At 36.2% G+C, this 72,089-nt stretch overlaps 2 protein-coding genes across 2 annotated transcripts; one reads left to right on the top strand and one right to left on the bottom strand.

The window, feature by feature from the left end:
- Positions 1-12,558: 12,558 nt before the first annotated feature.
- On the bottom strand, positions 12,559-16,047 carry LOC126943397 (olfactory receptor 2L13). Its single transcript, XM_050772042.1, has one exon. The coding sequence runs from the start codon at positions 15,525-15,527 to the stop codon at positions 14,529-14,531; it is 999 nt and encodes a 332-aa protein (XP_050627999.1). The 5' UTR covers positions 15,528-16,047; the 3' UTR covers positions 12,559-14,528.
- Positions 16,048-37,200: 21,153 nt separating this feature from the next.
- LOC126943415 (olfactory receptor 2T33) lies at positions 37,201-39,284 on the top strand. The gene has a single exon (XM_050772083.1). It carries the CDS (start codon positions 37,828-37,830, stop codon positions 38,788-38,790), a length of 963 nt encoding a protein of 320 aa, XP_050628040.1. The 5' UTR covers positions 37,201-37,827; the 3' UTR covers positions 38,791-39,284.
- Positions 39,285-72,089: the final 32,805 nt, after the last annotated feature.

Genomic DNA, 72,089 nt, shown 5'->3' on the forward strand with positions numbered 1-72,089 from the left:
TGTATTAACACAGTGCATATGAATAAATTTGATTTTAAAATTAAAATTACTTTAAAAATTTAATCTGATTACAATAATGTATGAATATATAACTTCAAGAAGTAGTCAAGCTGTTTCTAAAGTTCATCACAAGCATAATTAACATGCAAAAATTGTCAGAAAAGTCCTGTAAAAAACATTAGACTATTACTGAATTGAAAATATATTTTAATATATTATAAAGTAATCAAAATTAAAATTATTTACCATTTACTAACATTTGTAACGGCCAGAGAAGAGTACTTGTTCAGCTGACCATGTTGGGACAACCAGTTAACCAGTAACAACAACAACCAAAATGAAGTTAATGCTTACATTAAGATTTAGAAGAAAATAAACTCCAAATAGGCATTAGACTTGTTAATAAAAAGACAACCTTTTCAAAAAAATCAGAAAAAAAAAATTCTGGGGCTCAAAAATCTTTAAAAATATAATACAAAATCTATCATTGAAAAAAGGTTTATTTATAAATTTGACTATTTCTAAACAATCCTTGATTGTAGTCATTATTATAAAGAAAAACAAAAGATACATAAAACTTAAAACAATATGGAATTATATTGCACAGCACAGACACAGATTTATACTGGAATTATAAAGGGTTCCAAACATCTATCTATCTATCTATCTATATATATATGTATAAACAAAACCAATAACTCAATAGTGAAATAGGTAACATTTCCCAGACAATAAAACACAAACAGCTCTAAAAAATAGAAAAAGATGTTCTGTTCTGTCTCATTTATGAAAATGTAAATGGCACTCAGAAATAAATATTCAGTTATATGTTTGCAAACTATCAAAATGTTTTAGGGCACAATGTGTTTTTCAGTACAAAATGGCAAACACATTCTCACATATTGTTACTGGGATGTAAATTTGTATAATGTTTTGGAAGAATTACCTAATGGATAGACAGATTATATATCTACACACACTAAGTAATTTAAATTATATGAATTATTTATATATATGTACATATATAACACTTAAATATACTTACATATAATATAAATATATGTAAATATATATTTATGTACACTTATTTAGGTATATACGAATGATATATACTTATAAGTATATATCTTTTAAATATACTCACATATGTTAAATATACTTATCTATTAACCTTTTATAGATAATACTTATCTATTAACTTATGTATATCATATATAAAACATGTATAACTTCTACATATACTTCAATAAGCATATATACATATATACTTCAGTAAGTATATATATACACTTCAATAAGTATACATATACCCTTCTATATATTGTATATTATATACGCTTATATGTAACATATGTGCTTATATAAGTATACAGCTATACATATACATATGTATACATATATGTATAAACTTAGTAAAAAGAGAAAGTTTAAGCACATGTACCAAAGGCATGTAAGAAAATTCATGGCAGCATTATTCAATATAGTCAGAAACTGAAAATTACTGGAGTAGAATGGATTAATGAATGATGATATGTTAATATAAAACAGAGTATTAAACCTTACTGTAAAAACTAGAGAGATGAAAAGTAATACCACTATTCAACATTACTACATGTATCTGAATTATTAAAAATAATAAAAGAAATACACAAAAATTGTGTGGATGATAAATTTGGCTATTATGACTTCCAATGTCTTCCTATAGAGTGCAAATTTCATACTGTTTGGAAGTAGTGTGGTATTTTCTATTAAATTTGGAAATTTACTAGTGCTGTAACCCAGCAGTTCCTGGGTATATAATCAATTAGAGCTCTTGCACAGAACAACCAGTAGATTTCTACAGCAATCTGGGTTACAACATAAGATGTGATAGAATCCAAATAGGTACCCATCAACCCTGAAATGGCTAAATGCATTGCAATAAGAAGATAACATGAAATGTTTTTATTATAATAAAAATGAAAGAGAGACACAAATGTGTACCACTAATGTAAAACTCACCAGAGGCCAAAGTCAGTAGAATAAGCAGTTTAAAATTAATGTATGATGTTTACAGATTTATTTGGAACTTAAAAATAAATGAAAATATGAACAATATTACTACTAGATATGCTGGTAATTACATACAGATGGAAAGAGGACTTTTTGTTTGGAAATGAGAATGCAAAGGTCTTCTGAGAGTGCTGACTTTGTTCTGTATCTTGAACTGGCAAGTGGTTACACAGGTGTTCAATTTATAATACCTTGTTTCCTTGTGGTTATCTTGGCTATGGCTTTGTGTGTGTATGTGTTTTACATTTCACCATAACAACATTTTTAAAAGTAAGATGCAGTGTAGCAATTAATAAAAATAATATATGGTCATATATGTACGTCTCTGTGGAATGATAGACAATGAACTGAAAACTCCTTTTATACTAGAGAGAGGACAGAGTACATATTTGAAGAATGGGGGTTGGAAATAAAATCATCCCAAATTATAAATATTTTTCTAATTTTATGCTAATGCTATTGCCATATATTAATTACTTATAACTATGCAAAAATTAACTAAAACATAGACATAAGAAAAAGGCATATCTCAGTTATGCTAAAAATCTGAAATCTGGACTTGCAGTCCAAGCATATATATTTTTCAAAATGTCCTTGAATATTCCTGAGATAAGAATTCGGCAGGACTTGTTTCACAAGATACAAGTAACATAGACTGCACTGATAAAACAGGATGTGGTAAATAAGCTGGCCACAAACTACTAAAACCAACATGGCAATAAAAGCAACCTCTGGTTGTCCTCACTATTCATTAAAATTAGAATACATTAGCATACCAAAGGAAACTCTCACCAGCCCCATGACAGTTCAAAAAGGCCATGACAATGTCCAGAAGTTACCCTATAACATCTGAAAAGGTGAAGACCCCTCAGTTCTGGAACTCCCCATACCATCCCAGAATACTCATGAATAATTCACTCCCTGATTAGCATATAATAAAAAATAATAACCACAACTATGTGGTAAGCTCATGCTGCTACTCTGCCTGTGGAGTAGCCACCTTTTTATTCCTTTACTTTTCAATAAACTTGATTTCACTTTGCTGGCTTGCTCTTGAATTCTTTCCTCCATGAAGGCAAGAAACCATGTGGTCTCCCGAGCTGAGCTCCAATTTTGGGGTTTGCCCTGTGACATTCTGACTAGAACATTTGCAAGTCCAAAATTATCTACTTCTTCATATATATAATATATAAAATAGATATATTATCTGTATTTATTACTTTGTCACCCCCATGATGTTTCTTACGTTGATCTGTGCACAGAGTTACATGGTCGCCTGTGGTATGTGAAGACCCTTTCTGTCCGTGTTGCTGAGAGTCCGGGTTTATTCGTCACACTGAATGGGTCCTGATTCCTCCTGAAGCCACTGCAGCAAGGCAGTGGGATGTGTCTTTTCATGAGAGGGGATCAGAAACCCTTTCCCAGAGGAGAATGGGAATCCTGGACGAGCCTCAAAATTGTTGGAAAGAAGAGCTCGGATGTGCAAAGAAAATGAGCACTCAAATAAAGGATTTCTCAGCAAGGGAAATTTACTTTTGCAGAAGGGTACTGCTCGCTTTTCTGGTCGCTGTGAGAGCTACAGAACAAAGAAGGGAAGGGGTTTTTATCCCTAACACAGTCAGTTCCTGCTACTGTGTCCAGTCCCCATTGGCTGGAGTCAGACAGCACAATCTAAGCTGATCCCAATTGGCTACTTCACATGGAGCAGGGGTGGGAGCTACAGCAGCAGGAGGAGCGGTTTTGCAACTAAGGGTGCCAAATAAGGAACAGATGTGGGTTGTTACAGACTGGGAATGGAAGTGGATTACAGATTGGGAATGGCTGGAAGGTTTTTTTTTACCATAACCAGGGTCAAGGTGGCAAGGAAGTTAGGCTTTGAAAATAGAGGACAAAGGATGAGGGAGGTGAACAAACAGAATCTTTGAAGAGGAACTCACTGTATCCAACATGGTTCATTGCAGCTTCAACCTCCCAAGCTCAGCTGATCCCCCAATCTCTGCCTCCTGAGTAGTTGGGACTATGGGCATGTGCCACAATGCATGGTTATTCTTTTTTTTTTTTTTTGTAGAAACCGTTTTATATGGCTTGGCTTTCTGTCCCCACCCAAATCTCATCTCAAATTGTAATCCCCAGGTGTTGAAGGAGAGATCTAATGGGAAGTGATTGGATCATAGAGCAGTTTCCCCCATGTTGCTCTCGTGACAGTGAGTTCCCATGAGGTCTCATGGTGTTATAATGGTCTCTTTCCCCTTTACTCTCTCTCTCCTGCTGCTTTGTAAAGAAGGTGCTTGCTTTCCCTTCTCTTTCTGTCAGCATAAGGAACTGTGAGTCAATTAAATCTTCTTCCTTTACAAATTACCCAGTCTCAGGAAAGTTCTTTATAGCAGTGTGAGAAAAGACTAACATACCATGTCTTGACAGGTTGCCCAGGCTGGTCTCAGACTCATGGACTCAAGTGATCCACACATCTTTGCCTCCCAAATTGCTGGGATAACACATGTGATTCATGGTGCTCAGCCTAAATCTTTGTTTCATGTACGTAAATATATGTGTGTCTTAACTCTGATTATCTCTTTTCAGATCAATTATTAGAAAAGCTCTTGCTTATGTTTTTCCCTTCTCAGCAACCTAGCAGTCACCATATGTATTTCTCAATGTCAGAAACCCTGATGATTATAGTTGTTAGCCAAATGGGATACATGCCCATTTATCAGTTAATTACTTAGATCAGAATGATGTGATTCATTAACTATTTTATTGAGTTTGTACTATTTGCTAGATGCAAGCACTGGTGAAATAAACTATGAATAAATGTTGTGGTAAAAATAGACAATAAAGTGGATTAACAAATACTGTGGTTTGGAGAGATAAATGTGCCTTGTGGAAAATTAATGCAGTTAAGAAAGTTATGGAATGAGGGTTTGAGGAGCGATTGCTTCTTTAAGTAGTTAGCCTAAGAATATCTCTTCAAGAAAGTGGCAATAAAACAAAAATCTTAGGAAATGGAATGTGTGAGATATGACTGTGAAAATCAATAATTCAGGGAGCTAGAACACCCTTTGCTAACCTTATGTGAGGAATAATTATGCTGAATGGGCCCACTTTTATGTGCTTTGAGTGAGTGGACTTCTCAGTCAGAGAATAATGGTCACTTTGGCCCAAGACCTATTATAAAAGGTCTGACATGCATGTTATAATGTATTGTAAAAACCCACACACTTGTGAACACTGATTTTTGACAAAGGTGCCAAAAACACAATGGAAAAAGAACAGTTTCTTCAACAAATGGTGTTGGGAAAATTATATATCCACGTGCAGAAGTATATAATTGGATCCTTATTTCATACCATATATAAAAATCAACTCAACATGGATTTAAAATTTGAGTGTAATACCTGAAACTGTAAAACCTCTAGAAGAAAACACAGGGGAGCTGCTCCACAGCATCGGTTTGGACAATGATTTCTTGGATATGACGCCCAAAGCACAGGTGACAAAGCAAAAAAAAGAAAAAAAGGAATTGTTTCAAACTAAAAAGCTTCACATAGCAAAAGAGACAATACAGTAAAGAGACATCCCACAGGTTGGGAGAAAATATTTGCAAACTACACTTTTTTAGGGGTTTATTATCCAAAATACATAAGAAACTCAAACAACTCAAAAGCAAGTAAACAAATAACCCAATCAAAAAATAGGCAAAGTACTTAAATAGACACTTCTCAAAAGAAGACATACAAATGACCATCAGATATATGAGAAAATGCTCATCATCACTGATGATCGGGAAAACATAAAACCACAATGAGATATTGTCTCACAATTATAATAATGGGTATTATCAAAAACATACAATATAACAAGTGTTGATGAAGGGGTGGAGTAAAAAAGACCCTTGTGCACTCTTGGTTGTGATGTAAGCTAAACCATATGGCAATTCCTCAGAAAATTGTAAACAGTAGTACCATACAATCTCTATAACCAAAGGAATCGAAATCAGTACTTTGAAGAGATATCTGCATTCCTATATTCATTGCAGTGTTATTTACATTAGTTAAGAAATAATGGAACAAAATTAAGGCAGAAATATATACATTCTTTGAAGTCAATGAGAACAAAGACACAACATACCAGAATCTCTGGGATACAGCTAAAGCGGTGTTTAGAGGGAAATTTATAGCACCAAGTGACCACATCAGAAACTGAGAAACATCTAAAATTCACACACTAACATCACAATTAAAAGAACTAGAGAAGCAAGTGCAAACAAATTCAAAAGCTAGCAGAAGACAGGAGATAACTAAGATCAGAGCAGAACTGAAGGAGATAGAGACATGAAAAACCCTTCAAAAATCAGTAAATACAGCAGCTGTTTTTTTTTTTTTTTGAGATTAACAAAATAGAGCACCAGCCAGATTAATAAAGAAGAAAAGAAAGAAGAATCAAATAGACACAATAAAAAATGATAAAGGGGATATGAACACTGATCCCACAGAAATACAGATTACCATCAGAGAATAAACACTTCTATGCAAATAAACTAGAAAACCTAGAAGAAATGGATAAGTTCCTGGACACATACACACTCCCAAGACTAAACCAGGACGAAGTTGAATTTCTGAATATACCAATAACAAGTCCTGATTGAGGCAGTAATTAATAGCCTACCAACCAAATAATAATAATAATAAAGCCCAGGACCAAACAGATTCAAAGCCGAATTCTACAAGAGGTACAAAGAGGATCTGGTACCATTCCTTCTGAAACTATTGCAATCCATAGAAAAACAAGGACTCATTCCTAACTCATTTTATGGGGTCAGCATCATCATGATATCAAAACCTGGCAAAGACACAACAACAAAAATTTTCAGGCCAATATCCCTGATAAACCTCGATGTGAAAATTCACAATAAAACACTGGCAAACCCAATCCAGCAGCACATCAAAAAGCGTATCCAACACGATCAAGTCAGCTTCATCCTGAGATGCAAGACTGGTTCAACACACACCAATCATTAATTATATACTATCATGTAAACAGAACCAATGACAAAAACCACATAATTATCTCAATAGATGCAGAAAAGGCCGTTGATAAAATTCAACACCCCTTCATGCTAAAAACACTCAATAAGCTAGGTATTGATGGAACATTTCTCAAAATAATAAGAGCTATTTATGACAGATCCATGGCCAATATGATACTGAATGGGCAAATGCTGGAAGCATTCCCTTTGAAACAGGCGCAAGACAAGGATGCCCTCTCTCACGACTCCTATTCAACATAGTATTGAAGGTTCTAGTCAGTGCAATTAGGCAGGAGAAAGGAAAAAGGAAGTCAAATTGTCTCTGTTTGCAAATGACATGATTGGATATTTAGAAAACCCCATCATCTCACCCCAAAATTCATTAAGGTGATAAGCAACTTCAGCAAAGTCTCAGGATACAAAGTCAGTGTGCAAAAATAGCAAGCATTCTTATACATCAATAATAGACAAAGAGAGAGCCAAATCATGAGTGAACTGCCATTCGCAATTGCTACAAAGAGAATAAAACACCTAGGAATACAACTTACAAGGAATATGAAGGACCTCTTCAAGGAGAACTACAAACCACTGCTCAAGGAGTAAGAGAGAACACAAACAAATGGAAAAACATTCCATGCTCATAGATTGGAAGAATCAATATCATGAAAATGGCCATACTGCTCAAAGTAATGTATAGATTCAATGTTATTCCCATTAAGCTACCATTGACTTTCTTCATAGAATTAGAAAAAACTACTTTAAATTTCATATGGAACCAAAAAGAGCCCATATAGCCAAGACAATCCTAATCAAAAAGAACAAAGCTGGAGGTATTGTACTACCTGACTTCAAACTATACAACAAGGCTACAGTAACCAAAACAGCATGGTACTGGTACCAGAACAGATATATAGACCAATGGAACAGAACGGAGGCCTCAGAAATAACACCACACATCTACAACCATCTGATCTTTGACAAACCAGACAAAACAAGCAATGGGTAAAGGATTCTCTATTTAATAAATGGTGTTGGGAAAACAGTCTAGCCATATGCAGAAAACTGAAACTGGACCCCTTCCCTACTCTTTACACAAAAATTAACCCAAGATGAATTAACGAGTGAAATATAAGACCCAAAACCATAAAAACCCTAGAAGAAAACCTAGGCAATACCATTCAGGACATAGGCATTGGCAAGGCTTCGTGACTAAAACACCAAAAGCAATGGCAACAAAAGCCAAAATTGACAAATGGGATCTAACTAAACTAAAGAGCTTCTGCACAGCAAAAGAAATTGACCTCAGAGTGAACAGACAACTTACAGAATGGGAGAAAAGTTTTGCAATCTATCCACCTGACAAAGGGCTAATATCCAGAATCTACAATGAACTTAAACAAATTTACAAGAAAAAAACAAAAAAACAAAAAACGAGTCCTTCAAAAAGTGAGTGAAGGATATGTGCAGACACTTCTCAAAATAAGACATTTATGCAGTCAACAAACATATTAAAAAAAGCTCATCATCACTGGTCACTAGAGAAATGCAAATCAAAACGACAAAGAGCTACCATCTCACACCAGTTAGAATGACAATCATTAAGAAGTCAGGAAACAACAGATACTGGAGACGATGTGGAGAAATAGGAACACTTTTTCATTGTTGGTGGGAGTTTAAATTAATTCAGCCACTGGAAGACAGTGTGGTGATTCCTCATGGATTTAGAACCAGAAATACCATTTGATCCAGAAATCCCATTCCTGGATATCTACCCAAAGGATTATAAATGATTCTATTATAAAGACAGATGCACACATATGCTTATTGCAGCACAATTTACAATAGGAAAGACTCGGAACCAACCCAAATGCCCATCAGTGATAGATTGTGTTGGGGAAAAGCTGAGGGTGGGGAAAAAGCTGAGGCAGGGCTTGCCTGTCTGACATAATGTAAAAGAGTCTTGGAACATGTCTGGGGTCCAGGGTCTAAAACCCCTCATGGTCTTTGGAACACCAAACTCAGTGCCAAAGGGTGGTGTGCATAAGGCTGTCCTGCTGCACCACAATCTAAGCCCAGGGCATAAAACCCCTTGTGGCTTGGATGGAATCCAGGGCTCAGGGCATAAAACACCTCGTGGCCTCTGGAATGTGTCTAAACCTGCTGGCTCCTTGCTTCTAGCATTTCCAGGTTCAAAGATCAATTGTATCTGAAATGAGAAGAACATGTTTCCCATTGTCTCTAATAGCAGGACACGTTCCATATGCTTCAAAGAAAATGCTAAACCATCACAGCTGTAGATCATGCGCTTAACACACCACTTCCTTTCAACCCCTACATCCTTACCACCTGCTTCTTTGTTTGATCACCCATAAATAGTGCGGGCTTCCAGAGCTCGGGTTTTCACAGCCTTCATACGAACGTTGGCCCTGTGGTCCTACTTTATGCACTCTTAACTTATCTTGTCTCATTCCTTTGACTCTGCTGGACTTTATAGCCCCCATGGCCTGGTGTTGGGTCTGATCGCCCCAAGAGACTGGATAAAGAAAATGTGGCACATATACATCATGGAATACTATGCAACCATTAAAAAGAATGAGTTAATGTCTTTTGCAGGGACATGGATGACGCTGAAAGACATTATCCTCAGCAAACTAACACTGGAACAGAAAACCAAACACTGCACGTTCTCACTCATAAGTGGGAGTTGAACAATGGGAACACATGGACCCAGGGAGGGGAACATCATACACCAGCATCTGCCAGGGATTGGGGGCAAGGGGAGGGAAAGCATTAGGAGAAGTACCTAATACATGCGGGGCTTAAAACCTAGACAATGCATTAATGGGAGTGGCAAACCACCATGGCACAAGTGTACATATGTAACAAACCTGCAGGTTCTGCACATGTATCCCAGAACTTACACACACACACACGGGGAATTTGGACAAAACAAATTTATAAAGGAACCTAGGTATCCATCTTCAGATGAATGGATAAAGAAAATGTAGTATGTATTCACAATGGAATGCTATTCAGCCCTCAAGAATGGGGGAAATATTTTCATTTTTGACAACATGGATCAACCTGAACAACATAACACTAAGTCAGTAAGCTAGGCTCAAAAAAGACAAACACTAAGTGATCTCATTTATATGTGGAATCTAGAAAAGTTGAACTCATAGAAGTAGAGAGTAGAATGATGGTTACCAGAGGTATGCGGATAAGAATGGGTGGGAAAAGAGATGTTGATCAAAGAATAGAAAGTTTTAGTTAGATAGGAGGAATAAGTATTACTGATCTATTGCACACAATGGAGCCAATAATAAATAACAGTGTGTTATATATTTCAAAATTGCTTAAAATTGATTTTACAAGTTTTCACCACACAAGAAAATAAATACATCAAGTGTTGGGTTTGTTAATTAGCCTGATTTAATCATTTTACATTATCAACATATCTAAAACATCATATTGTAGTCCATAAATACATACAATATTATTTGTTAATTCAAAATAAAATTAACAAAATTTCTTGCAATAGTTTTTGGTCTGGGAGAAGTAGCAGTATATAATTTTTCAACATCATTTTTCTCTCTTGGGCTAGGATCTTTTAGTTGAAAGAAATCAAAACTTCAATGCCATTGGACACTTCATGAAGATGTGTCAAGATAAGATCCCATTCCTGTTTCCCTCTGTGATGATGTCACTGATCTGTTCTTGGAATTGGAAGAGGAATCAAGAAAGAACAGTAACAGAAAAGTGTAGTATTTGGCCTCTTGACAGGAAGAGTTTCTTTTATTTATTCACTTTAAAATGTTATTCATACATATTTGTGGAGTACAATGTGGTGTTTTGATGCTCGTATACACTATGTAATGATCAAACCAGGATGATTAGCATATCATCACCTTAAACATTTATCATTTCTTTGTGATGAGGACATTCAAAAACCTCTCTTCTAGCTATTTTGAAATACGCAATACATTAGCATTTATTCTAGTTATCCTCCTATGTCATAGAAAAATATGTCAAGAGAACAATGAGAGATGTAAATAATAATGGTTCTTTAGAGCCACCTAAGGTTTAGTATCTCTCCAAGAATCAAACTAAACCTTGAAATAAAACAAATGACTCCTTTAAAAGCTCAGAGTGTCTCTTTGGAAGTATTGACTGTTATATGGCCCATTTTGCCACATGTTCAGATATTTTCCCAGAGTTCACACCAACTGAATGGTCAAGTAGCTGTGGGTGTTAGTATTTGAGAAAATATTTCCCTGCAAGGCTTCTGCTACATTTAGAATAAAGTCCAGATTCTTTGCCTTCACCTGGCCCTGAGAAGGCTCTGATCTATGTCTCCTACTCCTCTCTGCTCACTGCCTCCTGCTGTGCTCCTGTCTGTCATTGGAGGGCTTTGTGGGTTTTATCCATCAGGTTGACAGGGCCAGCCCCTTCGTCATGTCAGAGGGGCCTGATGACTCTGTGTGATAACTCATTTACTACTTTTCTCCCGGAATTCATCACTGCCCACTATCTGACCAGAGAGTGTGTACTAATGTTTTTATGGCTCACACCAGCATGTGGGCTCCACAGGGTAAAAGATTATACCTGCTTGTCCATCATTTCACCTGATGTAACAAGAACCATATCACATAGGAAGGGTTTGATACATCCCTTAAGTTAATTAATAATTAATTTAATTATTTAATTAAATCAATTAAAATCAAGTTAGTTTTAATTAATACATACCTTAAATTAATATGGTATGTATTGAACCCTTCCTATATGATATGGTTCTTGTTAATTAAGGTGAATCAACTTCAGCAGCCTTCTAATTGCTTTTGCTTGGAGAAAATTTTCCAAATGCCTTTTCTTGCAGAAATTCTGGAGGCTATTTTTTTTAGCTTGGTGTTTTCCTTTCACAATTGTGGTTTGTTGTTTTTGTACAAAGATTGATCAATGTGTTTAATTTCTGCAGAATATACTAGGTCATATTATATTTTCTAGTAAATAAGGATTTACTGCATCGATGATTGCTTAATATCAAAGCAATGGTAGAATCTCCAAAAAAAAAATCAAAACCAAGCCACAAAAATTAATTTTAGTGCTCATATTCAGAGCAGAAAAAAATTACAGTTTTTTTTTTAAATTCAAGGAGAAAACCTGATACTAGTGGAAAAAATGAGTGAGATGCATCACAGACTGAGGAATCTGCCTCCCGGAATGAGCAACAACCCATTTGAAGCAGTAAAAGGAAATTCTAAGTAATGATCTGTTAACTACTATCTGCTAATATTTTCCCTGGATCTGTAATGTGGCACGAACACTAGTTCCTTAAACTTGCATTGCATACGAATAAACATAAATAAATTACCACAAATAAATGTCCCCTGTATTGCATGCCATAGCACTTCATTCTGTGGGGATATCCAGGCCAAAATGATGAGGATCTTGTTCAGAGACTGGGTGACATGAATCAAAGCCTGATTCAAAGAAAACTGGCTTCTAAGTTGTGTTCTTCCCTTCCTGGCTCTCTGACCTAAGACATTTTTCTTGTTTGTTTGTTTTGCCTCACCAAGCCTCAAAGTGCTCACTCAACATGGAATAAATATCAGAATCATAGTGTTGTAGTGAAGGTTAAGTTATATATGTGGGAAATGCATTTACAATTACTAAATATTGGTTAGCCTTATAATTCTAATTATTATAATTTTTAAAATATTCTATGAGCTTCAATTTAAAATAAGACACAGACACAGATGTGAATAAGTGTTAAAATGTGATCATAAGTACAACAGGAGTAGAAGTGTGGGGGAAAGAGATCTCAACCGTGCATAAGAGAAGATGGGATGTAAATTTTGAGTTATGTTTACTGATTATGTGGGATTCAGATTGATAGTCATGAGCTATATAAAGGAGAACTTTCCAGAAGTGAGAAATGGTCTGTAATAAGGTTCAGATGGGCAGGGAAATAGAGGGCTATAGAGAAAAGCGGGAGGTCTAGAGTGACTGTGGTACTGAGTGTGAGTGATAGAAACAGGTAAAGGGAGACATAATGCACGCTTTAAAAGCATGGGGATATGAGTTTAAGGTTCCAAAATTTAGATAATCCAACAGGAATCATAGATTACAGAATGATAAGATCAAATGTATGTTTAGGGAAATAACTCGAATGGCAAAGAGTACACTATATTCTCAGGAAGAACTGGACTGAAGACATGAAAACACTTAAGGTAGTAAGAAACTAGAAAAGGATACTGGGAGCTTGAATTTGGGCAATAAATGAAAGGGGTATATTAATATGTTTCAATTTTTTTTCCACAAAAATCAGAACCCCTCTATAACTCCAACTATTGATAGACTTGAAGTCACTTAAGTGAATTAGTAACACAACCTTAGTAAAACTTTTGTTAAACACAGCGTTCCATTTAGTAACATACAGTAATATAGGATTTCATCCTGTGCAAAGTCATATATATATTTTACACATCAAAGCTGAAGCCTGAGGTCCCAGTATCCATTTTATATGTTGCATGTTGTCTGTACCCTGTCACTGTCTCCATGCCTTTATGTAAATAATTTCTTTAAGTACAACTTTGATAAAGTTATTTATATAGTGATTTTATTAATGTATATGTATATATAAATGTGGGGTTTTCTTATATTCATAATCAGGTTATTTAATCTCAGTGTTTTTATTGAAATCAGCAAAATCGTAAGTCAGATAAGCTCTCCCTGAATAGTTTTATTAAAGGATGTTAGGATAAACTGGACTCCAAATGTTAATTGCAATAAATATGCATATGCTAAAAATGAGCCAACAGATAAAGAAACACATAAACACTACCTTAGCATGAGTGTTTTACTTGTTAATTTTCAGTTCATCAGCAATACTGTATATACCAAAAATATGTTTGCATACACCATACATGCACACACATACGCATATATAACTTCTGAAAACTACTGATTGGGGATGCTCTAAGGCTGTGCTGTCCAACACTGTAGACACTGACTAGGCACTTGAGATATGCTTTGTCCAAGCTGCACTGCACTCTAGCATAAAACAAACACAAGACTTTGAAGACTTAGAATGCAAACAGAGTAAAAGGCAACATTAACAAATTTGTGTTATTACCTGAAGAAATTCTATGTCAATATATGAGTATAAATATTATCACAGTAATAGTAATATAGGTACAAACATACAGTATAACACATTGCATATAATTTATTGAAATAGTATGCTATGTAATTAACATCAATATTGTTAATATTAATATTAATTATAACATTGTTTTGAATTAAATATATTATTTAAATTTATTTGACTGCTTAAATGTACCTACTAGAAAATTTTAAATTATGTTGTATTTCTATTAGACTACTCTGCTCTAGCATGTTCAAATCAACTTGGAAAGACGAAATACAAAGGGAGTAGGGATGGCCATGATTATTCTTTCAGGAAAGAGAATACCCCAAACACTCTTCTCACAGCCCCCAGGACTTCCTTATTCCTCAGGCTGTAGATAATGGGATTGAGCATGGGGGTAAGGATGGTGTAGAAAACTGCCAGGATCTTGTCTTCAGCTGGTGAGCGGAAATTCCTGGGCCGAAGATAGGTGTAGACAAAAGGTGCATAGTAAAAGACCACAACAGTTAAATGTGTTGATATGGTGGTGAAGGCCTTTATTCTTCCCTCCTTTGAACGCATATGATAGACAGCAAATAGGACTCGGCCATAGGAAGCAGTGATGCCAATGAAAGGAAAAAGGAGATAGAGGCTTGTACTTACAAAAACCATATATTCATAGACCCAAGTATCTGTACAGGCAAGAAGCAGCATGGCTGGGACATCGCAGAAGAAATGGTCAATAGCTCTAGACCTGCAGTAAGGAATATGAAGGGCATAGACTGTGTGTGCCAAGGAGTTGATGGACCCCAGGGTCCAAGAGCCTACGATCGTCTTCACACACATCATTTTACTCATGTGGAGGGGGTAATGCAGAGGATGGCAGATGGCCACATAACGGTCATAGGCCATGGAGGTCAGCAGTAAGCCTTCAGAACACGCCATAGTCAGGAAGAAGAAGCTTTGCACACCGCATCCCAGGAAGGAGATGCCTTTCTGGCCGGACAGGAAGTCGTGCGCCATCTTGGGGACGGTGGTGGAGATGTACATCAGGTCCATGAGGGAGAGCTGGCTGAGAAGAAAGTACATCGGTGTGTGGAGACGAGGATCCACGTGGATGAGGTGAATCATGGCCGAGTTACCCACCGAGGCCAGAAAGAATATGAGGATGATAAGGCACAAGAGGAATATGCCAGTTTGATTTGGGGGAAGCAGACCCAACAAAATGAAATCATTTGAAGTGTGATTCCATTTCTCCATGAAAACGTTCTGCTGTAATGGTTGAAAGAGAAATAGAAACAAAAGCAAAGCAGAAAACATGAAATAAAACACAACAGGAAAACAAAAAGGGACTGAGTTTATCAATGTTTGTTTAGAATGAGTTGTTTCTCCACTAACACTGCAGGGTTTTTTTAAAATCAGTTTTTATATCTGAATGGAATGTTACCTTTCCAGTTGTTTCTGGTAAGCATCTCAGCATGTCATACATATATATGTTGTCTTTCAGTACAAAGTCTACCTCTGCGGGCAGCAAAGATAGGGATGATAATTAAAGCATTCCTTTCTAGATAACTCCTGGCCAGCCAAATCACTCATGAGTTATCAACAAGTCACAGGAACTGAGGAAGGCAGGAATACCTACATTCCCCAATGTTTTAAGCTAATAGGGCATAATTACAATAGAAACTGGCATGTAGGACTCAGAAACTTTCTATATGCTTAAATTATAAGTACTGAATTACCTAGCCCTCTTCTTTAAGTTCTGGTCTTTCCTCCTCAGCTGACACTACTCCAGCCAGATAAACCTTGTTCCTCTCCTTGATACTCTGCCTTTCATGTTCCTGACAGGCACTTCTGTGCCTTTCTTGAAAATGTGCACAGCCTCCAAATCACTCCTTGAACTGTAAGGGTTTTGTATGTCCGATGAGATCCACCTTACTTGTAAAATATTATTTAAATATTCTCTCTTCCCTAATGATGTTTTCATGTTTTGAAGACCTACAGAACTCAAAATCAAATGCACTGATATTCACAAACAATATTATTTTCTTCATGTAAGTAAATTACACATAATAAAGGCCACAGATTCCATAATAGGTTTTTTTAAAAAAATCGTATTTGCCACAGTTGCAAGCAATAACTAGTCTCATAATGGAAATGTAACAGAGAAATAAATATTACAAAATGTAAATATGTGTGTGTGTCTGTGTGTGTATGTTAATATCTACCTATTATCTATCTATACTATATATAGGAGTCTTTGAGGTGCCATAAATTATTTCAACTATTTTTCACATTATTTATTATACCCCTTCTACCACACAAAGTCTGTGAATTTAGGCATTAGTATCTTCATTTTTTCAAATATTTAAAGTAGTATTTAGAGATGTAAGCAATAACCTTCTCATATAATGTTAGTGTTGAAATCATATTTTGATCCCGTGTAGCTGCTTCAAATTTCTAGTCATTTAAATACCCCAAATTTAGTAATTATTTGGCAAATGGCTTCCTATGTGTATAATACCTCATTCAACTTAAATTGTGTAATTATTTTTCTTCTGTAAAAGATCAAGCCTACTTCAATTTTCAGACTAGTTTGAAGCATATGGAGATTAGAGAGGATGTTCACATTCTGTTCTTATAGACTGATTTTCATTACTGTAGATGACAGCAGTCAAGCAACTGCAAGTCTATTCAACTGCAAAGGCCAGTGTAAGCACCAGAATAATCGTGATTTATGGCTTAAGTATGTCTTCCAATTTAATTAGATAAAACAACAAAATTAAATGTTAATAACTGAGAATAAAGAAATCAAGCAACCCAAAATAAATAATTTTCCCTTTCTAGAAAGTTTGTCCAGCTTTTTAATGCCTAGGCTTTTCCTTGGGAATTTTTATTTATGGCTCAAACTTTTAGAGTCTCTCTTTTTCTCTTTACACAACCTCAAATCTGGCAGTTTGTTTTTCTCTTCATGCAGTTTCCCAAGTATGCATAAACTCTAATTATATTTCCAACATCTGTGTGACTTCTTCCTTTACCTGGGCTTGGAGTGAGAGGTCATGTTTTGTGTATGCTCTTCTGTTTGAGGCAGACACTGATGTCACATCCTGCCCAGCATATTGATTTGATTAGTCATCTTGGGTTATTTATTTTTCAACTTTTGCTGTTCAAAAGCAAATCATAGTTTGTTGCAATTATTCACATTTAGGAACTTAAACTCAACTGTTACTTCATATAACCGTGGGTAGCATGAATACAATTGTGAAAGAGAGCCTGCCACAGAACAAAATGGAAATTCATTTCTATAGCTGTCTAAGGAACAAACGCTAACAATGACAAGTTGGGAACATGACAGGTGCACATTAGCATTGGAGTTGGATGCCAAATGGGATCATAGGCATTCTCTGCTTCTTATTGTGCTTTAGAAATAAAAAGTGATCAGAAAAAACATAAAAAAACCATCGTTATGATGCATTCATTTCCTCAAAAAGTGTTCACTGAGTTTGTTTTATGACAGTGCTGCTAGCTACTGATGTGCTTTGGTGATGAAAACACAAAAGATTTTAGAATATGAAATTAAAATTGAGTTGATTATACAAACAATAGACCAACAAACTCAAACATACAGTGTGATGTTATGTAGTGATTACTATTCTATAGAAAAATAAAAGAGCAGAGAGATCATTGGATTAAACAAAGGAATTCAAAAAGTACTCCAAACGACTTTTCTAACTTCCAGGGTATGCATGATAAAGATTGATTTTGTAACTAATGTGGCTTCATTCTATCAGTAAGAACTGTCCTAGTAATTTAGTTCCAAGCAAATATTTGATTCATTTTATCAGATTAATGTGTTGAGAGTCTTTGATGCAGTAGTCACTGAGTGAGGCAGTAGAGATAGAATGATTCACCAGGTGCTGTCCCATCCCCAAGAAGGCGACCAACTGTTCTGATGTGCCCAGGCCTTAGGGGATGCCCAACACACCCTGGAAATTGGAAAAGCCTTTTGGTGTACTTTCTGAATTCCTTTGTTTAATCCAGGTTTAAATTCAGGGGAAGAAAGCTGTCAGCAGGATCCCATGAGGTGTGTCCAATAACAAGCCCTGAACAGGCTGACTTGGGTCTAAGTTTATGTGTTCCATCCTGGAGTTGTTTTGAAGGGAGACATTTTGATTCTTTCTTGCATAGACCACAGCCTCCGAGTATGATAAAGATTGTTTTATGGCACTTACTACAATAACGATTTTGTTTCCAAAAATGGAAAAGTGGCATGTTGTTGGGCAATGGAAGAGAATAGCTACTTTTAGGATCCTGTGAATCTGGGACTTGAAGCTTTTAGGTCATGGGATATTGGAGTTTGAGTTTAGGATCTATTTCCATTGATGTCCAGCAGCTTTCCTTGTTAGACATGGGACCTTATTTAATGCACCAGAATTACATGAAGCATCACTCTATCGGTTACATTATAGCTGGGAAAATATTGTTCCTGTGGCTGCCAGGTGAATCTAAGATTAGTGACTGCCTTGGCCATTCTTGTTGACTTAAAGAATGACACTGAGGCAAAACTAATACAGAAAGTTTATTTCGGCCAAGATTGTGGGCTTCAGCCCAGAAATACTTCCTTGGGAAGTACCCTGGAGAACAAGAAGAGACCCAAGTTTTTAAGGTAAAGAAAGAGAGGAATCAGGAGAGGAGACAAATTCTAAAGTTGTTTGTCAGTAAGTCTCATTGGTTTCAGAAACAACGTTGATCAGTGATTGGTTATGCATTATTTAACTATAGGATATGTGGTATAGGCATTGATAGGTTAATTCATGGTTGGTTGCCACAAGTCAGTCTAGAGTCCCCATAGCACATGGATTCAAGAGATGATTACCTAGCTCAAGAAAGAGTGAGATGTGACTGTGGCCACATTTCAATGTCTCTCTGGGCCTGATAATTTAAAGGCTACTTATTCCTCAGGTAAAAAGTTTCTTTTCTTTCTCATTCTAAAAGATAGGTTGCTGAAATTTATGGAGTTAAAAAGCATGTCATTTCTCAGGAACTAATAATCTAAGTGTAGCAAGTGTAGGGTCCTGAATTTATTTTGCAAATGTTATGAGTAGTGAACACTTCTTAAAACTCTTATAGACAATCAGCAGGAGACCAATAGTAAACTGTCATAGACTCAGCTACCTCAATCTCAACAATGTATAGGACAACTGTAAACAGAATTCAGAGAGTTCTATGTGTTCAGCACATAGTAGGTCCTTAGTAACTGTCACTGTCCTTTGCCCATTCCTGTGTTAACCATGGAGAGGCCTCAGGCCCGGAGAAGTTTACTTTATTAATGTCACATTGTTTGAGAGCTGCACATAGTGTAACTCTAACAAATTCATGTTACCTTCTTTTACATTTTTAGTTGACTCTTCTTTTTCAATTTGTGATGGAACCGTCTATTCCCTGTGCAGCAGAGAGTTTCCTAATGATAGGAAAGCAACATTTCCAAAGTAGCTTTCTAGGATAAAGCCAACCCAAATCAACTCAATTCAATTATATTACTATGACTCACCTTGTCTGAAGTTCTTCAATTTGTATATTGGGAGAAAAAGCAGTTTTATGGCCAGGCATGGTGGCTCACATCTGTAAGCCCAGCACTTTGGGAGGCCAAGGTGAGCGGATCATGAGGTCAGGAGTTCAGGACCAGCCTGGCCAATATGGTGACACCCCATCTCTACTAAAAACACAAAAATTAGTCAGGCGTGGTGGCACGTGCCTGTAATCCCAGCTACTTGGGAGACTGAGGCAGAACACAATTGAACCTGGGGGGTGGAGGTTGCAGTGAGTCGAGACTGTGACCCTGCACTCCAGCCTGGGTGACACAGCAAGACTCCATCTCAAAAAAAAAAAAAAAAAAAAAAAAAAAAAAAAAGCAGCAGCTTTACAGTGACATCATTATTTAAAGCATGTAGGCATGAAACTATATTCTGATAGTATATCAGGCTATCAATAAGATTATGTCGCTGATCAATAGGCCCTGCATTAAACCAAAACTCTTTCTGAAGTGAGAATTTCTTATCTGCTGAAATTCATGAGAAAGAAATACTAGGTAACATTTTATAATATTCATTCCTTACAGCTCCCACGGCTAGTCATTGTCTTTACAGTGAAATCAGAAAACTTCACCAGCTCTTGTGAAATATTATCCTGTTTGCATATGTAGTGCTTAGATAAAACCTCTTCCTTTCCTCTTACCTTGTTTAAGTGAAAACAGAATCAGGCATTTTACACTTAATTCCCTCAGATTCTACCGTTGGAAGACAGAAGGATGAATGGCTATATTTTATATGCAGAATCTTAAGTCACTAACCCTTAGATATTCCTCATTCTCCTCTAATTGATCTCCAGTGTCCAAGTTCCATGGGGGCTAAAATCTTGGTTACTTCACTTTACTTTGGCTGATTTGAGGATCATCTCAAATTCTGAACTTAAAGCAAATCAACGAACCCAATCAACTTTGCTGCATTCAGCTGCTACCCAGAATCAGACTAAAGAGGGGTGTATTTATGCAGCCAACAGACACATGAAACAATGCTCATCATCACTAGCCATCAGAGAAATGCAATTCAAAACCATCTCACACTAGTTAGAATGGCAATCATTAAAAAGTCAGGAAACAACAGGTGCTGGAGAGGATGTGGAGAAACAGGAACACTTTTACACTGTTGGTGGGACTGTAAACTAGTTCAACCATTGTGGAAGATAGTGTGGCGATTCCTCAAGGATCTAGAACTAGAAATACCATTTGACCCAGCCATCCCATTACTGGGTATATACATCATGCTGCTATAAAGACACATGCACATGTATGTTTACTGTGGCATTATTCACAATAGCAAAGACTTGGAACCAACCCAAATGTCCATCAATGACAGACTGGATTAAGCAAATGTGGCACATGTACACCATGGAATACTATGCAGCCATCAAAAAGGATGAGTTCATGTCCTTTGTAGGGACATGGATGCAACTGGAAACCATCATTCTCAGCAAACTATCACAAGAACAGAAAACCAAACACCACATGTTCTCACTCATGGGTGAGAACTGAACAATGAGAACATTTGGACACAGGAAGGAGAACATCACACACTGGGGCCTGTCGTGGGGTGGGGGGAGGGGGGAGGAATAGCATTAGGAGATATACCTAATGTAAATGACGAGTTAATGGGTGCAGCACACCAACATGGCACATGTATATATATGTAACAAACTTGCGCGTTGTGCACATGTACCCTAGAACATAAAGTATAATACAAAAAAAGAGGGATATATTTAATATTCCAGTATGTGATTTCAAAGCTATAGAATATGTTAAATTTTGTTTATGGAAATTCTCTCATTATATAAGTTAGAGAACTCAGGATTTAAAAAGTACAGGAACCACTTACAAGTACTCGACTCAGTAATAGCAGAACTAGTCCCAGGGGCAGTTTCTTGTCTACTGTCTAGTGAGTTTCCAGGGTGAATGACTGATTATTGTGATTAATTAAATTATGCTATGATAAAACACTCTCTTCTACTTGTTAGATGGGGATAGATAACTGATACCTGAAAATATTTATCCATTCAGCTATTCTACTAAAGTGAAAGTTGACTCTTAGAGATACTGTGACAAAATGAGCATTTAGAGTCGGAGAGAATAGTCTAGTCTGACAGGTATGCGACTAATTAGGAAGCTAAGTTGGGAAACTTACGTAAGATTTCAGCCTGTTACCAAATCTTTACAAGTGGACTAATTTGAGGGACATTCTATAATTAAATAGAATGATGTATGCCAAGTGTTTACATAGTGTCTGTTGCAGAGGAAAGGCTCGATAAACTTTTGAATATCTTATCCACTTTAATCCATACATTGGTTAACTAGAAAAGTGCATATTTTGGGTGTTCTATTGTTCTCTTTTTTTAATCTTTGAAGACACTAATTGTGCTATATTTTATGTCAGAAATTAGAAATAATCAGTACTTTGGGAGGCCGAGGTGGGCTGATCACGAGGTTAGGAGAATGAGACCATCCTGGCTAACACGGTGAAACCCCGTCTCTACTAAAAACACAAACAATTAGCTGGGCATGGTGGCAGGCACCTGTGGTCACAGCTACTCGGGAGGCTGAGGCAGGAGAATTGCTTGAACCTGGGAGGTGGAGCTTGCAATGAGCCGAGATGGCGCCACTGCATTCCAGCCTGGGCGATAGAGCGAGACTCCATCTCAAAAAAAAAAAAAAAAAAAGAAATCAGTACTATAAAATTAATGTGCACATTCTTTTTTTTCCTTTAATTTTTAGAATTATTGTGGTTATCTAATGGTTGCATATATTCATGAGGTACATGTGATGTTTCAATATAGGCATACAATGTGTAATCAGCAAATCAGGGTATGTGGGGTATCTATTATCTCAAGCATTTATTACCTTTTTCTGTTAGAAACATTCCAATTCCACTCTTAGTTATGTTGAAATATACAATAAATTATTGTTAACTATAGTCATTCTATTGTGCTACTACATTCTAAATCTTATTCATCCTAACTGTATTTTTGAACCCATTAACCATCTTCAGCTTATTCCCCACTCTACTCTACTGAGCCTCTGGTAATAGTCATTCTAGTATATTTATTATTTTTTAATTTTCAATTTTAGCTCCCACATATGAGTAAGAATGCTCAAAGTTTGTCTTTCTGTGCCTGGCTTATTTCACGTAATATAATGGATAAAAAAAATTTAGTAGATACACAGAATAGAACACTATTCAACCATAAAAACAAAAGAATGAAATAGTTTCGTTTGCAACAACATGAAGGGAACTGGAACTAAAGTAATGCCGGATTCTTGAATTATCTTGGCACCCTTTGTCCTAGGAGAAGACGATGACATGAGACTCAATAAATACTAGATGCAAATAGAATGAAGTATAAAACTGGACGAAGCTATTCGAGTACTTTAAATAAGAAGAGTGGATCAGTTATGATCACATCTAGATTTTTTATTGCTCTTGTTAGTCTTTGATTGGTAACTTCTATATTTTTCCCTGCTGCAATGTGGTGCTGTTTGCATTTACCTGGCAAAACTCAAACCCAGGCAAACCCTATTCTCAGCCTGTTACCATCCCTGTAAGATCCACACACAGCAGTGAATCGTGACTAGAGGAAAGCTCAATATATGATGATGCATCTCACCTCAAATTTATGACAACACATCTCAGATTTATGAACACAAATCTCACGGCCCTTTTGCCACGTCACAGTATGTTCTTGTTCTCTGCAGACTTTCTCTAAAAACTAGTGATCCATGACTCCTCCTGCTTTCCCCAAACCTCACCCCACTTCCACATCCCTTAGACTCCTCTGGGAAAAATAAACAAACCTGTTAATAAAACAGTCAATCAGATTTCAAATTTTTCTTCCATGAACTGTATCAGCCTCCCTCATTCTGTTCCATATACTCAGCCTTGTTTTCTATGACAGTGTATGAAGTGACCATGCTCCTGTCTAAACCCACCCTCTACTTTTGCACAAGGCTCAGCCCCTCTCAGTGTCTCCTCTTTACATTTCCATTTCCATCTTCATCTGCACAGAAACATAAATTCTTTAGAGGAAAAGTATGGCTGTCAAAGATTCAATCATACTCTTCAAACTATAGAAAAATTGGAGGCTCTGACCAAAGATTGAGCATCTTTTTCTTTCTGCAAAGATGGTAGTTGCTCATTATCAAGTTGGAGTGGTGATGGGTATTATAGATAAGGGGTTTCAGTAGGTGCGGTCAATTTAAAAAAAAAAAATCCAGGATGTAATGAATTACTCTGTGATGGTGTCTCCATGAAGCCTGAGAGCTTAGAATGGGTTGAGAGATTCTTTGCAATTTCTTAGTGACAATAAAGTTTTGGTTTAACCAGTGTAACCCTTCCAAGAAGACTATGAGGCAGGTATAATTTGTGAAAGTCTGTTTTATAGAACAGAATGTGGTGTACCTTGTGAATATGTATTCTAATGTTGTTGAATGGAGTAGTCCATAGATGTGTAATAGATCCAGTTGGTTGATGGTGCTGTTTAGTTCAGTTATATTCTTACTGTTTTCCTGCCTGCTGGATCTATCAATTACTAAAAAAGTATTCGACTTTAATTGCAGATGTATGTATTTCTCTTTTGTTGTCCTATATGTTTTTGTCTCATGTATTTTGACACTCTATTGTTAGGTGCATACACATTAAGTATTATTATGTATTATGTAGGAAGTCTTAGCCAGAGCAATTAGGCAAGAGAGAAAAACAAAAAGCATTTAAACAGAAAGGAAGGAAGCCAACATATCTCTCTTCATAGATGATATCATTCTGTATCTGCAAAACCCCACAGTCTCTGTCCAAAAGCTCCCTGATTTGATAAATAACTTCAGCAAAGTTTCAACATACAAAATCAACATACAAAAGTCAGTGGTATTTCTATACACCAATAGGAGCCAAGGTAAGAGCCAAATCAGGAACTCAATCCTATTCACAATGGCCATGAAAAGAGTACAGCTAACCAAGGTGGTGAAAGATCTCTACAATGAGAAATATAAACCACAGATCAAAGAAATTGGAGAGACACCAACAAATAGAAAAACTTTCCATGTTCATGGATAGGAAAAATCAATATTCTTACAATGGCCATACTGCCCAAAGCAATTTACAGATTCAATGCTATTCCTAGGTCAAACTACCAATGACATTCCTCACAGGATTAGAGAAAACAATTTTAAAATTCATATGGAAACAAAAAAGAACGCATATAACCAAGGCAATCCTAAGCCAAAAGAACAAAGCTGGAGGCATCGCATTACCTGACTTCAAACTATACTACAAGGCTACAATAATCAAAACAGCATGTTACTGGTACAACAACAGACACATAGACCAATGGAACTGAACGGAGAGCCCAGAAATAATGCGTACACCCAGAGCCATCTGATTTTCGACAAAGCCAACAAAAATAATCAATGGAGAAATGACTTCCTGTTCAATAAATGGTGCTGGGATAACTAGCTAGTCAAATGCAGAAGATTGTAACTGGAACCCTTCTTTATATCACATAAAAAAATCAACTTCAGATGAATTAAAGACTTCTACATAAAACCTAAAACTATAAGTACTCTGAAAAATAACTTAGGAAATGCCATTCTGGACATAGGACCTGGCAAAGATTTTACAATGAAGATGCTAAAATTGATTGTGACAAAAACATAAACAAGTGGAACCTAATCAAATTAAAGAGTTCTTGCACAGCAAAAGAAATTATCAAAAGAATAAACTGACAAACTGCGGAATGGGATAAAATATTTGCGAATATTCATGCAACAAAAGTTTACTATCCAGAATCTATAAAGAAATTTAAACAAATTAAGCAGAAAACAAACAACTCCATTAAAAAGTGGGCAAAGAACATCAGTAGACTCTTTTCAAAAGATGACATCCATGTTGCCAATAAACATATGAAAAAGTACTCAGCATTACTAATCATTAGAGAAACACACATCAAAACCACAATGAGATACCATCTCATACCAGTCAGAATGGCTATTACTAAAAAAATCTAAAACTAACAGATGATGGTGAGGTTGCAGAGAAAAGGGAATGCTTATATACTATTGGTGGGAATGTAAATAAGTTCAACTATTGTGGAAAGCAGTTTCGTGATTTCTCAAAGAACTTAAAACAGAACTACCGATGTGGTGCTGAGAAGAATGTATATTCTGTTGATTTGGGGTGGAGAGTTCTATAGATGTCTATTAGGTCTGCTTGCTGCAGAGATGAGTTCAATTCCTGGATATCCTTGTTAACTTTCTGTTTCATTGATCTGTCTAATGTTGACAGTGGAGTGTTGAAGTCTCCCATTATTATTGTATGGGAGTCTAAGTCTCTTTGTAAGTCTCTAAGGACTTGCTTTATGAATCTGGGTGCTCCTGTATTGGGTGCATATATATTTAGGATAGTTAGCTCTTCCTGTTGAATTGATCCCTTTACCATTATGTAATGGCCTTCTTTGTCTCTTTTGATCTTTGATGGTTTAAAGTCTGTTTTATCAGAGACTAGTATTGCAACCCCCGCTTTTTTTTGTTCTCCATTTGCTTGGTAAATCTTCCTCCATCCCTTTATTTTGAGCCTATGTAAGTCTCTGCGTGTGAGATGGGTCTCCTGAATAGAGCAGACTGATGGGTCTTGACTCTTTATCCAGTTTGCCAGTCTGTGTCTTTTAATTGGACCATTTAGTCCATTTACATTTAAGGTTAAGATTGTTATGTGTGAACTTGATCCTGCCATTATGATATTAACTGGTTATTTTGCTCGTTAGTTGATGCAGTTTCTTCCTAGCCTCGATGGTCTTTACATTTTGGCATGTTTTTGCAATGGCTGGTACCGGTTGTTCCTTTCCATGTTTAGTGCTTCCTTCAGGGTCTCTTGTAAGGCAGGCCTGGTAGTGACAAAATCTCTAAGCATTTGCTTATCTGTAAAGGATTTTATTTCTCCTTCACTTATGAAACTTAGTTTGGCTGGATATGAAATTCTGGGTTTAAAATTCTTTTCTTTAAGAATGTTGAATATTGGCCCCCACTCTCTTCTGGCTTGGAGAGTTTCTGCCGAGAGATCTGCTGTTAGTCTGATGGGCTTCCCTTTGTGGGTAACCCGACCTTTCTCTCTGGCTGCCCTTAAGATTTTTTCCTTCATTTCAACTTTGGTGAATCTGGCAATTATGTGTCTTGGAGTTGCTCTTCTCGAGGAGTATCTTTGTGGCGTTCTCTGTATTTCCTGGATTTGAATGTTGGCCTGCCCTACTAGGTTGGGGAAGTTCTCCTGGATGATATCCTGAAGAGTGTTTTCCAACTTGGTTCCATTTTCCCCCTCACTTTCAGGCACCCCAATCAGACGTAGATTTGGTCTTTTTACATAATCCCATACTTCTTGCAGGCTTTGTTCATTTCTTTTTCTTCTTTTTTCTTTTGGTTTCTCTTCTCGCTTCATTTCATTCATTTGATCCTCAATCGCAGATACTCTTTCTTCCAGTTGATCGAGTCGGTTACTGAAGCTTGTGCATTTGTCACGTATTTCTCGTGTCACGGTTTTCATCTCTTTCATTTCGTTTAGGACCTTCTCTGCATTAATTACTCTAGCCATCAATTCTTCCACTTTTTTTTCAAGATTTTTAGTTTCTTTGCGCTGGGTACGTAATTCCTCCTTTAGCTCTGAGAAATTTGATGGACTGAAGCCTTCTTCTCTCATCTCGTCAAAGTCATTCTCTGTCCAGCTTTGATCCGTTGCTGGCGATGAGCTGCGCTCCTTTGCAGGGGGAGATGCGCTCTTATTTTTTGAATTTCCAGCTTTTCTGCCCTGCTTTTTCCCCATCTTTGTGGTTTTATCTGCCTCTGGTCTTTGATGATGGTGATGTACTGATGGGGTTTTGGTGTAGGTGTCCTTCCTGTTTGATAGTTTTCCTTCTAACAGTCAGGACCCCCAGCTGTAGGTCTGTTGGAGATTGCTTGAGGTCCACTCCAGACCCTGTTTGCCTGGGTATCAGCAGCAGAGGCTGCAGAAGATAGAATATTTCTGAACAGCGAGTGTACCTGTCTGATTCTTGCTTTGGAAGCTTCCTCTCAGGGGTGTACTCCACCCTGTGAGGTGTGGGGTGTCAGACTGCCCCTAGTGGGGGATGTCTCCCAGTTAGGCTACTCAGGGGTCAGGGACCAACTTGAGCAGGGAGTCTGTCCCTTCTCAGATCTCAACCTCCGTGTTGGGAGATCCACTGCTCTCTTCAAAGCTGTCAGACAGAGTCGTTTGCGTCTGCAGAGGTTTCGGCTGTGTTTGTTATTGCCCTGTCCCCACAGGTGGAGTCTACAGAGACAGGTAGGTTTCCTTGAGCTGCTGTGAGCTCCACCCAGTTCGAGCTTCCCAGCAGCTTTGTAAAGCACTCCTCAGCAAATGTACAAGAACAGAAATTATAACAAACTGTCTCTCAGACCACAGTGCAATCAAACTAGAACTCAGGACTAAGAAACTCAATCAAAACCGCTCAACTACATGGAAACTGAACAACCTGCTCCTGAATGACTACTGGGTACATAACGAAATGAAGGCAGAAATAAAGATGTTCTTTGAAACCAATGAGAACAAAGATACAACATACCAGAATCTCTGGGACACATTTAAAGCAGTGTGTAGAGGGAAATTTATAGCACTAAATGTCCACAAGAGAAAGCAGGAAAGATCTAAAATTGACACTCTAACATCGCAATTAAAAGAACTAGAGAAGCAAGAGCAAACACATTCGAAAGCTAGCAGAAGGCTAGAAATAACTAAGATCAGAGCAGAACTGAAGGAGATAGAGACACAAAAAACCCTCCAAAAAATCAATGAATTCAGGAGTTAGTTTTTTGAAAAGATCAACAAAATTGACAGACCACTAGCAAGACTAATAAAGAAGAAAAGAGAGAAGAATCAAATCTACGCAATTAAAAATGATAAAGGGGATATCACCACTGACCCCACAGAAATACAAACTACCATCAGAGAATACTATAAACACCTCTACGCAAATAAACTGGAAAATCTAGAAGAAATGGATAATTTCCTGGACACTTACACTCTTCCAAGACTAAACCAGGAAGAAGTTGAATCCCTGAATAGACCAATAGCAGGCTCTGAAATTGAGGCAATAATTAATAGCCTACCAACCAAAAAAAGTCCAGGACCAGATGGATTCACAGCTGAATTCTACCAGAGGTACAAGGAGGAGTTGGTACCATTCCTTCTGAAACTATTCCAATCAATAGAAAAAGAGGGAATCCTCCCTAACTCATTTTAGGAGGCCAACATCATCCTGATACCAAAGCCTGGCAGAGACACAACAAAAAAAGAGAATTTTAGACCAATATCCCTGATGAACATCGATGTAAAAATCCTCAATAAAATACTGGCAAACCGGATTCAGCAACACATCAAAAAGCTTATCCAACATGATCAAGTGGGCTTCATCCCTGGGATGCAAGGTTGGTTCAACATTCGCAAATCAATAAACATAATCCAGCATATAAACAGAACCAAAGACAAGAACCACATGATTATCTCAATAGATGCAGAAAAGGCTTTTGACAAAATTCAACAGCCCTTCATGCTAAAAACGCTCAATAAATTCGGTATTGATGGAACGTACCTCAAAATAATAAGAGCTATTTATGACAATCCCACAGCCAATATCTTACTGAATGGGCAAAAACTGGAAAAATTCCCTTTGAAAACTGGCACAAGACAGGGATGCCCTCTCTCACCACTCCTATTCAACATAGTGTTGGAAGTTCTGGCTAGGGCAATTAGGCAAGAGAAAGAAATCAAGGGTATTCAGTTAGGAAAAGAAGAAGTCAAACTGTCCCTGTTTGCAGATGACATGATTGTATATTTAGAAAACCCCATTGTCTCAGCCCAAAATCTCCTTAAGCTGATAAGCAACTTCAGCAAAGTCTCAGGATACAAAATTAATGTGCAAAAATCACAAGCATTCTTATACACCAGTAACAGACAAACAGAGAGCCAAATCAGGAATGAACTTCCATTCACAATTGCTTCAAAGAGAATCAAATACCTAGGAATCCAACTTACAAGGGATGTAAAGGACCTCTTCAAGGAGAACTACAAACCACTGCTCAGTGAAATCAAAGAGGACACAAACAAATGGAAGAACATACCATGCTCATGGATAGGAAGAATCAATATCGTGAAAATGGCCATACTGCCCAAGGTAATTTATAGATTCAATGCCATCTCCATCAAGCTACCAATGAGTTTCTTCACAGAATTGGAAAAAACTGCTTTAAAGTTCAAATGGAACCAAAAAAGAGCCCGCATCTCCAAGACAATCCTAAGTCAAAAGAACAAAGCTGGAGGCATCACGCTACCTGACTTCAAACTATACTACAAGGCTACAGTAACCAAAACAGCATGGTACTGGTACCAAAACAGAGATATAGACCAATGGAACAGAACAGAGTCCTCAGAAATAATACCACACATCTACAGCCATCTGATCTTTGACAAACCTGAGAGAAACAAGAAATGGGGAAAGGATTCCCTATTTAATAAATGGTGCTGGGAAAATTGGCTAGCCATATGTAGAAAGCTGAAACTGGATCCTCTCCTTACTCCTTATACGAAAATTAATTCAAGATGGATTAGAGACTTAAATGTTAGACCTAATACCATAAAAATCCTAGAGGAAAACCTAGGTAGTACCATTCAGGACATAGGCATGGGCAAAGACTTCATGTCTAAAACACCAAAAGCAACGGCAGCAAAAGCCAAAATTGACAAATGGGATCTCATTAAACTAAAGAGCTTCTGCACAGCAAAAGAAACTACCATCAGAGTGAACAGGCAACCTACAGAATGGGAGAAAATTTTTGCAATCTACTCATCTAACAAAGGGCTAATATCCAGAACCTACAAAGAACTCAAACAAATTTACAAGAAAAAAACAAACAACCCCATCAAAAAGTGGGCAAAGGATATGAACAGACATTTCTCAAAAGAAGACATTCATACAGCCAACAGACACATGAAAAAATGCTCATCATCACTGGCCATCAGAGAAATGCAAATCAAAACCACAATGAGATACCATCTCATACCAGTTAGAATGGCGATCATTAAAAAGTCAGGAAACAACAGGTGATGGAGAGGATGTGGAGAAATAGGAACACTTTTACACTGTTGGTGGGATTGTAAACTAGTTCAACCATTATGGAAAACAGTATGGCGATTCCTCAAGGATCTAGAACTAGATGTACCATATGACCCAGCCATCCCATTACTGGGTATATACCCAAAGGATTATAAATTATGCTGCTATAAAGACACATGCACTCGTATGTTTATTGCAGCACTATTCACAATAGCAAAGACTTGGAATCAACCCAAATGTCCATCAGTGACAGACTGGATTAAGAAAATGTGGCACATATACACCATGGAATACTATGCAGCCATCAAAAAGGATGAGTTTGTGTCCTTTGTAGGGACATGGATGCAGCTGGAAACCATCATTCTTAGCAAACTATCACAAGAACAGAAAACCAAACACCGCATGTTCTCACTCATAGGTGGGAACTGAACAATGAGATCACTTGGACTCAGGAAGGGGAACATCACACACAGGGGCCTGTCATGGGGAGGGGGGAGGGGGGAGGGATTGCATTGGGAGTTATACCTGATGTAAATGACAAGTTGATGGGTGCAGCACACCAACATGGCACAAGTATACATATGTAACAAACCTGCACGTTATGCACATGTACCCTACAACTTAAAGTATAATAATAATAAATAAATTTTAAAAAAAGAAAAATAATAAAAAAGAAAAAAAATAAAAACAAACAAACAAAAAAAAAACAGAACTACCACTCAAGCCACTCATCTCAATATTACTTGTATACCCAAAGGAGTATACATTGTTCTACAATAAAATAACCTGCACATGTATGTTCATTCCAGCACTATTCACAATAGCAAAGACATGGAATCAACCTCCATGCCCATCAATAGTAGACTGGACAAAGAAAATGTAGTACATATACACCATGAAACATTATGCATCCATAAAAAGACTGAAATAATGCATTTGCAGCATCCTGGATGAAGTGGAGGCCATTAGCCTAAGCAAACCAACAAAGGAACTACAAACCAAATACTGCATGTTTTCATTATAAGTGGAATCTAAACATTAAGTACACATGGACACAAAGAAGGGAACAACAGACACCGGGCCTACTTGCGGGTGGAAGGTGAGAGAGAATGAGAAACCGCCTATTGGGTACTATGCTTATTTCCTGCGTGACAAAATAATCTGTATATCAAACATCTGTGACATACAATTTACCTGTATGACAGACTTGCACATGTACACCAAAAACTAGAAATTCAAAGAAAACTAAATGGAAGGGTTTAGGGAGCTTCTGTGTTAGCAAACACACCCTGATAGTGGCACACCCCAATTCCACAGATATGTTACCAAATGAAACTCAAGTCAGCCTGCCTGATAGAGCAAAGTTAAATGCTCACATGTGGATTGCAGCAAGAGAACGGGAGGAATTTATTACAGGGGACCAAGCAAGGAGAAGTGGGCAGCTAATGCTTAAGACCTGAACTCTCTGATGGATGGCTTACAGTTAAGTTTTTAAAGGAAGAAGGGCAAATGTTACAGGCAAAGTCACAAATCAATATATGGAGGTTATACATGAGTTTAACCTGAAAAAATGGGACATCTCAAAGTGGGGGACCCACACATCATAGGGAGATTAAAAAATTTTCCAATTTGTGATTCGTTAAGGAGGTAAAGCTTTGTCTAAAAAATTGGAGTCAGCAGAAAAGAATGTTTGCTCTCATTCGTGGGTGTGACTTCCTCCAGGACCTTCAGGAAGAAATTCAGAAGAAAAGATGGTGGTCTGAGTTCTGTCCTCAGTTCCTTCTTATCTGAGGTCTATGTGCCAGTAGATCTATCTAGTGGGATTCCAAAGGTCTGAAAAACAACTCATGGACATATTTTATGATGTTATCTCTAGTTTTGATAAAGGAACTAAGCATCCTGTGATTTTAATTTCCTCGGCAATTATACTAGACTGTTATTATCTTCTTACTTATCAAGTTGCTCATTTATTTCTCAGGACTAGCTAGGTGCCTGGAATTTCCCTGAAGGAACTTAAGCTTTCCTTTATCTCTGTACTTGGAGGAACTTGCAGGTCACTAAGAGGGCTCCCTGCTCCATCTCAAGCCCCATGACCCAACTTCTGGAGAGGTGGGGGCTGGAGATTGAGTCAATTACCAACAGCCACATTAATGTCTATATAATGAAACAACCACAAAACCCATAATGACAGGGTTCAGGGAGCTTCTGAGTTCGCAAACACATTTACTTGCCCAGTGGGTGGCACAGGAGCTCCTGTGCTTGGGACCCTTCCAGAGCTTCCCAGATGTACCTCTTCATTTGAGTCTTCATTTGCGTTCTTTATAATAAACTATAATAGTGAGTGTAGCATTTTCCTCATTTCCATGCTTCGTTCTAGCCAGTTGTATAACCTGAAGCAGAGTGGTTGTGGGATCCTCCAAGTTTGTATCCAAATCAGGTGGAAGTAACCTGGATACCCGCTACTTGAGACTGGCATCTGAAGGGAAGGAGTCTTGTGGGATTGACTCCTGCAACATCTGGAGTCTGATGCTCCAGACTCCAGTCAGTGTCAGGATTAAATTGAATAGTAAGACACCTAGTTGGTGTGAGAGTTGGAGAAGTGGTATTGGAAAAGCCACTGTGAATTTGATTTCAAAAAAAAAAATTCATTATTTTTGTTTTGTTTCCAATTAGTATAAAACTGGTTGATGTCTAATATAGCATGGACAGAAATTATTTACATGTCTGCTTGACATAACAGCTTCACAGATTCTGGACCCTAATTTATGGTAAATGGCGAATCAAACACAGAAGCACTCACCCAGAGCACTAAATAGTCTTTGAGCAGAACTGTTAAACACCGAAAGAACAGGCTACCCTACCCTTACCTTATTTTAGATCACTTTTCATACTATGTAGGCCAGAATCAACATTACTCTGCCTTACAGGGACTGTTTTTTATTTCAGAACAATTACAATAATGATATCAATGAACATGGATAGAGAATATACTGTGGGCCAGATACTCTCCCAGATGGTTTACCAATATTTTATTTATTCCTTCTAATAATGCTACAAAGTAAGCAATTTTTATTGTGCACCTTTTATATGAAAGGAACATGAAGATCATTTTGTCCAAAATCATGAAATAGGTAAGAAATAGAAGTGAGATTAAAAACAAAACACAAAAACATTTAAACTTGTAAAGTTGGGAATTAATTAGTTTACAGGATATCAAAGCATTGAGGCCCAGTTCAAAATAGTCAAAATTCACCTTCAGATTTTTTTAAATAAAAGACAGTATTTCTCAAAGTGTAATTCCTAAGTATTCTGAGTGATTCAGATGTTCCTCAACCTTTAAGAACCACAAATCTATGATTTGAACATTAAAGTTCTTCCACTCTGCTACCTTGTGATAGTTAAATATAAGTATGGTATTTAAAACCATTAACATTATTTACATTGCTATATTAATGTAAAAGTTCATAGAATAAACAATTAAAAGATTAAATAACATGTATGTAAATGCATGTAAAATGCTGAGCATATTCACTAGCATATAGAAATGTTCAATAAATAAAATGTATTATTATTGTCATGATACAATTTCAGAAAATTTAAAACTTTATTTCAGGTAATTAAGTCACATATATTCAGGGATTATCAATGATCAGAGTTCTAGACTTTCTTTTCACTAATTCATTGTGCTTGCTATCCTTAAGAGGGACATATCTGTTCACATTCCCATTCAGATTGTTCTTGCTTTTAGCAAAACTTGGGTGCTAAATTAATTCATTACATTCATTTACCCTTAGGAAATACTGAAATCTGTATTCCCTTGCCAAAGGTGATTTACCTTTCCAAGTGGCATAGCTCCAGGGAAGGTATTTGGTTGTTAGAAACTTTCAGTGACCACAAAGGACTTTTAACTAAATAGAGCATGAGACCAGAAGTACAAAGCAGTATTCATAATACTAAGGTTAAGCAAACATTTGTACTCAACCCATCAGAAAGATTCAGTCCCATATATATGTCACACTGGCTGTGATTCTCTACTACAAACGTGAGTCAATTTGTTTGATAATTATTTTTCTTTAATTTTAGGTAGTAATTTCAAATTACTCATTTATTATGTATTCGGCATTTTATACATGAATTTTGAATTGCAAAGCAACCTTTGTAAAGTTGCAGGCACAAATCACACAAACTAAATGTTTTCCTGTCATCCACAGGGTGTTTTGAAAATGTAAGAAGCAGTCTGTGTCCACCCAGAAACACCAAGTCAAAAATTATTGAATAAAGTAGTTAATTAGGTCAAATGATTGAACTTGTATTAGAGGATTTTTTTTTTCTCTGAACAGTATGGCTGTTTCAATAATTTCTCCATGTCATATCAATAGCTTGTGGACATAGAGACACTGCCTTTGTGGAGGGTAGGATGTCAGAAAGAAGAGAGAAGGAGGCTGTTGAGTGGAACTCTAATGGTACAGAACAGTGACCTGTGGTGTTTTCAAGTAAGTATGAATGTGGGGAAGGGGATGAAAATCAGTTTACCTACCAACTTCAGAAAGGGCATGGTTTTGACATTAATAGACACAACATTCCTCAGCTATTTCTAAATAAAGTGCCTTGAAGAGCTAAGAAAGACAAATAGAAATAAATATAAATATATATGATAGAAATGTATATATAAATATGTGGAAAAATATATTAAAAATATGTATTTTATACATAAAAATGCAAAAGTATTAAAATGTTTTTTTAAAGTCCAGGTACCCTATTTAGTAGCTTAGAATTAATATCAGCTCACAAATTGACCTAAAGAAGAAATATTTATCAGCATTTTTTCACATTCTTATAATTTGCTGAGTTATATAGCCTTTAATTGAGAGATAAATATTCCACTTGAGAAATAAATATAGCTGTATATTTAAAGTGCCAAAAAATCCTTGATTGTAAAAACAATCAAGCTGGAATACCTTTGCATACCTGAAGGAATTAATGTAGTAAAACTAATTTTCTATTAAATTATCTGACTGATACAATGTGCTGAAAAGTCTAATCTCTAACAATATTATACATCATAATTTTTCACAGCTTAGGATAATACAGGTTTATTGATTTTTGTTACATTTTAATGTTAAATAAAAGAGCAATGGTTCCAAATTAAAGAGATGTTTACTCTTTGCCTCCACCTGTAGAGAAGAGAATTCAATTCTGAAGAAGTATAACCATTTAGAATGAAAAAGTATAAGCATTTAGAAAGTCTACGAATTTTCAAATCTTAGACTTTCACTGTCATGTCAACATAGCATTCAGCTCACTAATCTAATTAATGTTTTATGCTGTGATTTTTAAGCGTCTGAATATATGAATAAATGACAACATAAAATGATCTAAACTAAAAAATTAAAAATAAAAATTTTGTTTCAGTATGCAATATGACTTAAAAAACTATTTTCAAAGTCTTTTATGTGCAAAACTCATGTAATTTTTTGTAGTAACCTTTTTAGAAAGTTCAGTGCTAGTCGGTGGCCTGTTAGGACCTGGGCTGCACAGGAGGTGAGCAGCAGGTGAGCGAGCATTACCCACTGAGTTCTGCCTCCTTCAGATCATCAGCAGCATTAGGTTCTCATAGGAGTGTGAGCCCTATTGTGAACTGCGCGTGAGGGATCTAGATCGTATGCTCCTTATGAGAATCTAATGCCTGATGATCTGAGCTGAAACAGTATCATCCCGAAAACATCCCCTCTCCCACAACCTCCATTGGTGGAAAAGGTTGGGGACCACTAGTTTAAAACATATAAGTAAACAAAATGAAACAAAAATGTTATAGAACTTTCTCCTTATAATGTAAAATGACAGAAATGATTCTTTTTTTCCCATGATTTCATGTTTACTTTTTTTCTTACCACAAATACAAGTTACGTAACTTTGCAGGTAGAAATGTTATTTCACATCCTTCCTAAAATCACGACACATACTAGCAGTGGTACACCTACTGTAATCTGGAAAAAGCTGACTAGACAGTAGTGATTTTTTTTTTCTTGGTGCTTCTCTGCACACTTTTTTATTTTATTTTGAGTCCTGGGATACATGTGCCAAACATGCAGGTTTGTTACATAGGTATACATGGGCGATGGTGGTTTGGACAGTAGTGATTTTTTGACATGGACTTTTTAATGCCATGTCCAGTGCTCTTTTATCCATGCATTCTGCATTAATAAAATGAGTCTGAGTGGTTTACAGTTATAATGGAGGCAGTTGAGGTCTGCAGTCAAGGAGTCAGTGGGCTGTGGCAATCACATGAGAAAGATACTTTAAATAGTATGTAAAATAAGGGGAGTGTATACACTACATAGGAGGACAGTAATGCAACTGACAAGGCTTGGCACAGCTTGATTAGGTAGAATCCTTGCCTATTTTGCTGGTTTTATTGTCCTATAATCTCTGCTTATTTCCCTGAGAGAATAAGAGAATGAGAGAATATTTGATGTTGGTAAATGTTGGGAGAGAATAACAGTAACTATAATGAGTAAGTAGTACTTGGAGTAAGTATAAAACAGGAAACAACTTAAAAATGGTTTCATATCTATGAAGTGTTGTTATTAGTCACAGACAAGGTATCATCTCAAAGATGCTCGTGTTTCTGTGTGTTTGTGTCTGCTCACATCTGAATGCTCACATGGTGGATGTAGTAATTTAATGAGTCCTTGGCCCTGCCTTTCTGGAGGTCCCTGAATGAGACCATCTGTTTCTGAGATGAGGTCTACAATCCTGCAAATATGCAAACCATGACATTTGTGAATTTTCTACGAATCAAAGAGGGAAATTAGCTCGTTATTCAGATGATAAAAGCCTCTTCCTTCTCTATTTTTCCATTTGCACCATCGCACCCGTGGAAATTATGGAGATGAGAAATACTACCTCAGACTTTATTCTCCTAGGACTCTTTAACCACACCACAGCCCACCAAGTCCTCTTCATGATGCTTCTGGCCATTGTTTTGACCTCCCTGTTTGGCAATGCCCTCATGATTCTCCTGATTCACCGGGACCCCCGGCTCCACACGCCCATGTACTTCCTCCTGAGCCAACTCTCCCTCATGGACATGATGCTGGTTTCTACCACTGTGCCCAAAATGGCGGCTGACTACCTGACCGGAAATAAGGCCATCTCCCGCGCTGGCTGCGGTGCGCAGATCTTCTTCCTCCCCACGCTGGCGGGTGGAGAGTGCTTCCTCTTAGCAGCCATGGCCTATGACCGCTGCGCGGCTGTCTGCCACCCACTCCGACATCCCATGCTCATGAGCTGGCAGCTGTGCCTGAGGATGACCATGTCGTGTTGGCTCCTGGGTGCAGCTGACGGGCTCCTGCAGGCTGCTGCTTCCCTGAGCTTCCCGTATTGCGGGGCGCACGAGATCGATCATTTCTTCTGCGAGGTCCCCGTGCTGGTGCGTTTGGCTTGTGCTGACACTTCAGTCTTCGAAAACGCCATGTACATCTGCTGTGTGTTAATGCTCCTGGTGCCCTTGTCCCTCATCCTGTCCTCCTATGGTCTCATCCTCGCCGCTGTTCTCCACATGCGCTCTACAGAAGCCCGCAAGAAGGCCTTTGCCACCTGCTCTTCACATGTGGCTGTGGTGGGACTCTTTTATGGAGCTGCCATTTTTACCTACATGAGACCCAAATCTCATAGGTCCACTAACCACGATAAGGTTGTGTCAGCCTTCTACACTGTGTTCACCCCTTTGCTAAACCCCCTCATCTACAGTGTGAGGAACAGTGAGGTCAAGGGAGCCCTGAAACGGTGGCTGGGGACGTGTGTAAACATAAAACACCAGCAAAATGAGGCCCACAGATCAAGATGATCTAGTGTCAAATGAATCTTAAGTTCCTGAATTTATTAACATTTTAACACATTGTAATCTCTCCCTTCAATAATTCATGAAGAGAAAATTAAGTTTATGCATTTATATAATAAGATATTTTGAAGGAAGTGAGACAATTGTATTGAGAGAAACCATTTTTGAGCATTTATGTACTTTTCTTCAAGTGAAGTAAAATCTATATATTACTTTGTATCCTAAAACAACCCCATGATATAAGTACTGTTGACAATATCTCCTACTTTCTAAAAAAAAAAAATTAACACATGGAAATATTGTTCCCAATTTCACACAGCAAGGAAATATTAAAAAGTGACCCCAGAGCTTGTATTGTAACTTGGAATAGTTTATTTATGTTCAATAATGTATTTTGAGTGTTATTTTCAATGTGTATGCTCTACGATAAATAAGTGCAGCACACCAACATGGCACAAGTATACATATGTAACAAACCTGCATGTTATGTACATGTACCCTAGAACTTAAAGTATAATAATAATAATAAAATTTTTAAAAAACTAAATAAGAGGAATCTACCAAAGACAAATAACATTATTTTAAAATTATATTTTAAAATATAGTTGCACAAAAAAAGGGGAAGTCCACAACTAAAATGTAACTGCTATATTGTCACATTTCTTTTGTATTTATTCCACAGTCCATTTTTATTTGGTGTTTAAAGGCAAACCTTTTCAAATTTATGTAATTTTTCATTTAAGTAATATTTATCTTTTCCCAGAGTCTCACTGTAATTGCGTTATAAAATTGCTTTAAATTACAACTAAGTTCTCTTTTCTTCACATGTTTTAAGGTTACCTTGACTTATGGACGTAGGTCCATGGATATGAACTCTGAATTGCATAATCAGGCTGAATCTTAACAGTTACTAACAGTGAGTTATCAAAGCTGAGTAACACTCAACAACATTATACATTATTGGGTCACCTTACTTCTGTCAAGGCATAGGTGAGTAGAGATATTTCTGATGAAAAACTTGAGACACCTTCTAAAAGTCTGGGGTTTGCAAAACAAAAAAAGATTATTTATTTATAAAGACACAAGCTAGATAATGATGGCAGAAAGCTGTGGTTATCAAAGCCAAATTGTAATCAGAGACTGGATATCACATAGTCTTAGAGAGTTTTATGATAAAGACTATATTTCCTTTATGTAAAACACACTTAAGAAATAATATAAGTTTTAAGCACACAATGGGAAATAACTAAGAGCTTCCAGGGACAATGTATCTTCAATGTAAGTGTCTGAAAGTTAATCCGCCATTTCAGACCATCCTGAATTTCAAAAGGGGCTTGTTTTAGAACAAGTGAGAGGAGTTTCCTTCTTCATCTAGAGCTTCAGTTTCCAAAGCAGTAATGTATTTAAGATAATACCTTCACCAGTGCATGTAAATCCTGAGCCCATGTCTCAAGAGAAGGTTGTTAAGTAAACTCTTGTCTCCTTGGAAGACTTGAGGATGACAGGAGAGAGCATCACCTGTTTAAGACTAAGAGTTTGCTACTCTTGTTAATTATCTCCTTACCCAGTGTTAGGGTGAGAAAGGAACAGAACTGCATAATTTCTGTCCTTTATACCATCTAAAAACTCTTCTCTTAGAATGGATGAAAATTACACAAGCACATGTAGTCGTGGAAATTTCATTACTCATACCAGCTTCATTCACCATCAGAGAAATTATTTTAAAACATGTTGAGCTAAAAAATGGTAAACTAGTCCTATAAAATTTTGGAAGAATAAAAAATTCTAACCAGAAAATTAAGCCTAATATACAGGAGAAAGCTAAAGCAATGACAACAACAAAAACACAGAATGAACATTATCTCCAAGCAAATGTAAGACATGAATAAAAATGCACAAAATACCTATAAAAATAGAAATATGTTTCAAAGAAGTGGTATTTCAGACTTGTTATCTGACCACAGTGAAATTAAATATAAAATAACAATTTTAAATAATTTCAGAAATTATATGCTCATTTCTTATTGCATTTTAAATTTGCAGATGTTTCTACTCTTAATTTCTTAATAAAGGTTTCCATAGAAAATCTTCAAAATCTCCAAAATCTTCAAAATGGTGGGTTAACTTTCAGACACTTATATTGAAGATACATTGTCTCTGGAAGCTCTTAGTGATTTCCCATTGTGTGTTTTAAAATGAGCTGATATGGTTCTCATGAATCTCTAAAGTTAAAGAAGGAGTACTTGATAGAGACAGATTATACAAGAGCATGAATGGTAGAAACAAAATTTTGAATGAGGAGTTACTTAAAATATACGAGGCTCTAGCACCCAGAGACATAGAAGCAAGATGAGGCATTGAACTGATCTTGGATATTACCTGCTATCTTCAATCCTTCTGGCTGTTTCTTTTACACTGCCTATATATTCTCTTTAATGTGTAATTTTTAAGTCATTAAGAAACATAATGTTGCAGCTCCAATTGGAATTTATTCATCTTCTGCTGTGCAGAAGCTCTTTAGTTTAATTAGATCCCATTTGTCAATTCTGGTTTTGTTGCCATTGCTTTTGGTGATTTAGTCATGACGTCTTTGCTCATGTCTGTGTCCTGAATGGTATTGCCTAGGTTTTCTTCTAGGGTTTTTATGGTTTTATGTTTTATGCTTAAGTCCTTAATCCATCTTGAGTGAAGTTTTGTATAAAGTGTAAGGAAGAGGTCCAGTTTCAGTTTTCTCTATATAGCTAGCCAGATTTCCTAGCACCATTTATTAAATAGGGAATCCTTTCCCTATTGCTTGTTTTTGTCAGGTTTGTCAAAGAACAGATGGTTGTAGATGTGTGGCATTAATTCTGAGGCCTCTCTTCTGTTTATTGCTCTATATATCTGTTTTGGTACCAGTACCATGCTGTTTTGTTTACTGTAGCCTTGTAGTATAGTTTGAAGTCAGGTGGCATGATGCCTCCAGCTTTGTCCTTTTTGCTTAGGATTGTCTTGGCTAAATGGGCTCTTTTTTGGTTTCATATGAAATTTAAAGTAGTTTTCTCTAATTCTGAGAAGAAAGTCAATGGCAGCTTGATGGGGATAGCAATTAATGTATAAATTACTTTGAGCAGTATGGCCATTTTCATGGTTTTGATTCTTCCTATCCATGAGCATGGAATATTTTTTCATTTGTTTGTGTCCTCTCTTATTTCCTTGAGCAGTGATTTGTAGTTCTCCTTGAAGAGGTCCTTCATATCCTTTGTAAGTTGTATTCCTAGGTGTTTTATTCCCTTTGCAGCAATTCTGAATGGGCGATAACTCATGGTTTGGCTCTCTGTCTATCATTGGTGTGTAGGAATCCTTGTGATTTTTACATATTGATTTTGTATCCTGAGACTTTGGTGAAGTTGCCTGTCAGCTTAAAGAGATTTTGGGCTGAGACGATGGGGTTTTCTAAGTATGCAATCATGTAATCTGCAAACGGAGACAATTTGACTTCCTCTCTTCCTATTGGAATCATCAGAGTGAACAGGCTACTTACAGACTGGGAGAAAATTTTTGCAATTTATCCATCTGACAAAGAGCTAATAGCAAGAACCTACCAGGAAGTTAAACATACTTACAAGAAAAAAAAAATCCCATCAAAAAGTGGGCAAAGTATATGAACAGACACTTCTCAAACAAAAACATTTATGTGGCCAAGAAACATATGAAAAAAGCTCATCATCACTGGTCCTTATAGAAATGCAAATTGAAACCACAATAACATACCATGTCATGCCAGTTAGAATGGCCATCACTAAAAAGTCAGGAAACAACAGATGCTGGTGAGGATGTCGAAAAATAGGAACGTTTTTACACTGTTGCTGGGAGTGTAAATTAGTTCAACCATTGTGGAAGACGGTGTGGTGATTCCTCAAGGATCTAGGACCAGAAATACGATTTGACCCTGTAATCCCATTTCTGAGTATATACCCAAAGGATTAGAAACCATTCTACTATAAAGACACATGCACACATATGTTTATTGCAGCTATTTCCAATAGTAAAGACTTGAATCCAACACAAATGCCCATCAATGATAGACTAGCTAAAGACAGTATGGCACATATACACCACAGGACTATACAGCCATTAGAAAGGAGGAGTTTATGTCCTTTGCAGGGACATGGATGAAGCTGGAAACCATCATTCTCAGGAGACTAACACAAGAACAGTAAACCAAACACTGCATATTCTCATTCATAAGTGGAAGTTGAACAATGAGAGTACATGGACACAGGGAGGGAAACATTACCCACTGAGGCCTATTGAGGGGTGGGGGGCTAGGGGAGGGATAGCATTAGGAGAAATATCTAATGTAGATGATGGGTTGATGGGTCCAACAAACCACCATGGCACATGTATACCTATGTAACAAAACTGCACGTTCTGCACATGTACCCCAGAACTTAAAGTATAATTTTAATAAATTAAAATAAATACCTAATACAATAAAAAAGAATTCGTTCATCTTCAAAGTGCAATTTATTTACATTAATACAGATTTATTTAATACTGTTCATGCAAATCTTAATTGTACAGCTGGTAAATTTTTTACATATGTAAAAATCGTATGTATCTGCGTAACTACAACAAAAAGATCATCTAGTTCCCTTTATCTCTTCCAAGTCGATGCCTTCACAAAGGAAATCATTATCCTAACATATTGGTGGGGAGGGAGAGCTGACTCTTCTGGCTGATTTGTTAAGAATTCCTTGTGCATGTTGGATATCAATATTTTGCCCAATATCTTCCAATGTATGGCTTGCATCTCTTTTACAACGGAGATGTTTTATGAGCAGAAAGTTTTAGTTGTATGAAGATAAATTCATCAATCTTTTATTTCGTGGTTTTTCTTTTGGTTTTCTTTAAGAAATCTTGGCCTAATCCAAGTCATAAAGATAGTCTACTATGCTAACATTATAATTCTTTTCAAATTAGTTTTTGCATATGTGTTGTTGGATCGTTACATACTGACCCAGCATTATTTATTGAAAAGGCCTCAGTGGCAGATTAGGTATTATTATTAATTATGTATCTATGTGGGACAATTAATAGACTGACCATTTTTACCCTGTGTCTATATTTCTATTACTGAACAGATATCACAGTATATTAACTTTTGTAGCCTTATAAAATGTTTTGATATTAGGTAGAATAATCATCCTATCTTATTTTTTGTCTTTCTTTTTGTTTTCAAGTTTTCTGTTTTTGATTGTTTGCATTCTTGTAGAAATTTTAGATTCTGCTTGTAATTTCACAAACAAAAGTGCTGTACTTTTAAAATTGAAATTCAGTAAGTAGTTCAATTTAGGGAAAATATATAACTTAAAGATTACTTTTTTCTTTATTATTACAATTTTTGCATTGGATTTTTTTGTTGCCATTATTTGCGTTTGAGTTTTGGGACATTTTAAAAAAGTACACAAAATTCCTGTATACCCTTCACTCAACTTGTCCCAATGATACTATGTTATATAACCATAGTACATTATCAAACCCAGAAAATTCACACTGGTAACTACAATTAACTCATTCAAATTTCACCAGTTGTTACGTGTATTTTGTGTGTGTCTGTGTTTGTAGAATTCTATGAAATTTTACACATGTGTAGATTTATGTAACTGTCATCCCAATCAGGATATAGAACTGTTTTATTACCACAAAGAAACTTCCTCTTGTTATTTCTCAATAGTCAGTCATACCCTCTCCCCAAACCTCCTAACCTCTGGAGACCAAAGATCTGTTCTACATCACTATAATTTCACTGCTCAGATACAGATATAGTTATAAAACATACAATATGTGAATGTTTGAGATCGATTTTTCTTTTTTTTACAAAGTACAATGCCCTTGAGCTCTATCCAGGTTATTATATGTGTCAATAATTTCTTCTTTTTAATTCCTGAATAGCATTCTAGTATCTAATTGTACCAAAGTTTGTTTATGCATTTGTATTGAAGGACATTTGTGTTATTTACAGGTTTTGCTATTACAACTGAAGCTGCTATGGACATTCATGTCAGGTTTTTGAATGAAGTTTTTATTTCTCTAGGATTACCATGCAGGAACATGGGGTTGTAAAATGAATCATTGCCATCCTTGTGTTGTATAATAAATGTGTATTTAATTTTTGTATTTTTAGTAGAGATGGGGTTTCATCATATTGCCTGGGATGATTTCGATCTCCTGACCTCGTGATCCACTCACCTCGGACTCCCAAAATGCTGGGATTACAGGAGGGAGGCACCGCACCTGGCCAGCTGTACCATTTTTTATTCCCACCAGCAATTTTTGAAATATCCAGTTGCATTGCATCTTCTTTAGCACTTGGTATTATCAATATTTTTATTCTGATAAGTATGTAGTTTATTTTATCACAGATTTAATTTTCATTATTAAAACATATTGGAAATCATTTTAGTGTTTTTGTTTATTTTGCTTATTTAGCTGTTTATCCTACTTAATGAAATGTCTCTTAATGTTTTTATCATTTATTTTCACTGTTGACTTTTAGTGTTCTTTGAACATTCTAGAGAATAGCCCTTTGTCACATTTATGACTTGCATGTATTGACATACATATATTTCGTTCATGAGTTGTCTAACTCTTTTACTCATAGTCTGATTGGATTTAGTTTTTATTTACTGGGAAATATATAGTTATCTGTATATTTTCTATAGGTCTTTTGACTGAGATGTGATTTGTAAATATTTTCTCCTAATCTCTCTTTAACACAACAAAAGCTTTTAATTTTTATGAAGTCCTACTTAGACAGTTTTTCTTAATGGTTCATGTCATTGCTGTCATGCCCAAGAATTATTTGCCTAACCCCAAGTCATAAAGATTTTTCTTCTATGTCTTCTAAAATTTTTATTTTTATTTATAACTTCAACTTTTATTTTAGATTCAGGGGGGTTCATGTGCAGTTTTGTTAAATGTTATATTGCATGATACCTAACTTTGGGGTACAAATTCTGTCATCCAGATAATGAGCATAGCACCAATAGGTAATACTTCACCCCATGTTTCCCCCTCCTTAGCCTCTTTAGAAGTCTTCAGTGTCTTTTGTTCCCATGCTTGTATCCTACTGTACTCAATGTTTAGCTTGCCCTTGTAAGTGAGAACATTCACTATTTAGTTTTCTGTTCCTGCTCTCAGCTTGAACGTTATTGGTGTATAGAAATGCTATTGATTTTTATATGTTCATTTTGTATTCTGAAACTTTGCTGAAGTTGTTTATCAGTTCTAGGAGCCTTTTGGCTGTGTCTTTGGGGTTTTCTAGGTATAGAATCATATCATTAACAAAGAAAGATAATTTGACTTCTTCCTTTTTTAAAACATTTTACCTCTTCCCCACTAGTGTGAGTGATGACAGAGAGCTCGTATTACTCTCCATCACCACTAGCATTTGGCATTTGAATATTTTTAATTTTAATCCTTCTAGTTGTGGTTCTTTATGTCATTTTAAGGTATTCCATTACCTGGAGAATAATGAAGTTCGGCACCTTCTTAGATGCTTACCTGTCATCGATATATGCTATTTTAAGAAGAGTATCTTTATATATTTGGCCAAAATATTTTTGTTTTTATTATTTCAGTCAGTTTTAAATTTTTTATTTATTCTGGAAAAAACTACATTGTCAAACATCTGTACTATAAATACTTTTTCCTTCCTTTTGGCTAGCCTGTTTATTATTTTAATGGTATATTTTGCACAGTCGAAGTTTTAATTTTTGTAAAGTCCAATGTATAATTTTGTTCTATAGAATTAGTGGGCTTTTCTTATGTATTTTCTCTACAAAAAACTATACACTTCAAGAATTAACGGGTAACATCTTATTTTTTAGAGCTTTGTAGATTTATTATTTGTATTAGTCCATAGATCAATTGAGAGAGATTTGTGGCTTTTAAGTGTACCATATTTTAGTCAAAACATGTTATCTACATATTAATTTTTCTATAATATTTCTAAGCAAGTTTTTATGGAATCAAACAGAAACATCTTGCACAGATTTTCATATATTTATTTTTATGCATTTTGTTATTTCATTTAACCAAAATGTTTATTTAAAATTTTTTTGTTTATTTGGTTTAATCAAAATGTTTATTTTTAAACTTTTAAATATAATTGTAGAAATGAATGCAATGCATTTTGTTTTGAACTGTACTCTGTCTTCTGCTACTTTTCCAGACGTTTTAACTCTTTATATTATATTTGAGGTTTGTATTTTTTCAATTAGGCTAAAAACTTCTAGATAAAAAGAAGGGTAAAAGAAAAAATCACAATGAAAAGTCTTCAAAAACAAATATAAAATAATGATGATAAGCATGTAATTTATCAAATTATTTAGTAACAAAAAATCTCAGTCCATATGGTTTCAGCAGTATACTCAATCAATTTTATAAGGGAAAAATAACACTACTAATATTACACAACCATTTAATAACATAGAATAGGAAGGAACGTGTCCTGACTCATGTTGTTTAACAAAACATTGATACCATGATATGAGAAATTACACTAAATAATATATATCAGTGTCCATTGTTAATATACATGCATCACTACCCTCTGGTTGGTACAAAGGCTGCCTCTAGAAGTGTGAGTGGAGACCATCTGGGGCCAGTAGTGAGGTGCCTCTCTGCCACAAGGTGTCAAAAGAGACTATGTGGAAAACCTTGGCTTGCATTCCTGCCGGGCTGTAACCATGTGACAGCTCTCTTCTTCCAGCAGTAAGGTGTCAGAGAAGACTGAGTAAAATAGATGGTTTAAATAAGATCCAAAGTTGAAAGCGCAATAATCGAAATGCCCAGAATACAATTGAAAAGAGCTTCTTATACAAATAAATGAGAAAATGACATCCTGAAAATCATGACTAACAAGAGATTAATGGTGAAAACATAGGTGTTCAATATCTCTCACAAAGATTTTAGTAGAGATATCATAAAAATGACAAAGCAGGTAAGTTTAAACACAGCTGAAATAAATAAATAAGAATACTCAACAAAGAAATAAAGCATCACAATAAAAAAATAAAACATTGAAAAAAGAATGAAATGGATATTTTAGAACTGCAAGATACATCACCCAAAATTTAAAAAAAATTACTGTCTGGGCTAAACGGAATTTGTCACCTCCTGCCTCGCAAGAGGTCCTGAAGTGAGTGCTAAATATGCAAGAATATGGAAAAGAAAGATGATTACTGACCACCAAAACAAAGAAACCACACACACATAAGTACAGACCATTGACACTATAAAGCAACCACACAAACAAGTCTGCATAATAAGCTGCTAACAATACAATGACAGGATCAAATACCCACATCTCAATATAAACACCAAATTCAAATGGGCAAAATGCCCCAAAATAAAAGGAACAGAGTGGCAAGTTGGATAAAGAAGCAAAAACCAACCATATGCTGTCTTCAAGAGATCCATCTCACATGCCATGACACCCATAGGCTCAGCGTAATGGGGTGGAAGAAAAATCTACCAAGCAAATGGAAAACAAAACAAAACAAAAAAGCAGAGATCACCATCTTAAAATCAGACAAAACAGACATTTCAATCCAACAAAGATTAAAAAACAAGCAAACAAAAAAACAAAGAAGGAGGAGACATAATGGTAAAGGTTTCAGGTCATCAAGACCTAATCATCTTAAATATATATGGACCCAACACAGAACCATCCAGATTCATAAAGCAAGTTCTTAGAGACCTAGGAAGAGACTTAGATAACCACATAACAGGGGACGACTTCAACACCCCATTGACAGCGTTAGACAGATCATCCAGGCAGAAAACTGACAAATATATTTGGGACCTGAACTTGATACTTGGCTAAATGGACCTAATAAACATCTACAGATATCACCCCCTCCAAAAAACAAAGAATGTTCAAAGACATTCTTTGAAATGAATGAATACAAAATTGTAACAAACCCAGAATCCCTGGAACACAACTAAAGCGCTGTTAAAAGGAACGTTTATAGTGTGAAATGCCCATATAAAAAATTAGAAAGATCTTGAATTAACAACCTAACATTACACCTACAGGAACTAGAGAAAGAAGAGCAAACCAAAACCAGAGCTAGCAGAAGACAAGAGATAACTAAAATCAGAGTTGAACCAAATGAAGTTGAGATGCAAAAAATTATACAAAAGACCAATGAATCCAGATATTGTTTTGTTGAAAGAATAAATAAGATTGATAGAATGCTAGTTAGACTAAAAGAGAAAATTCAAATAAACAAAATTAGAAATAACAAGGGGTGCATTACAACCAAACCCAAAGATATTAAAAAAAAACCCAGAGACAATTATGAATACCTATATACACACAAATTAGAAAACCTACAAGAAATTAATATATTCCCGGAAAAATGCAACCTCCCAAGATTGAGCCAGGAAGAAATGGAAATCCTGAACAGACCAATATTGAGTTCCAAATTGAATCAATACTAAAAGGCCTACCAGCTAGAAAAAGCCCAGGAGCAGAAAGATTTATAGTCAAATTATATGAGATGTAAAAGAAGAGCTAGTCGCAATCCAACTGAAACTATTGCAAAATAATTGAGGAGAAAGAACTTCTCTCTAACTCACTCTATGAGACCCAAATCATTCTAATACCAAAACCTCACAGACACAGACAAAAGAGAGAAATTCAGGCCAGTATCTGGATAAACATAAATGCAAAAATCCTCAACAGAATACCAGCAAACCAAATCTACCAGAACATCAAAAAACTAATCCACCACAATCAAGTAGGGTTATTCCTGGGATGCAAGATAGGTTCAGTATACACAAATCAATAAATGTGATTCATCACATAAGCAGAAAATCAATACATTTGATTCAACACATAAAAGTCACATAGTCATCTCAATAGATGCAAAAAAGGCAAAAAAAGGCCTTGGATATTAAGCATAACATACCTCCATGTTAAAACCGCTCAGCAAACTGGGCATTAAAGAAACATATTCAAAAATAATAAGAGCCATATATAACAACTCCATAGCCAACATCATACTAAATAGGCAAAATCTGGAAGCATTCTCTTTGAAAACTTAAGACAAGGATACCCTTTCTAATCACATTTATTCAACATAATTCTGGAAGTCCTAGCCAGAGCAATTAGGCAAGAGAGAAAAATGAAAAGCATTTAAACAAGAAGACAGGAAGTCAAAATATCTCTCTTCATAGATGATAACATTCTATATCTGGAAAACCCCATAGTCTTTGTCCAAAATCTCCCTGATCTGACAAACTTCAGCAAAGTTTCAGCATACAAAATCAATGTACAAAAAACAGTGGCATTTCTATACACCAATAGCAGCTAAGATAAGAGTCAAACCAGGAACTCAATCCTATTCACAATGACCATGAAAAGAATACAGCTAACCAGGGTGGTGAAAGGTCTCTACAATAAGAGATTAAAACACAGATCAAAGTAATTAAAGATGACACACAAATGGAAAATCTTTCCATGTTCATGGTTAGGAAAATTCAATATTGTTAAAATGGCCATGCTGCCCAAAGCAATTTACAGATTCAGTACTATTCCTAGGTCAAACTGCCAATGGCATTCCTCATAAAATTAGAGAAAACAATTTTAAAATTCCTATGGAATTAAAAAGGAACCCAAATAGCCAAGGCAATCCTAAGCCAAAAGAACAAAGCTAGAGGCATTGCATTACCTGACTTCAAACTATACTACAAAGCTACAATAATCAAAACAGCATGTTAATGGTACAACAACAGACACATAGACCAATGGAACAGAATGGAGAACCCAGAAATAATGCCGTACACCTACAGCCATCTGACTTTTTGACAAAGTCAACCAAAATAATCAATAGGGAAATGACTTCCTGTTTAATAAATGGTGCTGGGATAACTGTCTAGTCAAATGCAGAAGATTGTAACTGGAACGCTTCCTCACATCACATACAAAAATCAACTTTAGATGGACTAAAGAGTTAAATGTAAAACATAAAACTATAAATACTCTGAAAACTAATTTAGGAAATATGCCACTCTGGACGTAGGACCTGGCAAAGATTTTACAACAAAAATGCCAGAATTGATTGCAACAACAAAAAAACATAAATTAACAAGTGGAGCCTAATTAAATTAAAGAGCTGTTGCAGCACAAAACAAATTATCAAAGGAGAAAACCAACAAACTAGAGAATGGGATAAAATATTTGCAAATATGCATCCAACAACACTTACTATCCAGAATCTATAAGAAATTTAATCAAATTAACAGAAAACAAACAACCCAATAAAAAGTGGTCAAAAGACGTGAATAGACCCTTTTCAAAAGATGACATTCATGTTGCCAATAAGCATATGGAAAAGTGCTCAATATCACTAATCATTAGAGAAATGCACAACAAAACCACAATGAGATACCATCTCATACCAGTCAGAATCGATATTATTAAAAAATCTAAAAATAACAAATGATGGTGAGGTTGCAGAGAAAAGGGAACACTTACACACCCTTCGTAGGAATGTAAATTAGTTCAACCATTGTGGAAGGTAGCTTTGTTATTTCTCAAAGAACTTAAAACAGAACTACCACTCAAGCCACCCATCTCAATATTACTTGTATACCCAAAGGAGTATACATTGTTCTACAGTAAAATAACCTGCACATGTATGTTCATTCCAGCACAATTCACAGTAGCAAAGACATGGAATCAACCTCCATGCCCATCAATAGTAGACTGGATAAAGAAAATGTAGTACATATACACTATGAAATACTATGCAGCCATAAAAAGACTGAGATTATGTCCTTTACAGCAACATGAAGTGGACGCCATTAGTCTAAACAAACCAACAAAGGAGATACAAACCAAATACGGCACGTTCGCACTTATAAGTGGGAGCTAAACATTAAGTACACATGGACACAAAGAAGGGAACAACAGATACCAGGGCCTACTTGAGGGTGGAAGGTGAGAGAGAATGAGAAACCAGCTATTGGGTACTATGCTTATTACCTGGGTATATCAAACCCCCGTGTCATACCTGTATGAAAAACATACACATGTACCCCAGAAACTAGAAGTAAAAAAATAAAAAAACTCAATAAACAATAGGGTTCAGGGAGCTTCTGTGTTAGCAAACACTTTTACGTACCCTGAGAGTGGCACACCTCAAGTCCACAGAGATGTTACCAAACTAAATGTATGTCAGCCTGCCTGATACTGCAAAGTCAAATGCTGACATGCAGATTGCAGCAAGAGAACACGAGGAATTTATTACAGGGGGCCAACCTAGGAGAAGCGGGCAACTAATGCTTAAGATCTGAACTCTCTGATGGATGGCTTACAGTAAGTTTTTAAAGACAGGGAGACAGAGGTTACAGGCAATGTCATAAATCAGTATATGGACATTATATATGGGCTCTACCTGAAAAAATGGGACATCTCAAAGTGGGGGCCCACACATCATAGTTAGAGTCAAACATTTTCTGATTTGTGTTTGGTTAATGAGGCAAAGTTTTGTCTAAAAAATTGAAGTCAGCAGAAAAGAATGTTAGCCCTCATCCATGGGTGTGACTTTCTCCAGGCCTCTCAGGAAGAAATTCAGAAGAAAACATGGTGGTCTGAGTTCTGTCCTCAGTTTCCCTTTATCTGAGGTCTATGTGCTGGTAGATCTATTTAGTGGGGTTCCATGTTTCTGAAAAACAACTCATAAACATATGGAAGATGTTATTTTAGTTTTTGTAATGGAACTAAAGATCCTGTGATTTTTAACTTAATGACTATTGTATTAGGCAATTATTACCTTCTTACTTATGAAGTTGCGTGTTTATTTCACAGGACTAGCTAGGTGCCTGGAATTTCTCTGAAAGAACTTAAGCTTATCATTTATCTTTGCACTTGCAGGAACTTGCAGGTCACTAAGAGGGGTCCCTGCTCCATCTCAAGCCCCATGACCCAACTTCTGGTGAGGTGGAGGCTGGAGATTGACTCAATTACCAACAGCCACATTAATCTATATATAATGAAACCACAATAAAACCCATAACAACACAGTTCAGGGACCTTCTGAGTTAGCAAACACATTTGCTTGCCCAGAGGACGGCAGACCCCATCTCCACAGACACAGCTCGTATGCTTGGGATTCTTCTGGAGCTTCCCAGATGTACCTCTTCATCTGACTCTTCATTTATATCTTTTATAATAAACTATAATAGTGAGTGTAGCATTTTCCTTATTTCCATGCTTCATTCTACCCAGTTATATAGCCCCATAATAGGCCCCAGTGTGTGATGTTCCCCTTCCCGAGTCCAAGTGATCTCATTGTTCAGTTCCCACCTATGAGTGAGAACATGCGGTGTTTGGTTTTCTGTTCTTGTGATAGTTTGCTGAGAATGATGGTTTCCAGCTGCATCCATGTCCCTACAAAGAACACAAACTCATCCTTTTTGATGGCTGCATAGTATTCCATGGTGTATATGTGCCACATTTACTTAATCCAGTCTGTCACTGATGGACATTTGGGTTGATTCCAAGTCTTTGCTATTGTGAATAGTGCTGCAATGAACATACGTGTGCATGTGTCTTTATAGCAGCATGATTTATAATCCTTTGGGTACATACCCAGTAATGGGATGGCTGGGTCATATGGTACATCTAGTTCTAGATCCTTGAGGAATCGCCATACTGTTTTCCATAATGGTTGAACTTGTTTACAATCCCACAAACAGTGTTAAAGTGTTCCTATTTCTCCACATCCTCTCCAGCACCTGTTGTTTCCTGACTTTTTAATGACTGCCATTCTAACTGGTGTGAGATGGTATCTCATTGTGGTTTTGATTTGCATTTCTCTGATGGCCAGTGATGATGAGCATTTTTTCATGTGTCTGTTGGCCGTATGAATGTCTTCTTTTGAGAAATGTCTGTTCATATCCTTTGCCCACTTTTTGATGGGGTTGTTTGTTTTTTTCTTGTAAATTTGTTTGAGTTCTTTGTAGGTTCTGGATATTAGCCCTTTGTCAGATGAGTAGATTGCAAAAATTTTCTTCCATTCTGTAGGTTGCCTGTTCACTCTGATGGTAGTTTCTTTTGCTGTGCAGAAGCTCTTTAGCTTAATTAGATCCCATTTGTCAATTGTGGCTTTTGTTGCTGTTGTTTTTGGTATTTTAGACATGAAGTCCTTGCCCATGCCTATGTCCTGAATGGTATTACCTAGGTTTTCTTCTAGGGTTTTTATGGTTTTAGGTCTAACATTTAAGTCTCTAATCCATCTTGAATTAATTTTCGTATAAGGAGTAAGGAGAGGATCCAGTTTCACCTTTCTACATATGGCTAGCCAATTTTCCCAGCACCATTTATTAAATAGGGAATCCTTTCCCCATTTCTTGTTTTGTCAGGTTTGTCAAAGATCAGATGGCTGTAGATGTGTGGTATTATTTCTGAGGGCTCTGTTCTGTTCCATTGGTCTATATCTCTGTTTTGGTACCAGTACCATGCTGTTTTGGTTACTGTAGCCTTGTAATAAAGTTTGAAGTCAGGTAGCATGATGCCTCCAGCTTTGTTCTTTTGACTTAGGATTGGCTTGGCAATGCAGGGTCTTTTTTGGTTCCATATGAACTTTAAAGCAGTTTTTTCCAATTCTGTGAAGAAACTCATTGGTAGCTTGATGGGGATGGCATTGAATCTATAAATTACCTTGGGCAGTATGGCCATTTTCACAATATTGATTCTTCCTATCCATGAGCATGGTATGTTCTTCCATTTGTTTGTGTCCCCTATTATTTCAGTGAGCAGTGGTTTGTAGTTCTCCTTGAAGAGGTCCTTTACATCCCTTGTAAGTTGGATTCCTAGGTATTTTATTCTCTTTGAAGATATTGTGAATGGAATAAAGTTGTTAATTAAGTCAAATGATTGAGTTTGTATTAGAGGATTCTTTTCTAGTGAACAGTGTGGCTGTTTCAATAATTTCTCCATGTTATAGCAACAGCTTGTGAACACAGAGACACTGCCTTTGTGGAGGGTAGGATGTCAGAAAGAAGAGAAAAGAAGATTGTTGACTGGAACTCTAATGGTCCAGAACAGTGACCTGTGTGTGTTTTCAAGTAAGTATGAATGTGGGGAACGGGACAATAATCAGTTTACCTGCCAACTTCAGAAAGGGCAAGGTTTTGAAATTAATAAACACAACATTCCTCACCTGCACCTAAAGAAAGTGCCTAGAAGATTAAGAAAGACAAATATAAATAAATATAAATATATATACAGAAATATATGTAGAAAAAATATAAATATATATTTATACATAAAAACATAAAAATATTAATTGTTCTATTTAAGTCCAGCTATCCTATTTAATAGCATTTACATCAGGTATAACTCCCAATGCAATTCCTCCCCCCTCCCCCTCCCCATGATAGGCCCCGGTGTATGATGTTCCCCTTCCTGAGTCCAAGTGATCTCATTGTTCAGTTCCCACCTATGAGTGAGAACATGCGGTGTTTGGTTTTCTGTTCTTGCGATAGTTTGCTGAGAATGATGGTTTCCAGCTGCATCCATGTCCCTACAAAGGACACAAACTCATCCTTTTTGATGGCTGCATAGTATTCCATGGTGTATATGTGCCACAATGGCTTAATCCAGTCTGTCACTGATGGACATTTGGGTTGATTCCAAGTCTTTGCTATTGTGAATAGTGCCGTAATAAACATACATGTTCATGTGTCTTTATAGCAGCATGATTTATAATCCTTTGGGTACATACCCAGTAATGGGATGGCTGGGTCATATGGTACATCTAGTTCTAGATCCTTGAGGAATCGCCATACTGTTTTCCATAATGGTTGAACTCGTTTACAATCCCACAAACAGTGTAAAAGTGTTCCTATTTCTCCACATCCTCTCCAGCACCTGTTGTTTCCTGACTTTTTAATGACTGCCATTCTAACTGGTGTGAGATGGTATCTCATTGTGGTTTTGATTTGCATTTCTCTGATGGCCAGTGATGATGAGCATTTTTTCATGTGTCTGTTGGCTGTATGAATGTCTTCTTTTGAGAACTGTCTGTTCATATCCTTTGCCCACTTTTTGATGGGGTTGTTTTTTTCTTGTAAATTTGTTTGAGTTCTTTGTAGGTTCTGGATATTAGCCCTTTGTCAGATGAGTAGATTGCAAAAATTTTCTCCCATTCTGTAGGTTGCCTGTTCACTCTGATGGTAGTTTCTTTTGCTGTGCAGAAGCTCTTTAGTTTAATGAGATCCCATTTGTCAATTTTGGCTTTTGTTGCCGTTGCTTTTGGTGTTTTAGACATGAAGTCCTTGCCCATGCCTATGTCCAACATTAGACAGATCAACGAGACAGAAAGTTAACAAGGATATCCAGGAATTGAACTCATCTCTGCAGCAAGCAGACATAATAGACATCTACAGAACTCTCCACCCCAAATCAACAGAATATACATTCTACTCAGCACCACATCACACTTATTCCAAAATTAACCACATAATTGGAAGTAAAGCACTCCTCAGCAAATGTACAAGAACAGAAATTATAACAAACTGTCTCTCAGACTACAATGCAATCAAACTAGAACTCAGGACTAAGAAACTCAATCAAAACCGCTCAACTAGGCCGGGCGCGGTGGCTCAAGCCTGTAATCCCAGCACTTTGGGAGGCCGAGGCGGGCGGATCACGAGGTCAGGAGATCGAGACCATCCTGGCTAACACGGTGAAACCCCGTCTCTACTAAAAATACAAAAAACTAGCCGGGCGCGGTGGCGGGCGCCTGTAGTCCCAGCTACTCGGGAGGCTGAGGTAGGAGAATGGCGTAAACCCGGGGGGCGGAGCCTGCAGTGAGCTGAGATCCGGCCACTGCACTCCAGCCTGGGTGACAGAGCAAGACTCCGTCTCAAAAAAAAAAAAAAAAAAAAAAAAAAAAAAAAAAAAAAAACCGCTCAACTACATGGAACTGAATAACCTGCTCCTGAATGACTACTGGGTACATAACGAAATGAAGGCAGAAATAAAGATGTTCTTTGAAACCAATGAGAACAAAGATACGACATACCAGAATCTCTGGGACACATTTAAAGCAGTGTGTAGAGGGAAATTTATAGCACTAAATGCCCACAAGAGAAAGCTGGAAAGATCTAAAATTGACACTCTAACATCACAATTAAAAGAACTAGAGAAGCAAGAGCAAACACATTCAAAAGCTAGCAGAAGGCAAGAAATAACTAAGATCAGTGCTGATTTCTTATAAGTTAAATATATGTCTTTCCTTTGAGCACTTCAACTCCTAGACAATGAAAAATATAAAAAATATACAACATGTTGACAAAAGTACTTAAAAAAATAATTTTTATAGGAGGTTCATTCATAATAGCTCCAAACTGGAAACAGCTCACCAACATGAGAATAAACTGATCAATATAATTATATTCATAGAACACTGTTCACAAATAAAGATAAAAATGTTTGTTTTGCACATTTCTTTGTTTCCCTCTCCAGTCAATCATCTTCTTATATCAAACAGTTATTCTGATTTTTATCACCATGAATTGGTATTGTGGAGAGATACTAAAGACACATTGAAATACTAAAGGCAAGAAGACAAATTAGTAAGTTTTGGAGTAGCTAAAAGAGAAATGAGGATATCAACTAAGTGCCAATTTAAAAAAATTAAAAGAAATAAAAAATAAAACTGGAGAGACTGGGTGGAACTCAAACCATAGAGTGTAAGATGTTGGGTGTTTTGACAAAAAAAGAGAGAGAAATTTTGCCCTTGATTTATACCTGTTAACACATGACACAAATATCCCTATGTGATAAAATATTCTTATGTCAGTAGAAAATATTTTTTTGACTTGAATATTTAAGATCTCTTGATCCTGCCTTTGTCTCTGTTGATAAATAAAGCTCACGTGTAATGTGGTTATGGGAAGTGAGGGCAAAATTGTACTTTTGGGCAAGAGATTGATTACATATTTCATAGAATTTCTTTAACCAGATGATAGACTGGTTAATAAAGTATCATTACTTTGTAAATATTTCTGAAAATATTTAATTTCTTTTCAGTTTCTGAAACTATCTGTTCAAAACTCAGAATATATCTTAACAGAATGAAACCCTCTAGGCTAAAAGAAATAATATTGTTAGTGGTCAGAAAAGACATTGGTTTCTCTTGGAGGAAATGAGATTTGAATATAGACATTTAGCAAGTGAGACAACAAAACAAAGTATTGAGAACATTTTAAAGAGGGAAAAGAACAGATAAAATACCCTTTACAAAAGAGATGAACAGACACTTCTCAAGACTTACATATGAAAAATTGCTCAACATCATTAATTTTCAGAGAAATGTATATCAAACCTACAATGAGATACCATCTCACACCAGTGAGAATGGCCATCATTAAAAAGTCGAAAAATATCGGATGCTGGGAAGACTTCAGTGAAAAGGAAATACGTCTTATACGTTGTTGGTGGGAATCCAATTACTAGCAATCCCATTACTAGGTGTATACCCAATGGAAAATAAATCATTCTACCAAAAAGACACATGCACATGTATGCTCACTGCAGCACTATTTACATTAGCAAAGCCAAAGAATCGATCTAGGGGCCCATCAATGGTGAACTGAATAAAGAAAATGTGGTACTTGTACAACATGGAATACTATGCCTCAGGGTATCCAGAAATAAAGATCTTATATTAAACACACACACAAGAATATTTTTAGAAAGGATTCCAAGCATATCACTGTAGAAAACGATCAAAACACAGAGGAAGACAGCAAGAGAGGAGGAAAGGAAAAAAGAATCTGCAAAGCATCCCCCTTCCAAATGAACAAAATGACACTAGTCTTTGCTTATTAATAATTAATTTGAATGTAAATGGATTAAAGTTTCCAGCAAAAAGACATAGAGTGGCTGAATGAATCTTACCAAAAAAAGACCTAACTATGTATTACTTCAAAAGACTTACTTCAACTTTAAAGATATATATAGAATGGAACTGAAGATATGAAGAGATATCCTATGCAACTGACATTAAGACAAAAATGGAAAAGGAGATAAAAGCCACTGCCAAATGATAAAGAGTCAATTCATTAAGAGAATATAATAATTGTAAATATATATGCACTCAACATTGTAGCATTTAAATAGATAAAGCAAATATTTCAGAGAATCAGACTGCAGTACAATAATAGTAGGAGACTTTTAATACCCCAATTTTAATAATGGACAACTCATCAAGATATAAAATCAGTAGGAAAATACTGGACTTGAACTACACTTTAGAACAAATGAAACTAATTGAGATATACACATGCCAAAATGTATGTGTTGCAACAAACATAATTCTTAGAAGAAAGTTTATGAAAATAAATGCCTACATTTAATAAAATATTTCTAATAAACAAACTAATGTTAGATACCTAGAAAAAGAACAAACCAATCCCAAAGTTAGTCAAAGGAAGAAAAGAACTAAGATCAGAGCAGAAATTATTGAAATAGAGAAAAAACAAAAATAATAGAAAATTTAAAAATAGTTAATTTTTTGAAAAGATAAACAAAATTTATAGACATTCAGCTAGACTAAGGAAAAAAGAGAGGACTCAAACAAATGAAATGAGAAATGAAAGAGGAGACATTAATGAGGAAGAAATAGAAAATCAAAACAGACCAAAAATGAGTATGAAGATTAGATCAGTAATTAAAAATTCTTCCAACAAAAATCAGCTCGGAACTGATGTTTTTATGGTAGAATTCCACCAAACATCTAAAAAAGAAGTAACATTAGTTCTTCTCAAACTCTTCATAAAACAAAAGAGGATAAAATATTTTCAAAGTCATGCTCTGAGGACATCTTTATTCTGACACCAAAGCCAAAAAAGAACACTTTAAAACTAGAAAATCAGATTTTAATATCCATCATGAACATAAATTTAAAAGTGCTTAATAAATTACCAGGAAATGAAATTCAACAGCAAATTAAGAGGATCATCCACTGTGGTCAAGTGAGATTTTTCCCTGTGTTCCAAGGCTGATTCAGAGTATGCATGTATATAAATGTAATTGCCACATTAACAGAACAAAGGTTACAAAACTATATGATCATCTCAATAGCTGCAGGAAAAGAATTTGAAAAATTCAATATCCTTTCATAATAAAAATATTCAAAAATAGGCCAAGAAGGAATGTATCTACATATAATTAAAGTCATATATAAAAAGCCAAGAGCCTACATCGTATTGAAAGGTTAAAAGGTGAAAGTGTTTCCTCTAGTGTCAGGAAAAGACAAAGAGACAAAGATTCCCGCTCACACCACTTGTATTCAACATAGTCCTGGAGGTCTTAGCAAAAGCAATTAAGCAGAAAAAAGAAACAAAAAGCATCCAAATAAGAAAGAATCAGTTTTTTGTTTTGTTTTGTTTTTGTTTGTTTGTTTTTTACTGTTTGCTAATGATGTCATTTTACACATAGAATATTCTAAAGATACCTCCAGCAAATTTTTAGAACTTAGAATACAGTGAACTTTCAGGTTACAAAAACAACAGAAAAAAAAAATGTTGTATACACTAACAGTGAACTATCTGAAAAACAAATTAAGAAAACAATCCCATTTGCAACAGCATCAAAAAAGCTAAGGGTAAATGGACACTAAGATGGAAGAACAGACACCGGGGATTATTCGAGGGGTAAGGGAGGGAGGTGGGAGGTGGCCAAAGACTGGGTACTATGCTCAGCATCTGGGTTATGGAATCAGTTTTACCCCCAAACCTCGACATCATGCAATAAACCAATGCAACAAACAAGCACATGTACCCCAAATCTAAAATAAACGTTGAAATAAAAAATAGGAATAAATTTAAGCAAGGAAGATCTGTATGTTGAAAACTAAAAAACACTGATGACAGAAATTGTAGATTATACAATAGAAAGATATCTCATATTCATGTATTGGAATAATTAATATTTTTAAGTGCTCAATCAAACCACCCAACCAATGTGATCTACATATTTAATGCAATCCCTATGAAAATTCCAATGACATTTTCTTTTCACAGAAATAGAAAATACTATGAAACTTGTATGGAACCAAAAAATCTTAATAGACAAAGCAATCTTCAGCAAAAGAAAGCTGGAGGACTCACACTACCTGAACTTTAAGTGCTACAAAGCAACAGTAACAAAAATAGCATGATACTGGCATAAAAACAGCCAGATGGTACTGGCATAAAAACAGCCAAAAACAAAAGGATGTGACAGACAGGCCAGAATTAAATCTGCACATTTACAGTCAATTGGTATCAACAAAGTGTCAAAAGGAAAGGATAATCTTTTTTTAAGAAAAGTTTTAATGTATTTTAAGTTCAGGGGTACCTGTGCAGGTTTGTTACATAGGTAAACTTGCGTCATGGGGGTTTGTTGTACAGATTATTTCATCATCATCATAACTAGTCCCCACTAGTTATTTTTCCTGACATCTCCCTCCTCCCACCCTCCACCCTTTAACAGGCCCCAGTGTGTGTTGTTTCCCTCTATGTGTGCATGTATTTCCATCATTCAGCTCTCACTTATAACTGATGACATGTAGTATTTGGTTTTCTGTTCCTGTGTTTATTTGCTAAGGATAATAGCCTCCAGCTCCATCTATGTTGCTCTAAAGAACATGATTTTTGTTCTTTTTTTGTGGCTGCACAGTACTCCATGCTGTATATGTACCACATTTTCTTTAACAAGTCTGTCACTGATGGGCATTTAGGTTGATTCCATGTCTTCGCTATTGGGAATAGTGCTGTGATGAACATACAAATGAAGCAGGTGACTTCACTGTAAAACAATTTACACTCCTTTGGGTATACACCTAATATAGACATGGCCGGGTGGAATGTTATTTCTGTTTTTAGGTCTTTGAGGAATGCCACACTATTTTCCACAACGGTTGAAGTAATTTACCATTACCTACCAACAGAGTATAATCGGTGCTTTTTCTCTGCAACCTTGCTAGCCTCTGTAATTTTTTGACTTTTTAATGATTGCCATTCTGACTGGTGTTAGATGGTGTCTCACTGTGGTTTTGATTTGCATTTCTCTAATGATCAGTGATGCTGAGCTTTTTAAAATATAATTGTCGGCTGCATATATGTCTTCTTTTGCAAAGCATCTGTTCATATCCTTTGCCTACATTTTCATGGGGTTATTTGTTGTTTTCTTATAAATTTGTTTCAGTTCCTTATAGATGCTGGATATTAGACCTTTGTCAGATGCATAGTTTGCAAAAATGTTCTCCCATTTTGTAGGCTGTCTGTTTATTCTGCTGAGAGTTTATTTTGCTGTGCAGATGCTCATTAGTTCACTTAGGCTCCATTTGCCATTTTTTGCTTTTGTTGCAAATACTTTTCGCATCTTCATCATGAAATATTTGCTCATTACTATGTCCTGAATGGTATTGCCTAGATTGTGTTCCAGGGTGTTTATAGTTTTGGGTTTTACATTTAAGTCTTTGATCCATCTTTCATTAATTTTTGTATATGGTGTAAGAAAGGGGTCCAGTTTTAATCTTCTGCATATATCTAGCCAGTTATCCCTGCACCATTTATTGAACAGGGAATCCTTTACCCATTGTTTGTTTTCATCAGGGTTGTCGAAAAGCAGATAGTTGTGTCTGGTCTCATTTCTGGGTTCTCTATTCTGTTCCATTGTTCTATGTGTCTGTTTTTGTACCACTACCATGCTCTTTTGGTTACTGTACCCTTGCAATACAGTTTGAAGTCATGTAGCATGATACCTCCAGCTTTGTTCTTTTTGCTTAGGATTGTCTTGAGTACAGGGGCTCTTTTTTGGTTTCATTTGAATCTTCTGCATATCGCTAGCCAGTTCTCCCAGCATCAATTATTAAACGGAATCTTTTCCCCATTGCTTGTTTTTGTCAGGTTTGTTAATGATCAGATGGTTGTAGGTGTATGGTCTTATTTCTGGGTTCTCTATTCTGTTCCATTGGTCTGTGCCTGTTTTTGTACCAGGATCTATGCTGTTTTGGCTACTATAGCCTGGTACTATAGTTTGAAGTGAGATAGCATGATGCCTCCGGCTTTTTTCTTTTTGCTTAGGATTGCCTTGGCCTTTTGAGCTTCTATTTGGGTTCCATATAATTTTTAAAATAGCTTTTTTTAGTCCTGTGAAAAATGTCAATGGTAGCATCGACTCTGTAAATTGCTTTGGGCAATATGGTCATTTTAATTATTTTGATTCTTACTATTCATGAGCATGGAATGCTTTTTTTCATTTTTTTGTGTCATCTATAATTCCTTTAAGCAGTTGGTTTGTAATTCTCCTTGTTGAGGTCTTTCATCTCCATTTTTAGCTGTATCCCTAGGTATTTTCTTCTTTTTGTGGCAGTTGTGAATGGGAATGCATCAGCTTGACTGTTGTTGGTGTATTAAAATGCTGGTGACTTCTCCACATTGAGTTTGTGTCCTGAGACTTTGCTGAAGTTGTTTATCAACATACGAAGCTTTTAGGCTGAGGCTATGGAGTTTTCTAGATACAAGATCATGTCATCTGCAAACAGAGATAGTTTGACTTCCTCTCTTTCTATTCAGATGCCCTTTATTCCTTTCTCTTGCCTGACTGTTTGGAACAGAACTTCCAATACATGTTGAATAGGAGTGGTGAGAGAGGGTGTCTTTGTCTTGTTCCAATTCTTAAGGGGAATACTTCCAGCTTTAGCCCCTTTAGTATGATATTGGCTGTGGGTTTGTCATAGATGGCTCTTATTATTTTGAGGTATATTTCTTCAATACCTAGTTTATTGAGAGTTTTTTTTAACATGAATGGATGTTGAATTTTATTGAATGCCTTTTCTGCATCTATTGAGATAATCATGTGGTTTTTGTCTTCAGTTCCATCTGTGTGATCAATCACAATTATTGATCTGTGTGTGTTGAACCAACCTTGCATTCCAGGGATAATGCCTACTTGATCATGGTGAATGAACTTTTTGATATGCTACTGGATTCAGTTTGCCAGGATTTTGTTAAAAAATTTACAAACACCTCATGCACATAAATTAGAAAATCTAGAAGATATGGATGAATTCCTGGGCACCTACCCACTCTCGAGACTGAACCAGGAAAAAATTGAATCTCTGAACAGACCACTAATGAGTTCTGAAATTGAGGCATTAATAAATAGCCTGCTTCAACAAAATAGAGGGCATATACACCAAGCCCAAAGGTAACATCATATGTAATGGTGGAAAGCTGACATCTTTTCTTCTAAGATCAGGAACAAGAGAATGATGTTTACTCTTGCCACTTCTATTTAATGCTGTACTGTAAGTTATAGTTAGAGGCTAGGAAAAAATAGGAAGCAAAAATAAATAAAATCATCCAAATCTGAGAGGAAGATATAAAATTATCTCTGTTTTCAGATGATATACATATATATATACACACATACATATATATATATATATATATATATTTAAAAAACCTCAAAGACTCCACTAATAAAACTGTTAGAGTTAGGAAATGAATTCAGTAAAAAGAAAAAATCAACATGCAAAAATTGCTAGTGTTTTTATATGCTGAAAACAAGCTGTCTCTTCAACTAGTGGTGATGAGAAACAGTATATCCATATGCAAAATAGTGAAGTCAGGCTTTTAACTTACACCATGTAAAGATTAATTCAAGTAGATAAAAGACTTTAATATAAGAACCAAAATGACAAAACTCTTAGAAGAAAACAAAGGGAAATATCATGACATTGTATTTGGCAATACTTTTTTGTATGTAAAAACCAGAAGTATAGGCATTAAAAGAAGAAAAGAGATAAAATTTACTTCATCAAAATTAACATTCTGCACATCAAAGGACACTTTCAGAAAAGTAAAAAAGCAGCTCTGTCATAATGGGAAAAATAGTTGCAAAGTACATAGCTGATAAATTAAATCTACAATATATTTTAAAAACTTACAATGAAATAACAACAAAATAGACAACCCATTTGAAAAACAGGCAAAGAGCTTGAATAGACATTTCCTAAAAAAGATAAGCATGTGACCAATAAGGATGTGAAAAAGAGTTCTACATCACTAATCATTAGGTAAATGCAAATCAAAACCTCAATTAGATATCACTTTATACCTATTAAAATGGTTATTATTAAAATAAATAAAAACAGAAACAGAAAGTGTTGAGGAAGATGTGCAGAAATTGGAACTTCTGTACATTGTTCCTGCGCCACTATGGAAACCAAATGGTATATCCTTTAAAAAGTGAAAGATAGAATTATCATCATGTGATCCCACAATTCCACTTCTTGGCATATGCACAAAAGAACTGAAAGCTTGAATTTGAACAGATATTTGCATACGTATGTTTATAGCATCATTATTCACAATAACCAAAAGATTTAAAAAAACCTAAATATTCCTGAAGGGAGAAAAAAAATGTATATACATGCAATGGAACATTAGATAACCTTAAAAAAAGAATAAAATTCTGGTTCATGCTACAACATAGATAAAACTCAGATGAAGTGAAGCTACACATAAAAGGAAACATATGACATACTAGAATATTCAAATTCAGAGATAGAAAGATAATTTGACTGTTATGAGACTCATTTCTCTGCCAAGCGTCCCCTTGGCAACCACACAACTTTGTCTCCTTTGGGTTTTCTAACAAAGGGTTCTTATTAGTCTCTGAGAATTTGCCCCAATTTATCCAATAGAATAAGGCTCCAATTAGCTACCAGTTTCAAATGAATAAAATAAAGTTTTAACTCTTACTAATGAGATGCTATTTAATAAGGCTCTGTGGGTGTTCAACTTTGACAAACTCATTAAAAGTTTTTATATCACCATCCCAGAAGCCTGATTTAATGAGCCCCTGAACAGCATTCTTCCAATTAAGTCACTTCTTTCCTGTGCTTGGAGCAGAGAAACAGTTGCCTGTGATTAGTGACTTGCTGTCTTTGTTAGTGATCAACCACATCTCCATTGTTATAAGGGCAAAAAAAATAATTAAAGTTTTGTAGACTTATCGATGCTTTAAGGGCAGTGGAAGTGCCCTTCAACTTCTGTGTACTAACTTTGTTAATGATCTATTGAGTAACAGAAGACTTCAGAATGTTTCTTAAACATTTTAGAATAAATATATATATTTTATATATGTAAAGGATATTATAATAAGCCCAATAAATCCAAATAGTGGTTGGGCGAGATTGTGTGGCAACCTCTGAAAGCTAGAAAGTTGTTGGGATGCTATTATTTCTAGTTGTTCTTTGCTTCTTAATATTTTAATGTACGAGCATTTAAGAATATTATAAATAATAACCAATTCCCATTAAATAACATTTTAGCCAATAATTTTAATCTTATCTATTTGTACAAAAATGGGTGAGATGTATTAAACCATTTTTTCTGAGGTCCTTTCCATCCCTAATTGTTGCTGTGGTATATTACTGATATTTTACTTTCAATGATACGTAGGCATCAGAGTGCTAAGGCATTGTAGATTAGTTTAAGTCATGAGGATACTGATTTAAAGACTCAGAAACTCAACTTCCCACATTAATTCTTCATAGCCACTCACCTAGATGCCTCCCTGAAGGAAATATATACAGTGATCAATGCCAGGCAAAAACATCCTCTATTTTTATTTTGTGTTATTTTTTGTTGATACAAATATTTGTACACACTTATGGGATACGTGTGATATTCTGTTACATGCGTTGAATGTATAATGATAATGTCAGTGTATTTGGGATGTCTGTCACCTTAAGTATTTATCATTTCTAGGGTTTGGGAATATTTCAAGTTCTCTCTTCTAGCTATTTTGAAATGTATAATGCATTGTTTTTAAGTATAGTCACTGTATTCTGTTATTGAACATTATAACTTATTTCTTCTATTTAACTGTATGCATGTACCCACTAATCAACTTCTCTTCATCTCCTACACACACTCTTCCCAGTCTCTGGTATCTATCATTCTACTTTCTACCTCCATGAGATCAGCTTTTTTAGTTCCCACATATGAGTGAGAATATGTGATATTTGCAAAAGACCCTTTTAAAATCTCGTTATTTTTGTTCGTTTTTCTCCAGTCCTCAATTTAGTTGCTTACTGAGCTTTTTTAAACACCTTGTGTTCCCTCTATGTACTTTCTGCCTAAATTCACTGGCAAGCTCAGCTTTTCATAGATGTGGCCACAGGAAGGTTCACACACTAAGAGGAAGGTAAAGGAAGGCCTCTCCATAAAAACAAACAAAACAAAACTGTTTTGTTTGTTTTGAAACGTGTGTTTCAAACACTAGTTGGATCACTCAGTCACAATTCTATTCGTATTAGTACTAAAATAGGTATCTAAGTGTTACCATTGCCTGTCATTATGGAAGCAAAGACTTTTTAAATATCCTTTAAGTGGTGGTTTAATTTTGGTTATCTAAAAAGTACAAAAGTACATATGTCCCCCAACATAAAATCTAAGAACTTAATAGCAATTTACATATAACATGTGGCCTCACTTTACTCCATCTCACTACTTCTACTGCCAAAATTTCCAGCATCCTAAACCCAGTGTTCCACATCCTCTCATTCTCACATTCATTTCGCTTTATCTTATCTAAATGTAGATATTAAACATCTTTCGTTTTGATTTTTTAATGATTCATAAAATTTTAGAAAAGCTATTGTGCAGCAAGTAATCTTCCCAAGCTTGCTTTATGGTGTTAAGATTCATTCTATTTTTTATTGCTCAAATATATTACTTTCAGCTATCGTAAAATATTCTATTTTGTGAATACAAAAAATTATTTATCAGGTTATTTAGACATAGAAATTTTATATATCTACCATAAAAACAAACATTTTGAACATTCCTTTTTGTGACTCCTAGTACCCTGGAAGAAGTTTCTTGGGTTCTATAGAGAGAAATAGAATGGTTGGACTATTTGGAAAGTAAAAGTCCAATGTAAAAGACAATGCTGATTTCTTTTCCAAAGTGATAATATCTGTTTTCATTCTAATCAGCAATGCTAAACTGTTTTGTCAATAGACATACTCAACGACATTTGGTATTGTTTGAATTTTCTATTATTTCTGCTGGAATAGGGATAAAATACCATTTTTGACAATTATTTGAGGAGTTTGCTGGCCATGTGTATCTCTTTTTCTATGAAATAACTGCTCATGTCTTATTTTTCCACATATATATGTATATATGAAGCTGAATCAAAGAATATTATTAAATATAGGTATATATTTATTTAGTATACTGTTTTAAGAATTTCCACCTATTTGAGGTATCTACCAATGGACAAAGTTTTAAACTTTTAATGTGGTCAAATTTGTCAATGATGTCTTTCAAGTTATTACTTTATATTACTTAAGAAATTGATGTCTGCTCATGAATATTTGCCTATAATTTAAAACAAATATTTGTTGTGTTTTCAATATGTGTTTTTAATACATTTGAGGTTGATTTTTGTACACTGTTCAGTAGGAATTAAATTTAATATATCTCCCTATAAGTAATATTTTCTCAATAATTAAAATTAGGTAGATTTACGTTTGTTCAAAAAGTGATATTATTTGGGGCAGATTAATTGCAATAAAAATTAGTCACAACAATGTATAATGTTTTACATCCAAATGATGCTTACTTCTTGTTTTTGCAGCAGTGTTGGAAGTGTGGACATGTGCTGCTTCTTAGTGCTACTTCAGGGACCTAGGAAGAGAGTCTCTGCCTGGGTTTCCTTGGGACATCTCCACTGAACAGCCACAGCGAAAAATAAAATGTGCAAGAAAGCACCCCAGGGAGGGTTTCTCTTTTTCCTCCCTTTCTTCGTCTCTTCCTCCCTGTCGCTCCCTTTTTTTCTTTTGCTGAAATACCCATATTTCTTTCAAAAATTTTAAAAAATTTTAAATAGAGCACCACGTCAAAGAAAAAAAAAATAAGGAGCTACCCTGGATCCAAAAAATCTTGTTTCATGTTTATCCACCCAACAAATCCACATACATTTAATGTTTGTGGAATTTTGTTTTGTTTTGAGATGGAGTCCCACTCTGTCCCCCAGTGCAGTGGCGCGATCTCAGCTCACTGCAACCTCTGCCTCCTGGGTTCAAGCGATTTTCCTGCCTCAGCCTCCTGAGTAGTTGATTACAGGTGCGCACCAGCACCCCTGGCTGAGTTTCGTATTTTTAGTAGAGAAGGGTTTCACCATGTTGGTTCGGCTGGTCTTGAATTCCTGACATTGTGATTTGCCCGCCTAGGCCTCCCAAAGTGTTGGGATTACAGGCATGAATCCCGGGCCCAGCCATTTGTTTAGACATCTTATCACTTCTTTATTATCCATAATCTTGAATTCATAGTTTCTTCCTTTGTACTTAACCACAATACTTTATCACACAAATACAACTAACAGTATTTCCACAGTGTCATCTAATAGGACATTTGTGAACACATTTCTTAATAATCTCAATCATCTCATGTCCTTACAATTGACTTATTTGGATGAAGACACCCACACACACACAAAAAACCTCCACATGTTGCACTTGGTTGGTGTGCCAATTGAGGCAAAAATTATACATGAATTTCCAGCCAGCACTCTGAGCAGCAACCACCTTCCTTCAGTCTCCATAGAAGGTCACTCTGTCTATGTGCACACAGACTAGAAGTGCCAGAGAATAAAAATCACCAGCAGAGAAGCCCCCAAACAACCCCTGGTGAAAGTCAAGCTCTGTCTCCTCTCTCAGTGGCAAGAATGATTCTCAAGAGTGTGCATTCTATATGCTTTCTCAGAAGTGAGCCACAGGATTAGGTTGGATTTGTCCTCTGTAGTAGCTTACTCAATAAAACACACTTCATTAACTTCCTTCCCTTCTCTGTATTAATTCTTTATAAATAAAGACTTTCCCAGAAAAAGAAAAGCTGAGGGATTTCATCAACACCAGACCTGTCTTACAAGAAATGCTAGAGAGAGCTCTTCAATATGAAAAAAAAAAGTGTTAATAAGCAATAAGAAAGCATCTGAAGGTACAAATCTCTCTGCTAATGGTAAGTACACAGGAAAAGACAGACTATTATAATACTGTAATTGTGGTGTGTAAACTACTCATATCTTAAGTAGAAAGATGAAAAGATGAACCAATCAAAAATGACAACTACAACAACTTTGTAAGACATAGACAGTACAATAAAATATAAATTGAAACAACAAAAAGTTACAAAGCGAAGGTATGAAATTAAAGTGTAGAGGTTTTTTTTTTTAAGTTTCCTTTTTGCTTGCTTCTTATTTGATTATGAAACCAGGGTTAAGTTGGTCGTGAATTTTAAATAATGGGAGATAAGATATTACTTGCAAGGCTCACAATAATTTGAAATGTAAAAATGTACAACAAGCACAAGCAACTGAAGCAAAAACAGACAAATAAGATCACATCAATTTAAAAAGCTTCTGTATAGCACAGGAAATAATAAAGTAAAGAGAAAACCCATAGAATGAAAGAAAAAACTTTCAAACTACTCATCTCACAAGGGATTAATAACCAGAATATATAAAGAGCTCAAACAACTCTACAGGAAAAAATGTACTAATCCAATTTAAAAATGGGTGAAAGCGTTGAATAGACATTTCTCGAAAGAAGACATACAAATGGCAAACAGCTGTATGAAAAGGTGCTCAACATGTTGATCCTAAGAAAAACGTAAAATAAAACTACAGTGAGATATCATCTCACCCCAGTCAAAATGACTTTTATACAAAAGAAAGGCAATACCAAACTACGCCAGAAGGTGGAGAAAAGGCAGCCCCCCTACCCTGTTGGTAGGAATGTGAATTAGTACAACCACTATAAAGTACAGTTTGGAGGTTCCTTAAAAAACTAAAAATAGAATTACCATATGATTCAGCAATTCTACTGCTAGGCAGACATCCAAAAGAAAGGGAATCAGTATATTGAAGAGATATCTACACTCCATGTTTATTGGAGCAGTATTCACAATAACTAAGATTTGCAAGCAAACTGTCTATCAACAGATGAATGGATAAAGAAAATGTGGTACATATACACAATGAAATACTATTCAGCCATAAAAAATAATGAGATCGGCGGAGCAAGATGGCCGAATAGGAACAGCTCCAGTCTCCAACTCCCAGCGCGAGCGACACAGAAGACCGGTGATTTCTGCATTTTCAACCGAGGTACTGGGTTCATCTCACTGGGGAGTGCTGGACGATCGGTGCTGGTCAGCTGCTGCAGCCCGACCAGCGAGAGCTGAAGCAGGGCGAGGCATTGCCTCACCTGGGAAGCGCAAGGGGGAAGGGAATCCCTTTTCCTAGCCAGGGGAACTGAGACACACAACACCTGGAAAATCGGGTAACTCCCACCCCAATACTGCGCTTTAAGCAAACAGGCACACCAGGAGATCATATCCCACACCTGGCCGGGAGGGTCCCACACCCACGGAGCCTCCCTCATTGCTAGCACAGCAGTCTGCGATCTACCAGCAAGGCAGCAGCGAGGCTGGGGGAGGGGCGCCCGCCATTGCTGAAGCTTAAGTAGGTAAACAAAGCTGCTGGGAAGCTCGAACTGGGTGGAGCTCACAGCAGCTCAAGGAAACCTGCCTGTCTCTGTAGACTCCACCTCTGGGGACAGGGCACAGTAAACAATAACAAACGCAGCAGAAAGGTCTGCAGACGCAAACGACTCTGTCTGACAGCTTTGAAGAGAGCAGTGGATCTCCCAACATGGAGTTTGAGATCTGAGAAGGGACAGACTCCCTGCTCAAGTGGGTCCCTGACCCCTGCGTAGCCTAACTGGGAGACATCTCCCACTAGGGGCAGTCTGACACCCCACACCTCACAGGGTGGAGTACACCCCTGAGAGGAAGCTTCCAAAGCAAGAATCAGACAGGTACACTCGCTGTTCAGAAATATTCTATCTTCTGCAGCCTCTGCTGCTGATACCCAGGCAAACAGGGTCTGGAGTGGACCTCAAGCAATCTCCAACAGACCTACAGCTGGGGGTCCTGATTGTTAGAAGGAAAACTATCAAACAGGAAGGACACCTACACCAAAACCCCATCAGTACATCACCATCATCAAAGACCAGAGGCAGATAAAACCACAAAGATGGGGAAAAAGCAGGGCAGAAAAGCTGGAAATTCAAAAAATAAGAGCGCATCTCCCCCGGCAAAGGAGCGCAGCTCATCGCCAGCAACGGATCAAAGCTGGACGGAGAATGACTTTGACGAGATGAGAG

Source organism: Macaca thibetana, chromosome 1 (genome assembly GCF_024542745.1).
Source record: "Macaca thibetana thibetana isolate TM-01 chromosome 1, ASM2454274v1, whole genome shotgun sequence".
Taxonomy (NCBI): domain Eukaryota; kingdom Metazoa; phylum Chordata; class Mammalia; order Primates; family Cercopithecidae; genus Macaca; species Macaca thibetana.

Bases quoted from the DNA above. Each gene is read 5' to 3' on its own strand.
- LOC126943415 (XM_050772083.1), top strand. From the start codon at position 37,828: ATGGAGATGAGAAATACTACCTCAGACTTTATTCTCCTAGGACTCTTT.
- LOC126943397 (XM_050772042.1), bottom strand. From the start codon at position 15,527: ATGTTTTCTGCTTTGCTTTTGTTTCTATTTCTCTTTCAACCATTACAG.